This window comes from Epinephelus fuscoguttatus, linkage group LG5 (assembly GCF_011397635.1).
Source record: "Epinephelus fuscoguttatus linkage group LG5, E.fuscoguttatus.final_Chr_v1".
NCBI classification, from domain to species: Eukaryota; Metazoa; Chordata; class Actinopteri; order Perciformes; family Serranidae; genus Epinephelus; species Epinephelus fuscoguttatus.
Window position 1 is genome coordinate 6,799,339 of NC_064756.1, and position 72,089 is coordinate 6,871,427.

Consider the following 72,089-nt stretch of genomic DNA (forward strand, 5'->3'; position numbering starts at 1 on the left):
GTAATGCTTTCACATTGAACGTCAGTGTCGTTCCTGCTGTGACAGAGAGCTGTTCATGCAGGAAGTGTTTGCTAATTTCCAAAGAAATTACAAATCAGCAACATTTTGAGGACCTGAAAGTGGAGTCTGGGACACTCAGCATGTCCTGAAAGTTTCTTGTCTCTGATCTATGAGATGTATATCTAGGAATGAGACTGTCATGACACATCCATTTGGATCAATATATCCATGACATGATCGACGATCCGATATCATCGAAAGTGAAAACACTGAATAATATTGTCACCCTTAAGAGCAGCCAAAAAAACACAATTAGGGTGTTTACTGATGTCGTCCTGTATCAACAGGCCTCTGACTTAAACTGAAATCATGTCATGGCAGACTTTGCGACATCAGCAAAGTGGACTCAGGTCACATGACTTGGACTTGAGTCAGACTTGAGTCACAAATTTGATGACTTTAGACTCGACTTGACAAAATCAAGAAAGACTGCAGCACTGCTTTTTATCTGAGTTCAGTCGCACATGTTCTAACAAAGTTATTTACAAATCAATGCAGTTGTTAAAAAACATTCATGATTATTGTAAATTTAATATATTGTTACTCAGTTGTTTAACTGGTGTTTGCTTTGTGAAGAGCACATTATGTCTCGTATAGGACTTGAAACTCAAAGTTTAGGGCTTGTGACTCGACTTGAGACTCACTTGTGACTTACAAAACAACAGTTTGGTCCCAGTGCTGGCAGATATATCGTAATGTTGTCCAAACAATCAATATAACACATTGTGATGACCCTTATGATATAAACCCCTGACAGTGTGTGTGACCCCCTCTTGTTATGAACCAACTGTTCTCTCTTTAGGGGATGAAATTAACACTTTTCACTTGTCAGCAAGTATCAATATCTCAAGCAGGTGATGTATATTTTAGGGAAATGAACCACAGGATGTGTCATAAAGGAAGTGTCAAACCTGGACCCACAGTGCAGACATAAGACTCTGAAAAGCTGCTGGTAGATGAAGAAAGTCTTTTATTGTAATTACAGAAGAGCAGAGCTGGAGCAGGGCGGGGGTTGCGGAGTCTCAGGGCTTCCAGAGAATGTCCAAAAGGAACCAGGTGGGTATGGCCGTGGTGGTGTGAGGCTGAGTGCAGCAAGACAGGAACAATCTAAGTGGCAGAAAACAGAGTCAAAATCCAGAGAGCTAACAGATGACCAAAAACTAAAGTTAAAGAAAAAGACAAAGACTCATGAGCCAAAGCACGCAGGTACCACGCAGGTAAGCAGACAATCTGGCGAAGAGATGTGAACTGGACCAGGCTTTCATACAGAGTGGAGTGGAGATGGCTTGATTGCTGATGGCTGGCAGGTGTGCAGGTGAGTGGTGACTCCAACTCCACCCAGCTCCAAACAGACACACAACACAAGAGAGGAAGACAAGACAAGAACAAAAGGGGAGGGAAAACAATGGAAACACACTCGGATCCTGACAGGATGTTTATCACACAGTAACACACAACATCAATCTTGTGTCTTATAGTGCAGCCTCTATAAACCCACCACCTCTCTGCACCTCTCTTTTGTCTTTTTATTGTTGTTGTTTGTGTGTGTTTGTAATTTTTATGCATCTTTTTGTGGTTTTTGTCACTTTGAGGTAATTTTGTGTCTTTTTTTGGTTGTTATTATTTTGTTTCTCTTTGCAGTTCCTTGTGGTCTTTCTCTGTTAGCCTGGTGAGACCATCCTGATGACGTGAGCTCAACATTCTGTTTCGTTCTCTGTATGAGTCTGGACTCAGTGCTGCTCCACACCAACCCGGTGTCACTCTGAAGTCGTCGAAATCCGGCGCTTGGGCAGTGGCTTGCAGCATCAGACACCAACGGAAAAAGCTGTAACTGTGCTCAGCAGCATCGGGGGGACCACAGCAGGACAAGAACGAAAGTTAAGGTGGCGAAAGTCCAAGTAAGGCGGGTGGGCGGGGATGTGGATGGGTCCAACAAACACAGACTTCCACCTGGGGGAGCAGTTTTTGCATCTCGTGAGATTAAGCCAAACCCTGTTCTTTTTTCTAAACCTAACCACGTGAATTTGTTGTTGGAGGGAAAAAAACATCAATTAGTGTTGTTGTACCGACAAGAGACTGCATGTATACTGTAAATTTCCTTTGAAAACAGAAGTGTATTTTGAAAGAAGACAATGCATGTTACAGGTCAACAACCAACGCACCCAGGGTGCCTTTCACGTCATATGTGGACGTGGAAGGTCCATGACCAAACGTTGATATGTGTCGAGGTATGGGTTTAAATGTGTTGTCCAACCTGGGCCAATCAGGGATCTGCACAGTAGCTGAAAATGTGAGCAATCAATCAGGGACTGTGTTGTAGTTGCAGAACAGTAACGATGCCCGCGAAGCAACAAGTGTGAACTCTAACGTTAGCGGAGTATAAACAGCAATAAGAATAGAAGAGAATAGAATCTTTATTGTCATTGTATGAGTACAACGAAATTAAGTGTAATCATGGTGCAATAAATAAAGGTACATAAGTACTAGACTTAATACTGAAAGTACATCTTACACACACGCGCGCGCACACACGCGCACACACACACAAACAACCGTCCTGCAGCTGTTGCGCAGGTTCTTAGCAGCTTCATTACATTATTCAGCATTATTTAGGGCAGCAATGGCTCTGGGATAAAAACTGTTCTTTAGTCTGTTTGTTTTTGACTTGTGGGTCCTGTATCTCCTGCCTGATGGCAGCAGTTCGAACAGAGGGTGCCCAGGGTGTGATGAGTCCCTCACTATGTTCCTGGCTTTAGTGAGGCAGCGGGAACTGTACAGTGTTTCCAGTGAGGGGAGAGGGCAGCCGATGATCTTCTGGGCAGTGTTGATGACTCTCTGAAGCGCTTTCCTGTCTGCGGCTGTGCAGCTGGCAAACCAAACACAGACACAGTACAACAGAATGCTTTCTACAGAGCAGCGGTAGAAGGTTACCAGCAGTCTCTCAGAGAGTTGTTGTTTCCTGAGGAGTCTGAGAAAATACAGTCTCTGCTGGGCCTTCTTCACAAGCGCTGGGGTGTTAGCACTCCAGGTGAGGTCCTCCTCAATGGTGACGCCCAGGAGCTTGAAATAGGCCACCCTCTCCACACAGTCCCCGCTGATGAACAGGGGCTGGATGTCTGTTTTCCTCCTCCTGAAGTCCGCTACAACCTCTTTGGTCTTTGCTGTGTTGAGAACCAAGTTGTTATCCTTACACCATCCTGTCAGCCTCTCCACCTCGTCCCGGTAGGCGGACTTGTCCCCCCCAGAGATGAGCCCAACTATGGTGGTGTTGTCTGTGAACTTGATGATGGTGTATAATAAGTGCAATAAGTGAAGATACTGCAGAAATCAGAGTCAATAACAACAACTAAACGAGAACAATATGCTGCTCCAGCTGCTGTGAGAGGCAGCAAAACATCCTTTGATTTAACAGTTATAGTTTAGTTATATAAAACTCTCCACAGTATGAACAGTGGTTACATGAGCCTCAAAACCAGACACAACTCAGCCCTGAGCAGAGTGACCGTCCTCTACTGACCAATCAGACTGCAGTGTTCACAGCTCCACCTTTTAGTACCAGATCTGTGTGCTAGGTACCCCAACAGAGGGGAGACCATTGGTACCATCCACAATTTTCAATGGTGGTAATGGGAAAAAAGTGTACCGTGCTGGACTGAGCCGTACTGCTGGGTGCAAACAAGGGTTTTGGGCCCCTGTGCCTGTTCAGTTATCCATCCATGAGTCAAGAAAGGACTACTGTGCTCTGATAGTTTCTTCTCAGGGATGTTATCAGCTTCATGAAAAAAGACTAAACAGAACTTTCCCTGAGAGTTTGTAGCTGTTGGCTCCAAAACCAAAATCTTGTGAGCACCAGTTCACAGGACCAGCTCACCATATGATCACATTAAGATTTAACCGCAGGGTTTCAGATCATTTGACCTCCATCAATGGCCTATTTGTGCACTTAGAAGAATAATGGCAGCACATTGAAAGCTGATATTCACACTCTGGAGGAGCCTCACTGTGCTTATTGAAGCTGATTTAGTGACTTTCAGATGGTTAGAAAAGGCTTTTAGACCAGTGAAAGTTGCATTTGATGTGTTGTTGTGCACAGATATCTGCTCCTACAACATGTACACCTACATAATGGAGTATCTGTGATTTTCCACAGCACCATGCTGAGATGCCTGGAGCCTCCAAATAAGTCTGACATGATCTATTGTCTAAATGCGGAACAGAGTCACTTCCCTTTACCAAATTAACCTCCCCTCTTCTTAGATGGGTTGGATAATACAGTTAGCCGCCATTGTTCCGTCCAATCCCTCCTTGTAATGTAAGACAGCGCAGGCCCGTGCGTGATTGGATCATTGTGTGAGTTTACATGCTCTTTGTTACAGGAAACAGTGGCTTGACGCCCTCAGATGACCAAATTAGCGCATCCTGGCAAGCGCTACGTAATTGCGACCGCGCGTGGCTGTCATAGCTGCCCGGTGCACACACCCAGAGCGCATTGACAACCACACACACACACACTCACTCTCTCTTTAATGGATTTAACGGGACTCTGAGGCGACACATCCCTCCCTCCCCTCCCTCTCTGTTTCTCTCTGCCTTTGTGGGATGCTCGGACTCTCTGGATGGATGAGCCCTCACATCGGAGTCACCACCATTACATCATCTGTTCCCACACAGCCGAGGACGCATTGAGAGCTTTTTACTATTAACCCGGGATCCCGATCGTTTAGACTGAGCGGCAGCAGCAGCATCAGCAGCAGCAGCAGCCCCGCTCTCCATCGAGGACGCTGTGGGGGTAATAACAACACATCAGCAATGTCTGCGGGGATGATGGCGTTTCAATGAGCGGGGAGGAGAGGAGGGGGAGAGGAGGAGAGACGTGCACCGTCATCAGCATCTGTCCGCCAGCTCCCTTTGTGTTCACCGGAGAATGTGAATGGCGAAAGATGACATGGCAGAGGTAGATTTGGCATCAAACGGAGCGGAACCCCCCGGCGAGGCCTCCTCGGCGTTTCCCTACGAGGAGTACGAATGCAAAATCTGCTATAATTATTTCGACCTTGACCGCCGGGCTCCTAAGATCCTAGAGTGCCTGCACACGTTTTGCGAGGAGTGCCTGAACACGCTTCATCTCCGGGAGGAGCGGCCATGGCGCATCAGCTGCCCCGTCTGTCGCCACCGGACTCCAGTGCCGGATTATCGGATACAAAACCTGCCCAACAACACCAAGGTGACGGAGGATTTTCCGCTCTACATCGACTCGGACCCGCTGCCTCAGGACGCTTTGCCGCCGTACCCTCCCCCGCTGCATCCAGCCCTCGTCGCCCTCCGTCGGGAGGAGGCGTCGGGGACGTCCAGCGTCAGCCAGGCGACCCCGTCCACCACCGTGTCCACTGCCACGACCCTCTCCCAGGACTCGGTGCGCTACGACAGCTGTCAGAGCTGCAAGAGAGTGGCGCTGACCACCGGCTGCGTCTGTGTCATCTTCTCCTTTCTGTCCATGCTGGTGTTGCTCTTCATGGGCCTGATCTTTGTGCACAGTCACAGCATTCCTCCCTCGCCGGCGGGACCCATTTGCTTGTCGGTAGCCAGCATCCTGGCCATGTTCTCGGTGGTCGTCACATGGCTCATCTGCTGGCTCAAATACAGACCGGACCATGAGACAGGCCGCTCATCCGCCACCAGTAACTCCCGGAGAAACGCCTGATGGCTCTGACTGACTCTTGATGGAGAGGTTGTACTGTGGCTGTGTGATTCTGTACATAATACTGGCAACTGATTCTCCTGCTCCCTTTACTTTTTCTAGGAATAAATCTCGTCCAAAATGGCCTTTTATCAGTATAGCAAACACCCAAAGGCCTTCATGTTGTTTGGAGCAATAGGCCGACATGATCCTTGATAATCTTTTCCTGAAGTTGTGCAGTTGTACTGACAGTAGGCCCGGCTGACCGGGCGTCCAGATGAGTGAACTTGTCCCCAAGACTCAGAGCTCTGGTGCTGGTCTCAGCTGTGGTTGGTTTGAAGAATGTGAAGTGCTTATTTCCAGGGTTTGACACCCTCCCCACCCTGTCCTGCTAAATTATATGCATATCCCACTCTGCCACTCACTGTATGATAACTGTCCATGACATGACGATCCACTCTTATATCTCAACAAAGCACTATTGAACTGTACAGATATCTGGCCATGTGCACTCCCAGGTGAGGGGTTTTGGTTTTACGGAAGAAGTTGTATCCACAATCCAAACTGTAAATAGTCCACAGAGAGGTGGTGAGTGCTACTAGATAGGTGTGATCAGCCTTTCTCGAAGACCTTCCTAACCCTTGTGCTTTAACTTCTCCTCCAGGACGGCACTGTTTCCCTAATCACCACGAAAACTGCACCTCTTCCTGTTTTTTTTGGTGTGTTTTTGAAGGGATTTTAAGAGATAACTTGTGATTTTGAACCTGTGTTTGGCGACATTTGTGCATGTTAAGCTCCTGAAAGGTCAAGGCTTGTTGTTTTTATTTTATTTTGTTACTTTCTAACAGAAGGGACATTGTGTCTCCTGACTCGTGTGCCTCACCTTGTTGCTGAATGAAGTAAAACTTCACCGTAATCCTCATCACAATCATGCATGGGGGGGCTCCTGCTGCACACAGCATCCAGCGTCCAGCATCCAGCTGAGGTGTTGGCAGGGATTTCCTCTTTCTCTCTCACACACACACAAAAACAGGGTTTCCCAACATGGAGCTGCCTCAGAAAGTGGCACCTTTTTATACCTATGAATCATGTCTTTGCATCTGGCTTTGAAGAAACGTTGTAGTAGATACCTGAGGTACAATCCATCTTCAGACTCCTTTTCTTTCTTCAAAGCCACATGTGCACAGTATCTGTCTCCTGGCGTGGTGAAGAGCTTATAAGAGGATACATTTGGTGTCACTCTGGTTCCTCTGAGCTCGTCAGGAGTCATAATTACCTCTGGAAACTTAAAGAGCCCCATGAGCTGCGTGGCTGAGATTAGAAAGAGGCGTTTAAGAACGATAAAAACACTGATTGTGTTATTTCTGCACTAACACAATGCAAATACTTATGTACTAAAACTTAATAAAACTGGGTTTGTGTTTGTATCAGAACAGAAACACTGACCTAACGTCTGAGTGACACCAGCTTCAGACGACATGGTGTAATCAAAACTTGTTACGAACATTACTGTGAAACATAAATCCTGTGTATATAATCGTTGCTACAATCTATACACTTATTTATTTATTATTCCTCAATATGGCAAAAAAGTGATACCTTATATGTGGTGCAGTGGACAACCCTCATATTGACAGATGCATCATGGTCTGTGGAGCATGTGAGTCGCTCCCTGACCTCTCTATCAGCATTTAGTACAGAATTTGGAGACGATTCGGACACCAAAGTGGTTCGACCTTAGCACTTGTTGCCCTCGCACACTCATGGTATCCCTACCTCACTGCATGGGATAAAAAGGCAAAAAACAACCCAACATAATTCTGCACCCTCCATCTGACTCCCATGCTTGCTTCAATCATCCCGCTCGACCTTCTCCCAACTCTTAGACAATGCACTTTCACCCTCTTATTTGACACAAGTAACGGGGTGCACCTTTGTTCAGTGTAAGCATATTGTATTTATTTCAGAGGACCTAGAAAATGTCGTTGGTTTTTAATGAGAATCCGTGGTTGTTGTCAAAGTACCAAACGTATTTGCACAGAGAAATGTTCTTTATGTGCTGTTTTACATACATAAACACATTTCAGTAATAAAGGAAACATGAATACCCACTGCTTTTTAGTCTTTGAATCGGGGCAGCTGACAGAGCAGCCTGTTGCCAGGGCTGTATTTATGGTGCTCGGTGTTACATAATGAACGGTTACAAACACAAGTTGATCACATGTTTGCACAAGTAAAACACATTGTGTTTAAATAGGAATCACATGTCAAATATAAACCATTGTGTAGCTGCTGGTGTGTCAGTGTAGCAGGCTCCAGGACGCATCAAATGCGCCCCCTACTGGTAGACACAGAGTGCTGCACGCTTTAAAAATGAAACCCTCTTTGCATTTCTCATGTAGGTCCAGTTGTGCAAACTGCTGGTGGCTAAATCTTGATTAAAAGTAAATACATTTTTCAGTATGTTAATATCACTGGCTTAGATTCTTCACATGTTTACCTCTTCATACAAGGCTCCCCTTTTACTGCACATAAGTAAAACCATTCAGCAACAACATCTCCCCCCTCATACACAAACACAAGAGATAAAACCCAATGTTGACCAGTCACCATCTAATTACAGGTTACTATTCACCTCACACATACTTTACATCAACCCAAAGCTCCATGCTTCATAAATTAAATCTGTCACACAGCCTGTGTAGCTCCCTCCTCTCCTCCATATGCGCAGCTCCATGTAAACAAGTCTGTGTTAGCTGATTGTTGGGATCAGCAGCAGCAGCGCGACACTGCAGCCTATTGTATCTGAGCCTGGCTGTATTTCCAATCAGCTACAGTTACACTCATTATACTGGAAAATAGTTTGAGGCATGTTTACAAATGAGCCATGACAACAAACAAAATGAGACATGTTTTTGTGAGGATGCTGGGCCATGTACAAGGAGCTATTTCTGACCCCCCCACCCACCCACACACACACACACACACACACACACACACACACACACACATTTCCAAACACTGTTCTCGCGCTAGCTGCGGGGCGTGACGTCGTCGGACAACAGCGAGGATTCAACAATACATCGCAAAACAAGATATAGCCTGTGGGCTGCTGACTCGTGTGTAGCCTCTGTTTTGTATTGCATGTCATAGCTCGACTGTGACATTTTCTACTTTAAAACATTTCAACTTTTGTTCACACAACAAAACTGCATTTAAAGTGCACAAAAGACAGTAAATCTTAGTTCTGAGTTAATAATAAATACATTTTAGTATTTAAAAAAGTATAAACGATATTAATCTGTAAGGATATAAACAGTGGAGGAGTGTTACTGTAGCCTTAGGTACTTGTACTTTATTTGAGCACTTCCAGTTTATGCGACTTTACAGGGTACTTACTGCACTTCAGAGGCAAATATCCTAGTTTTTACTCCACTATATTTATTTGACTGCTGTAGTTAGTACTTTTTCTATTAAAATTTTACACATAAAACATATAATCAATTCAGAAACTATGCATTGTTACAGATTAAACAGTAAAGCAGGATATAAAGTTGTTAAAATGTGTGTATATATATATATATATATATATATATATATACATATGTATGTATGTATGTGTGTATGTATGTGTGTGTGTGTGTGTGTGTGTGTGTGATAATAATAATATATGAATGTGATAATATTGATAAAATAACTATTTGAATTGGGCTATTTTACATTAATTCATTTTATTCTTTTTTTTAAATGACTTTACGTTTGACATTTAAGCTACATTTCGCTGTCCATGTTCTTATTTACACTTTTCCTTTAGACTATTTCGATGCAGGATTGTAATGGAGGGTTTTAAAGCATAATAATAATAATCATGAAAAAATATTTATCTATTTAATTTATTGTAGTATTGTTACCTTTACCTAAGTAAAATATTTTGATACTTCTTCCACGCCTGGTGATATCAACTTATGTTAGACAGGCTAATAAATAATATCAGATTTCACCACATACTTATTTCAAGATGTTAAGCACAATGACGTCACTGGTGTATTAGATAATATCAAAAATATCAAAACAATAGCCTAATTTTTAGCTCACTCTTAATTCTTATTTTTATTAACTTCCTGTGAATCGTAATAAAAATAATTACGTAATTAATTTCGCCCTCTTTTATCCCCCTTTATCTCTGTAGGAAATATTACCGTAATATGCTGCAATGGAATCTAATTGATTTGACAAATGTGTGTGTTTGTGAGTGCGCTCCGCTCAGAGCATGCGATGCAACTAATTTATTTCTCATCAAGCGAGATTTCTGACTTTGAATTTCATCCCCCGGTAACGGATTGGACACGGAGATTGAGTGTCGCTTTTAAAGAAAGGGCCGAGGTATGCATCATGCCTCTCTCTGTTTTCCATTTGCCCCTCTGTTTTTTTCTCCTTCTTGGCAGTAATATCCAGTTTCAATAAGATCACTGACACTCCCAAATCGTCACGTTCGTCCTCGTAAAGACTGATGGTTTCTCTCCTTTGGAAACAAATCAGATAGAAAACAAATTTTAGTTTCATCACACAGCCTGATAATTCATCTTTTATTCTGTTACTCAAACTGCTGACCCACATAAAGGTGCGCGTGGTAACAGAGGCCTATTCATGTATCTGCCCATAAAGCTTCCACTCACCTGATTATCACCTGCAGTATAATAATTTAGCCAATAACTGAAGCTCATCTGGTTTATGACACATGTCACATCAGTCAGAAACAACCCCACATTTCCCCTCTCCTTGAAGCCATGTTATGACAACCTGCAGGACTCATTCATGTCGATAACTCCTCTGCCTCAACTTACTGACACCCTCCTTAGCAGGTGAAAGACCCCCTGTGTGCCCTGCTTATTTTAAACCCAGCGTCCACCCATTGTTCACGCGCGTCTCTGACAGCAAAGTCAACATTTGAAGTGCGTTTTCTTTTCTTACTCAAAAGCAACTAAAAGAGGCGAATGTTAATTGAAACCTACTTAGCCTGTGGGATGTCTCTGCCCTGCGTGAATTAAGGTGAATGACATGGGCCCTCCCGTGGGGGCCCCGTTATTGCTCCGTATAGGTGAGTGGGGTGAGACATGAAAGGGCTGATCAGGTGCTGGGGGCGCTTTGCACGAGTCACACAAAGGGTGCAGGGCTTCACTTGCAGGCGTTTAAACATATTTCCAACTGCACGGAATATCTTCCCATGTGGGCCTGGATGGTAAAAACATGTACCGATTGCCTATAGATGGTTAAACCCCACCTGTTCGACGTGCGCAATGTTCGACCAGCTGCGTCTCTAAGTGTCCGAAATCAAAAATTAGAAATTACTCTTTAAATTTGAATGAATCCAAAAACCTTCTTTTCGTGCACAGGATCAAAGTTGGTGCTGAAACACTGAGGACGGACTCGCCTTTCTTCAGATGACACAGTGAAGTAAAACGCGCTTTTGTCTGATCCCAGAGCTCAGGAGCGGAACCTTTGCTCCAGTGATTGATTAGGAACTAAAGGAGAGAGGGTCCATGGCTTTAAAAGAAACAACTCCTCACTTCTCTTTTCTTTTTTTTCTAGTTGGGGAGGTGACACTATCGATTATTAGACATTTGGGGATGCAAATACACCCACTTCTCCATAGTGGCACAGAGCTAGACTGGCTTTACGGCCGCCCTGGCGTCGTATCCTGCTGTGGCGCGCGTCCCCCTTCAGACTGTTCTCGGCTGGCTGGTGCTCAGTCTGAAAAACCACAATAAATTCCTTGAGGTGCACACACTTTAGCACCATTTGTGTCATATGTGAGGCCATGGGGTGGAAACAAATTAGGGGTCGTGTGCGATGGCATGCATTAAACGGGTTTCACGTGATTTTACGCACAGATTGGTGACACGATAAGCAGCAGAGGAATCTAAGGGACTTTATTTTTCACCGAATATGCGTAAAACCAAAGTCACACGTTTGGGTTTTTGCTCATTAGGCTGCTGTGTTGCTGAATAAGACCAGAATCAAGGGTTGGTCTTGGTTTTATAAAAACATTTTGGAGCTGAAGTGGAGAAAAAAAATCAGAAGAAACCGCAGCTGAAAAGAAAGTTATGTCAGGAACACTGGGCTGTGGGCATGTGTGCAATGACCTGTGTGTGAAATAAAGTGACAAATTATGAAAAATTAATATTTAATAGAAAAAACATGACTGAAAGTTTTGGTGCAAAATCATGTGTGACTTATAGAGAGATGCCAGTTGTCAGTGAAGCAAAATATAATGCAACAAAATAACCCTAATAGTTATATTATGTTATTTTAAATGTGCAGTTTTTTGAGACTCTTATGTGTGTTGATTTTCTCATATTACTCTGAGGCTGTGCTGTGCATGGCTGACAGTGTTTGCTAATATTTTCTCCACCTCATTTACATCTATAAAGAAGCAATAAGTCACAAGCAAACGTTATAGAAATGTATTTATTGTCTGTTGTATTGGGTTGCGTCACACTGTTGTGTTTCTGTTAGTGCATGCCAAAAAGACTGTTTATATGTTTTAATTTCATCCTGTATTATCTGTTATTAATCTGACTTAATAGTCTTTTTTATTTTATGTAATTTACTGGTAAAATCTCACATCAGGACCAACGTGTTCGTCTCTGCAAAACACTCCATGCATTAGTTTTTGTGAATCGACGCCCCTGTCCCGTCCGAAAGGCTCTGTGACAGCCTCTCTGATAGGACCAAAGTTTCCAGCCTCAGCCAATCCTCGCGCTTCGCTGCGTACCGTGTGTCCCCTCTCCGCCAATCCCAGCCGGGAGCGCTGACGGGGAGAGAGAAGAGCTCCGCTACTTTTGACTGTCTCCTCTCACTTTGAACCGGTGTCAACAAACAACAACAACAACAATATTTGCGTCCCAGCTTCACCACGTTGGCAACTGCATCCCCAAGAGGCTCCAGTACTGGCGAATAAACCCGAGGAGGCTGAGAAAGTGACTCGTATTTACATCCAAGAATCAGGTTTTCTTCTCTTTTTGTCGTCACGTTTGACTCCTCAGAGGCTTGGGGCTCCCGGGACACTGGTGCTTGGCTGCAGCCCGGGTGAGGCTAACCCTAGCCGAGGCTAACCTTCCAGGGAACTTCCTCACCAAGCGAAAAAAGCGATTTCAGCGACGACCTCGGAGTTGGAGCAGCAGCCTCCCCCGGCAGGAGGAGGTATCTGGAGTCACTGGGGTGTTGGAGGTATGACTGCGTTGGCGGGGTCAATACCCAGGATGATGCGACCCACGCTGGCTCAGAACTACCCCCGCAGTGGCTTCCCACTGGAAGGTAAAGCATCACACTGCCAAAGGAAGGGTACAGCCCTGGATGTTGACGGATCATGTGTGGGTTCAGTGCTAGTTAGTCAAAAGTTGCTTTTACGGACTCAGTCTTGTGCCAAACCTCGGCTTGGAAACACAAACTCTGCTCAGTTACAACATCTTAAAGTTCTACAGAATCAAATCTTATTCAGCTGGGAGCTAAACTGACGCATTCCATATTTTTATTGCTACATTAGTGCCATATTTTACGTTTTATTTCTGTTAATATCTTATTTTAGAAACTTTTTAGCAAACCTATCCGCAGGCTGCATTAAATGACATGATAGTTTTTATTTTTACAAATAATGTGCATGTTTGCAGACATTTGTAATTCATATGTTCATGCGTAAAAGTGCATTTTTCACGTGCACTGTCAGCTGATTTTGTAACTATTAAATAAAAGTGCTGCCTCATTCTGTAATATCCTGTTGCTGGTGTGTTCAGGTGCTTTTGGGCTCAGCTAAACCCTGACTTCTCCTCGTGGTTTTGCGCAGCCTGGATCACTTTAATAACACATCCCTGTCATGTTCTGATCACATGTAGTGTCCACCCCGTTGGGTCAAGGCCGTGTGAACCAGCTCGGAGGAGTTTTCATAAATGGCAGACCTTTGCCCAACCACATCCGCCATAAAATCGTGGAGATGGCCCACCACGGCATCAGGCCGTGTGTCATCTCACGACAGCTGCGGGTCTCCCACGGCTGCGTGTCCAAAATCCTGTGCCGGTACCAGGAGACGGGCTCCATCAGACCCGGGGCCATCGGTGGCAGCAAACCCAAGGTATGGACCACAGAGAGCAGCTCAGAAACTCCTGTAACTGTAAAATATATAAATCATTTTGACATAAATCCACACATTGAATGCTTATTCAAAATAATAATAACGTCTTGTTTTTTTTAAGTTAAAGCTTATAAAGGCGATGTATGCATTGTGCCCCAAGGGCCACAACAAAGTGAATAAACACTGCGACTTTTCTGACCTTTGAAGCAGGGAACAACGCCGGATGTAGAGAAGAGAATAGAAGAATACAAGCGGGAAAACCCGGGTATGTTTAGCTGGGAGATTCGGGATAAATTACTGAAGGATGGGATATGTGACCGCAACAACGTGCCTTCAGGTAAAAAGGCCAGACATTAATTAATCTACAAATTATTATTATTATTATTATTTTATTTTTATTTTTTTCACTGTCATTATTTTCCCTCACATTTATTTATTTTTATTTTATAATATTTTATATTTTATTTTATCTTATATACATTTTAGCTTCAACTGGAACCGGTTTTATTATATAGCCTACTCTAAAATTAATTTAAAAAAAATATTAAATTATTAAGATTAATTTAAAAAAAAAAACTTTTCCCAGTTGAACAAATCTGCACTTTCTTTTTAATTTATTTTAATTTCAAGAGATTTTTGACAACTTTTAAAGGCCAAATTAATGTCCTATATTTTGTCTAATTCTAACATAGTGCCAAGTAAAATTTATACCATTTTTAAAACGCATTACTTATTTTTTATTTCCATCCTTTGGCCAAACTTTTGCAGTGAGCTCCATCAGTCGCACCATGCGGAGTAAGTTCGGGGGCAAAGGCGACGAAGAGGAGGATGAGGAGGAGATCGAGAGGAAAGAGATGGAAGAGAGCGACCGGAGGGCCAAACACAGCATCGAAGGCATCTTAGGAGACAGATGTGAGTGAACTGCTTGTCGTGGCTGATGTAGAAGGAGAGAGAAGTTCTCTGTTCACTTTAGCTGGAGTTATCTTTGTCATATCAGTGCGCGCGCACACATTAGGAGTCATGTTTGATCAGATATCGCCTCAGTGAGTCCATATGGGAGGATTTTTATTATTTATAATTTATATTTATATACTTGCTAAACTGTTTGCTTAAGCTGTATTTGGTTAGTATCAGATCTTAGCAGAGTGTTTATCTGCGTATATTATTTAATTAGGATAAAATCCAGTGAATTAAATTCCAATTTTGCAGCTCAGGAAATCTGTGATATTCAACCTGTTGATTGCTCCTGCGCAAAGAGTGTAAAGGAGAGTGGTTTTATTTGGTGTTATAACTCGCCTCTCTGGAGTTTGAGCATGCTGTAAAGTTGTTGCATGGGGGTGGAGAGTGTGTGTCGTCCTTTGTTAGGAATTCTTTATCGCCCATATCTCTGCGGCTAATGCTTTTCCCATGAGGCCATACCGTAAATCAAACAGCAGGTGATGGCTCTGTGCGGGAAAGGAGAGTGTGCAGTGTGTGTGTAGCCTCTGTGTGTGTGTGTGTGTGTGTGTTTGTGTGTGTGTGTGTGTGCGCAGCTGGGTTTATAAGCAGTGTGGATGCATCTGTGTTACAGTAACTCTGCATATTAGGGTGCACATATTTTAAGGGTGTTTTATTCTTGTAGACAAATTACAAAAACAAGCAATCCACATGCAGTATAAATTAATTCGGTAAATGTAAGTGTGACACCTTCATGAATTATGAAAACAGTTTACATTTCTCTTGGCCTGCTGTGTGTTTATAGTTTGGCTATTATTTTATGCAACAAATCAATTTTTATTAGTGTTTCACACGCCAGCGTCCACTGTAAAAAGTTACCATTGCGCACGCCATTCAGTCTAACAAAACTTATATATTTTTTAATTAAAGAAGTGCAAATAATGTATTTTTTTTCAGTGCAATTTAAGCTGTTTAGTCACTTCATAGTGGATTTAAACAAGGTCGAATAAATCTAAGTTCTTAACAGTGATTTGTTGCGTGAGAAAAAAAAGTGGACTTGTCTCATCTCATCAGAAAGTTTATTCCTAATTAAGAAAAAATGCCCTTCCTGCTCACAAAGACCTCTTTAACGATGGACTATTTACAGTGTAAGCCGAAGCCAAGCTTTTTGGTGAAATTAAAGTAATAGGAAGTGCAGCAAGCCAAGGAATAAAGCATATTTTCTTCATTTCCGTCATTATAGTTCCACAGACAGTGGCCTAATTGGAGATTTGAGAGCGGTTTGGGGCTCAGTGCTCTTCAGCTCCACTATTTATCCTCTTCTCAGTGCCATTACTTTACTTTTTTTGCCTTGGGAGTCGAAATTCGTCACGTTTAATTTGGTTTCTTTGTAGAAATGATGATGTGCTTGTCATCCTCACTGGATGGAGTCGGTTTAAATGTTTTCCTTGCGCTCTGGAAAAGTTAATTACACTTTTCAGTGGGCTGGGCGCGTGGCAGCGAAATTGAAATGGGGCATAATTCCGGAGAAAAACAGTGCAGGTGATGAAAGTGGTGATAATTCAGCCTCAGACTGACTTTAGAGCTCCTGGTATTGTTGGAAAAGTTTGGAAATGTTGACTAAATATTTCATCTTTAAACACTTGGTCACTTAATAATGTGCCACCAAGCACCAGAGATTAGATGCACATAAAATACGTTGTTTCCTGTAACTATTTTCCCAATTTTAAAACCAATTTACGCAGTGACATGTCAACATGCAGCCCTCCATTTCCCCGCGCGCACCCTCTCCATCCCCGCATCAGTATAAAACAGGGGAGGAGAGATAAAGGACTCGAGTCTGAGGAGACAAAATGTCCCCCAGATGAGTTGATCAAACATTTGTTCAACGGTTTCCAGCTCCTCACAAAGACACGCCTCGCGCGCACAACGGGACGCTCAAGGATGAACTTGGGAGACAAAGGCGCGAGAGTCTATTTGGGGCTCACGCTTGGGCTGCGCGCGGACAAAAGGCCAGCTTGGAAACAGCTTTGGCCGCGGCTAAAGAAGAAGGAGAAGAAGAAGGAGGAGAAGGAGAAGAAGGAGAAGGCAACCTGTTTATAATTCAGTCAGAGAGAAAAAGCTCCTCCACAGAAAAGCCCCGACAAAACACACTATGAGGCCGCAATGAAGGATGAATTATTCAGGGAGCGCTCCGGCACGGTTTAGCCAGAGAAAATGGCCGTTTTCACCTACAAAATGTTTCCTTTCGGGGTCGCCTAAAGAAGCCCGCTGCCATTCAGAATGACAATTGAGGCCTCTGAAATCCTCTCACGTATTGCTCAAGGATGCGTGCGCGCCCCCCCAAAAAACCTGCGTAGTTACAGACGTGTGCGCGGACAAATACGCACTGAACACTTGATTTAAATTGCGCTATTTTCAAAGTAACAAAATGTGTGCTGACAAAGGCGCGCACACATTTGACAGGAAGGGAAAATAGAAAATTGACAAGCCAGTACACAAGCTGTAATTCTGTTTTTCTGACGTCAGCAAACTTTGAATAACTTTCTTGTTGCATTTAAAAGTCAAAGCTTTAAAACGTCAGCAGCTTTTGATGCAGCCTAATTGCTGTTTGTCATAATATTCAGACTGTAACTGACCAGCTCAACAAAGTGGCCTTCTCCGCCTCTGGAGGATGGAGCTAATAATACCGAGCCGTCTCCAGCCTGTAACTCATGATCCATTATTGATTCTTTGATGAGTCCCGGCCTTGCCCCCTCGAACATTAATAATGTCCTCTAAATGATGTCGATATTGTGCTATGTCACATTTAATGACGGAGGGAGTGTATTAAAGAGTGGTTTCGGTGAATGGGGACCAATGTTCTCCCCGGAGAGCCCCGGTCTGGCCCGGAGCGCAGCTTCACAATAGGGGCCCCGGCCACCCGTCCTGCGCTGCGCACAGCTCCGAAAACTTCACCCCCAACACTCCACCTCCTCCTCCTCCTCCTCCTTCTCCTTCTCCACCACTTGCTCCCCAAATCTCTTCAAGCAGATTAAATCGACTCTTTTATTTCATCCCACTTTCATCTGGAGCGCAACACCGCCCCTCTCCCTCTGTTTCCTACTCCTTTCTCTGTGTGTCTCTCTCTCAGCCTGCGGCGCACAGCTCGTCTCGTATCTGGGCTCCATCCTCCGGAGCGCACAAAGGAGAGTCAGTCCACTTCTGTAAAGTTTCTAATTAAGTTCTTTATTAAGCTTTCGCGGTTTGATTGCAAACACATTTGGTTGCTTCTTCCAAAATGCCGCATGGAAATGGATTTCAGCGACTAAATCTGATTAATTCTTACTGAAATACTTTTAATTTGTTAATTTCAACGCCAACTTTTTCTGTTTGTTTGTGAAGCTTTCTGCCTCAGAACAACACATATTTGTTGTACATTGTCAATGCAAATATCTTGAGTTGACACCTTTTATTAGAAAATGAAATGACACCAAACTATCTTAATATAACAGCAGTGCATTTTATATCTTATAATAATGTATAAAAAATGATGTATACTAGATTTTGAGGGGGACATTATGACAACAATAAGAATATGTGCATTTGTCCTCTGCAATAAAAACATGAAAGTAGTTGAGGACTTTTTTGACAAAATTAAATACATCTCAGCCACAAACTGGTGCATGAAAATTCAACAGAATGCAGAAAATTAAGTGTCTGACACTCAAAGTTTTCTAGTGGAGGACCCCCAGCTTCATATGTGTCCCCCAAAATACTGAAATGAAGCCAAAGTCCTTGTATAAAAATGATTATTACAATATGCAAACCCAAACTTGTAGCCCTGTTTTTCAATTACCCGTTGACTACTTTTCTGACTTTGTTAAATGTTGGCAATGAGTATTAAGTTTCACTTTTATATTGTCAGAAATGAGCTATTTTAAAAAGACACATACACACCTAGTTGCTTAATCAATTCAGCATTGAAGGGTAAAAATTAAAATTCAATCTTGTGACACACAGATAAAAGTCAAATCACATTTTCTCTACATTCCCGTGCAATAAGCAAAGTTAAAAAACAAAGACATTCATGCTCAAAACTCTCCTCCTCCTCCTCTCCATGTTCTGTAAAATATTTATATATCTGGCAGTGACGCTGGCCCTCAGGCCTGTTGCTGGGCTGCACCAAACTCCCAGCATCATAGTAATTAACCCTGGAGACAAAGTTAATGATTAAAACAGTCACGGTGTCCCCGCCTCCTCCTCCTCCCTCCTCCTGCTGCACATTTTCACAGTGTATCTTTTAGAGTCCGTACTTAGTTAGGTGAAATTAGCCAGATAATACAGAGGAGCCTTGTTGAGGGCCGATACATTTCCATTTACGCTGGCCGTGTGTGCACGCACACACACACATACACACACAACGCTGTGCATACACACACACATACACACACATTCCACTCTGCAATGCAAACAGTCAAAGGGATAACTTTATTTGGTGAAAGGGGATCCTGGAAAGGGCTAATTGAATAAGCCCGGGATCTTTGAAAAACCTCTACCATGGTGAGCGCAGTCATCATGTCATAATTAGGTTTATTGAGGCGCATTCCTTCAATCTGCCTCCATTCCCCCGGGCTCATTGTATCCAGGGCCCAGGCCAATGGCCGGGGGACAAAAGGGAACCGTGAGCAGACAATACATGAAAGAGCCATAAAGATTTAGCTGGCTTTGTCACAGAAACGGAGTGGGACTTTGTTTGTGTAAATAATGCGAGTGAATGAAGAACTTGGGTTCCTCTGCCACTCGAGGTGAAGGATGGCGTGCTGCAAATGTAATATGTGGGCACACACTGGACCGGTGCCAGGGCAGAGGAGAGGGAAGAGAGGGCAGAGGGAAGAGGAGTGATAGGACGGAGCGAGGGAGCAGAGGCCAGACGGTGCAGTGTGTTGAGTGTGTGATGATGGCGCTTTGCAGAGACTTTTGCGTTAACTTATGCACATCAGCTGGTATCTGAAGAACTTTAAGCACTCAGACTGCAAAGAGTTCACTGATAAAGCTTTTCCAAAATGAGAATATGTGGAAGTAACTTTTTATATTCCAGTTGCCCACAATGAGCTCAATTGTTCGGCCTTGTTTTCTTGCTTACGAGGCTCTGAAATACAAAACTGTTGTCAGCAAAGTCAGCAATTATAACAGAACACACAGAATTAACTATTTAAATTATTTAATTTTAATGTAAATTGTAAAGCTGAAATGATTAGACAGTTTATAGCCAATTATTTGGGTGATATATTCATCGATTGAAGTTATTTTTTGAGCAAAAATGCCCCAAAATGTCTGTTTTTAGCTTCTCAAATGTGCAGATTTGGTGCTTTAATGTGTAATATCTTTGGGTTTTGGACTGTGATCGGACAAAACAAGACAGACGGAGACTCTGGACTTTGAATTCACATTTCCTTTCACTTCTTAGACCAAAGGGTTGATCGAAATATCAAGAAAGCAACCAGCAGATTGATTGATGATGAAAATAAGAGTTGTTGCCCTAACAAGCTGCCAGCTGCTGCCTCATCAAATCTGACAGAACCAATAAGCTCCCGATGGATCTTATAATAGCTATTGGCTATAACTGGCCTGAGCCAAGTGTCTGGTGAAGAGGGCTCTGTCTGTCCGCTGAAAGAATGAATGTGTCACTCAGTGAGTCCCTGGGCACGAGGGCAAAGAGGGGCACGAGGGCCAAGTGGCGAGCACCAAATCACTCTCCTCTACCCCGGGGCTCTCTGTGTCTCTGTGTCCCCTCGCTCCTCATCTCGCGCTCCTCCCTCTCTCGTGAGTTTTTTCTAATAAGCCCATGCATGATGACTATTCAAGCATGAAAACATAGTTATCTGCAAATGAATGGCTGCTCTATGCTTCATTAAAGCCTCTTTTTCCTTTCACACTCTTATTGTGACCCTCTGATATCAATTCAAAGGGCAATTAATGAATGCACACCAACTTTGAAGTCAGGGTGATTTCTGAGAGGGAGGGGGCTTGTGCGTGTGTGTGTATGTGCATGTGTGCAGGGGGGGAAGGGGTATTTGGGGTATTCCCCCTTCAAGACCCGCTGTAGCGCCTCAGCCTTCACCCGTGATGGACTAGCCACATTGAGCTGCGAGTGAGCGAGCCCCAAAGACGGTTTGAAGGGAGTGAAAGAGTGAAAAGGCCCAGCGAAGGTCAAGTAGAATGGCTCGCCTTAGAATAAGGCCCCTCTTTATCTGCTGCGAGTATGCACTATAGGCACAACAGCTGGGGGGAAAGGGGGAGAGAGGTTGTTTTTTAATGTGCATGAGTGTGTTTGTGCGTGTTTCTGAGAAAGTAAGGAAGAATGTTGAGTGCGAGCATTTTCCTCTCATGCATCTGTCTGTGGGTTTCCAAGCACGGTCGTTTTTAACATGCGTGTCTATGTGCATGTGTGAGTGTATCGGGGTTAGGGTTGGGTGTCAAAGTTTGCAGAGGCCAGCCAAAGGCCAGTAAACGCTGCATCTATGCTGCTGACGGGGGACAGGCAGCTGTCAATCACCTGACTGATGAAGCCTGACTTTCATTCAGAGCTTTGTTAACTAATTAGCCCAGAAGCTTTTGTGTTGCGTCAGGAAAGAGGCTTAAAATGTGTGTTTATGTAGTCGGGCCATGTGGGAATATCTTTTGTAATGTGCACACGTAACGGCATCAAGCAGACACAGAATTGTATTTGATAGATATGAGTTTGTCCTTGAGCTTTACAGCGTGAGCTACAAAGTTATCTATTTTGTTCAAGCTCTTTGGATGAATGTGTGACTCTGTAGAGCTTGATTAAAGGTATTTCCACATATAAGTAGGGACTCGCTGCCAAACCAGGAGTTCCTTAGTAATATTTACCATCTGAAAGTTGAGGTAAGAAGTACGATCTGCCCTCACTCATGTAACATGAATGCAGCATTATACAGGACATTACTGCTATTCTAAATGTCTCACTAGATTTTGGATCTTACTCTTCACTTCTTTACGGCGACGGTGTTAAGAAGAAAGCAGTGGTGGGCCCAGAAATTTTTTCATAAGGGCAGCCAAATGGGGCCACTGAAAATGTTAGGGTGGCACACCAAAACCAAACGCCACATGTGAACTTAAGGAATATTTCTATTTATTTCGATATGGTGAGAAGTCAAGAAATCACATACTGATATAGTTTGGTTTTGTACTTTACTCTTGAGCAGCATTGCTCGCCAGACACAAATTCACTCTGACCTCGTCACATATTGTCATTTGGTCGTGGGCTTTCCATGTCGTCATATGATGTGCAACGTATGTGCTTTGGATGTTGATGTCCTGGGACGCCATGTTTCCTTTTGCCTGTTACATGCGTTGTCTGATTTCAAAATACACTTCCATTTTCACAGGAAATGTACAGTTTACATGCAGTCTCTTTCAAAATAAATGCGCGGCGTCAGTACAACACTGTGAACTGCCGTTATTTTCCTTCAACAACAAACACACATGGTTACATTTAGCAAACACAGGCATGTAGTTGGGTCTAGGAAATCTTACAGGAAGCGAACACCAGCCTCCCGGATGAAAGTTGCACCCTTAACTTAAGTTGTTGTCCTGCTGTGTTTCCCCCGCCAAGTGCCATTAAACAGTAATGGCAACACTCTTCAAAAGTGTTGCTCTCTTAACCATAAATCTGCCTTTACTATCACTAATAATCTGATGTGCTAAACTAATACTGGTCCAGTTTGCATTTTGAGTTCCACAAAATGTCAGGCGACCGATTGTTCCTCAAATAGGCTGGCTGTCCTTTTCCTTAAAAAGACAAGAACACAGCTTTAATTTGAAAGAGCAGGCCACATTGATTGCAAGGACAAAAATTACAGGGAACAACTTCAAGTTTAGAGAAGACTCATGGCCACCAAGAAAATCCATTTTTATTCAGATATCTAAAGGTAAGAGTTCAATGGATCTCTTTAAAAATGACCATTCCAGTTGTTCCCTCGCCAAACTGTAGCCTAACTTTGGAGGGTTATTTAGTTCCTTTCCTGACAAGCTATGACAACATGGTAGGTGCAAGTGGATGCCTTAGGTTGTCTAGTTTCGTAAGATACCACTACCTTACCTTTAGCTTCAAAAAAGAGCATGCCACAGGCTCTTAGAGACAGTTAAGTCTGCCTCTAATTATTTTTGCTGGATGCGGCCAATGGGACTGCTTTTGCTTTTGCGTTGATGATGCCGTACACTCTCTTGAAAACTCTGTTGTAATCTGCTGTAGTCCGTAGCGGCAGCAGGATTAAGACAGCTGAAACTGTCAAACATCCTCCCTGTCAACTTTAAAAAATGAAAATGACAGTTAACCTGCTAACAGCTCACCTTGCCGGATTTCAACAAGTGCCCCACTGACTGGAGCTGCGAGTTAAAAGACAGACAAGAGCTGCAGGGTCACAGGGCCACGGAGGATCGCTCTCCCCCAGCGCTGCACAGGAAACAGGGTTAGAAACACACTTAGCTACAAATGACAGGTAACCACTTCCTGATTCACTCCCTACATCCTCGACAACTCCCATAACTCTTCGTTGACAGCCTCAGACTCCTCCGTGCCCTCTGTCGTGTCATTTTTTTTGCTGCGTAACGAGGCCGTGACGGTTTTCTCGTGTCATCTTTTCGTGTATAATCACAATCTCATGCTAAAAAACCCAGAACACACGCACACAGCTCCGGCACACTCTCATTTACAGGGCAGCTGTGAAGGTTGAGACTCCTCCTTAGCAAGTCAAGTGAGTTCGCCCTCCAACCCCGCCTCCCACACACACACACACTCACACACACAATCTTTTTCTTAACCCAGCAGAAAGAGTCACAGATGGGTCCATAAGCTGTCAGTAAAGCCATTATCCGGCCCAGCATCTGCCTGTCTTGACTTCTATATACTGTTTAATGCAGTCGGCCAGTCACTTAGTCCCCCGGCTCCTGAATAGGAGCAGCATGGTCGGCCCGCCCAAATAAATGCTGCGTTTGTCTCCTCTGCCTTTTGTTTTGTGTTTTTTTTCTGAGAGGGGTAGGTGGAGAGAAGGGGGGCGATGTGTCAGAGGCTCAATTTACCCTCAGTATTAACCAAAGCCCCAGAAGAGTTACTGGGATGTCCGAAGAGGGGTGTAAATAGTCCACATATGGTCAGTCAATTCCCCCAAGTCTCCAAAATCCAACTTTGACACAACCCCTTTCACTGCCTCTCTATCTGTCTCTCACGCACACATGCATGCGTGCTCAGAGTGTACTGTCTCATGTCGCTGTGGACATTTTTAAGCCTTTGTGTCCCCATTCGACTCCCCCCCACCTCCTAAGAAAACAGCAATGCCGAAGTCTTTCCAACAGTCTGTTTCAGCTAAACCCTCCATTCTCCTCCTTCCTCTCCCCTTGTTTTTCTCTTCCCTGGGATGGCGTTGCACGGTGGGATCCATTTTGGGCTTTCTTGGCTCCGGAGAGGTTGTTTTGGCTTGGAGTCCCATGCACTGTGTGCCTCTCAGGGCTTCAGTTTGGTTAAATTAAACAGTTTTCTTTTCTCCTCTAACCCCTTCCACCCACCCCCTTCCAACTGCTTCTCTCTTATTTTGCGGCTTAATGCTCCTCAGCTCCCGGGCGATCTCGCCGAGGCTGCTGCTTTTCCAGGCCCTCTCCTGCTCAGATAATTTTACCCTTTTAAGGCTCATATTTTCTCGTATTTCGATGAACTGACAAGAGCCGGTACCACGTCTGCACCCCCCCGCTCCTTTAAGCTGAGGTGGAGCAAAAGTATACAGAGAGAAGTCAAGTGTTTACAGGGGCTATAAATACAGCATTTTAAGATATAGCATATGTATACAGGCAGGCAGCGATATGACGGTTAGAGTGGATAATTTGATTGGCCGAGGCTATTTGACGGTGCCAAATCGATGTGATCAGATCTTAGGGATAGCGAGGCGATGACGGCAAACGGGGCACTCTGAAACCACAGGTTTACAAGGTTGGAAAAGATCCGGGGGAGCAGGGAAAAGGTTTCAGGCTCTTCTACTCTTCAATCTCCTCCTCTTTGTCTCGAGGTAATATGTATCCTGATGCTGATTTGGCATTATGTTTCATCATCGCAGAGATCATTTTGGAGAGTATTGTGTGTGTGTTGACCACACTTACAGGCATGTGAGCAGGGGGAGCGCTGCTAATGGACGCTAAAGTGGAGACGCCTCAGGGCTGACAAGCTCGATTAACGTAGCCTTAAAATGCATGTGGAATCAGGGGAAGCCCAGCGCTGTGGACATGTGTACAAGGTCATGTGCTTGGAGTGCTGCAGTCTTTGTGTGTGTGTGTGTGTGTGTGTGTGTGTGTGTGTGTGTGTGTTTATGAGCTCCTCAGCCAAGCTGTGGGGAGTAGTAAGCGTCAGGGGTGATTGGGCGGCTGCCCTCCGTCTTGGCACAAGTTTGGCACCATAACACCCCTCTGCACCCCATGTGTCACCCCATGAATCTCCATCACCTGCCACTTTAATTTGCATTACATTATATTGTAGAATTTTAGGCATGTGGGTGATGCTTAAGCAGGGATGTGCGCAGCAGTGGAACAAACCTCTTTTAGGTTTTTGTTTTCACAGCGATCCAAGCTTTGCATTGTCCTTAACACACACACACACACTAACACAAAATATCCAGCAAGTTACTGTGGGTTTATATTGCAGGTGCAAAAAATGTTATTTTGTCAAAAACAATGTTATTCATCACCAAGTTGCATTTACCACCTGAAAGCTACAGTAAAAGTGACTTTTAACAGAGAGCGATATCGATATCTTGTGCATATAGGCATGCATCCAAAGGTTTAACGGGATTTATATTTATGCATCAAATTGATGCTACACATCACAGCGACGCAGACCTCCTGTCTATTTCTATTTGACACCATTTCCCTCAGTGGAAACTAAGCTTTTATTTACTTTTATTTCACAGATAAGAAACAATAAATTGTGAAGACAATAAAGCCTCCACTAAAATAACACTTTAAGTCTTGTGTGTGATTTATCCTGGCTTCATATGAGCAGAGGAAATCTCTGCTAGCTGCTAGGCTAATTTATACAATGTAAAATGCCATAGGCTTGTGCTAATAACGTTAGCATGTTGTATTTGTTTGGAAAATGTGTTTAGTATAAGACAGTTGTTTTGTCCGTGAACCTTGTGAGTTGTAATGGAGCTGAATTTTGTAACGTTACCTTTGTTAAATGTTGCTGTTGTCCCTGGCTTCATATGAGTGTTTCTGTGAAATAAAATTAAATAAAAGCTTAGTTTCCACTGAGGGAAATGGTTTCAGCTCACAAACATAGACAGGACGTCTGCGTTGCTGCGATGTGTAGCATTGATGTGACGCAGAAGTATAAATCCCGTTAAACTTTTGGTTGCATGCCTATATGCATAAGATATCGATATCGCTCTCTGTTAAAAGTCACTTTTACTGTAGCTTTCAGGTAGTAAATGCAACTAGGTGATGGTTCGCTAGCTGCTAGGCTAATTTATACAATATGAAATGCCATAGGCTTGTGCTAATAATGTTAGCATGTTGTATTTGTGGGGAAAATGTGTCCAGATAAAGACAAGTGTTTGTCTGTGAATGCTGCGAGTTATTGAAGCTGATTTGTGTACTTGTGTTTGAAACTGTCTCCATTAAGCCATATTTAATGTGTGTTTGATGTGTGTTTTGAATCAACTAAACAGCACTTCACAAAAACCCCACCACTGACTAGTGTTTTGGAGGTGTAACTGCAGAGTGACACAGTGCACAAGTAAAGGCTTACATCAGCGTAGGCCACATGCACAGGCTATGGTGTAGGCTCTGCATAGAGCTGACACACAAGTATAAATCCTGCTTTAATGTCTATTGGAACAGACAGTGACCACAGCAAGCTCCAGTAAAAATGGTCGTATTGTAATGAGGACTGCTAAAAAAAATTTCTTAAGAAAGTGAAAGTTGTGTTCACTTTCTAATGAAAATGGGCTGTCTCTTGTTTTTGGGTGTGTCCTGCACTGCTGGCACTAGTTGGCTGTTGTTGGCTTTATTTGGCTAATTCAGCATGTTGAATCGGAGTAGTAGACATAGGTTGGAGGTTCAACTAAGTACACAAGAAGAGAAATAAAGTGAGGAAAGCTTCAGATAGTGTGAATTCTTCTTCTTTTGTGTTGTGTGTGTGCAAATAGTTTTGCTAGCTGATTTCTTTCTTGTTGTCTCCTGCCCTTGTGAAGCATTTTGTGAGCTATGTCTGTGAAAAGCGCTATATAAATAAATTTTACTCACTTTACTGTCGGTCTTCCAGTTTCCCCTTTTGAATGACAAATACAAACGACTGTCACATGCTGCTATGGAGAGTTATTTCCTCTCACGCAGGCACAGAACATACGTGCAAGTTTGCCGTTGGCGGTAGTCTTTGCAATTTGTTCAGGTGCAACTTTTTGGCCGAGACATGGGACATGAGGCGACGCAACAGTCGGCACCAGTTCTTTGATGTAGGTTTGGTGTATCCTGACTTTTACACAATTTCAAGAGAGAATCAGGGGTTAACTTTGCAGTGCTAATCCAGTTTCAAACTGATTTTTGTATCATAAATATCTTATTTGGACATTTTACCCATTAAAAAACTGATAAATGTACATATTTTCCCAGGCAAGGCACAAACACAAAAAGAATTAGACAGGATTTTTATATTTTAAAGTTAAGAGAGAAGATAGAGGAAATATTTGGGAAGCACGTACTTCTTTTCACCGCAGCTAGTGTCCATGAAGAGGGATGTACCACGCTTCCACCAACAAGAACAACAACAAAAACCAACACAGATGCCCAGACAGACTATCCCCACGGGGACATTTACATCGGCAACAACAGCCCCTGTTGCCCCTCTCCGCTGCCCTCCTCGCCCCCTCAGGTGCTCTTACAGTTCCCTCTGGAGGAAGGGGGTGTTTTTTAGGAGTGGGGGAAAGGGTAGAACGCCCCCGGCTGTGCACCCATCCACCCCACCCTCCCCAAGCCCTCTGCGGAGCCTCTTTATGCCCCCCCACCCCAGCTCCCCCGTGGGGCAGGTGACAGCCCTCCACTGTGAAGGGCCGAGGGAGCCATGACGGATTCCACAGATGGAGCGTGGAAATCGCCGGCAAAGACCTCAGCTCTGTGGAGCAACAAAGAGCCCGAGAGTCACAGGGAGAAATATGGGTGGAAAAGAGAGGGAGATGGGGAGAAGGGAGACAAAGAGAGGGTGAGAAGGAGGGAGCATGAGAGAGAGGAGAGGGAGGAGAAGGTGGTGCTTGTTTAAGGAGGGCGGTGTGTCGAAGTGCAAAAAGTTTGTGGGGCAAATTAGGAGTTTGCTGTTGTTTGAGGTGAAAAATGTGCAAGTGCGACGTTTTCTCTTCCTTTTTTATACATGCTAGGCGCCATTTTTATCACCCAGTGTTCTACCTGGCAGCTGTATAATGTTCATGCGCTATCTTGGTTTCATTATGTGCTGACCCAACTTCCTCACAAGCGTCGTTATCATTTCATCCTATCGTCTTATCTGACTGTATCTTAACATCAACTAATTTAGCAATCTAAGGAAGTGAAGTGAAACAACTGAGCCCGCTTGAGTCGCCCGTACAGGATCTGATTCAGGATTATATCGTGACTAGACTCCCGAGACTTGAGAGGTGCCACTCTGTCGCTTCTTTTGAAAAGTTCTCGAAACCCCGGTAGCAGTCATAACCGATAGGTAATTCCAAAGTGATTAAGGATTTTCCCGGCCGCCTCAGCTTTCCCAGGGCCCAAATCCCTGTGAAATGCTGAGGAACGTGCATGCTGCTAAAGTCGAGGGGGGGAGCGAAAAAGCATTCCTAGTGGCCCTCCTCCGTGCAGGAACTGGAGGGGGAGGCTACAAAAGGCCTCATCTCTTGTTTTTTAGCCGTCCTGTCAAAAAAGTTCACATCCCGAATTCCTTCCCCACCATCTAAAAATCCAAGTCATGTAACAACTAGTCATATAAAATGTTTTTTGTTTGGTTTGAGTGACGTGTTTTTGTCACCACATTGTGATAAAGTTGCAAAACAGCAGATGAAACTGAATCCTAATCCGCAGTGGCCATTTTGAAATGTCTCTGCAGAGCAGAGTCGTAGCGTATCATTCCTGTTAAAATGCTAGACTCACATGGGTTGATAAAGAGCTAGCAATCTACGAGTGCAAAATTGCAAGATATTCAGCAGAGGCTTAAGGCAATGTCTCCATTTCTCTCGCTCCCCCTTTGAAAATATTTTACTTATTGCCTCCCTCATGCTTGAATGTTTCTTTACCAATTTGCTCCTAATGCATGTTAAGTTGACTCCCACTGCTATTGGTGTTGCACGGAGAAAATCGCCGAAGGGGGAGAGAGGATCAGTTTCACATGAGGGGCCCCGAGATATTTGGATTCTCTTGTATTTTATTGTTGCTTCTGAGGGGGAACTAATACAGTGTTGCACACAAAACTTCCCCTATGCTGAGGGGGAATTAATTAAGTGTGACACAAAAAGTGCTTTGGCCTTGGTGAACTTAGAAGGGAGCCAATGGCCTGTTTGAAGTAGTGAGTTAAAAACCGAGCTGCCGGCTTATAGAGCGTCGCTCACAATAGTATTAATACTGATCTGAGACGCAGATGAAAAGTAGAAACACAAAAGCTGTCAGGGCGCATGATGTCACCACAGCTCAGTCAGGCTGAAGATCACTTGATGACAAGTCAAAAACACAACTTATGTATTTTTCAGTTTTAGGATATTGATTCAATCAATAAGCTGACTGATAAAAAATAGATAAATAAATAAAAGTTTATTTGTGAAGCAAAGTGGATAAAGATTCTTTAGTTACAGCTTCTTAAATGTGAGGATTTGCGGTTTTCTCAGCTTGATGTGATTGGAAATTTAATAAATTTGGGGTTTAGCCTGTTCGTTGTTGGACTCCAGGAATTATTTTATGGGCATTTACCGCTTTTTTTAATGTTATGTTGATGACAAAATAAAATAATTCTGAAATTAGTTGATAACTGAGGCCCTAAATTCAATGTTAATTTAATTTAGTAGTTTTTTGTGTGTGCATCAGACATGCTGTAAATTATTTGCAGGGACAGCACTCCAAAAATTGGTCAGAAGTTAGATCTCTTGTCAAAATGTTATTAGCTTGACTTTAGACTTTATATATAGGAAAAGAATAATATAGAAAGCCTTTATTGTCATTGTATAAAGAATATACAACAAGATTAGGAGTGCTACATGTGATCAGGGGCCAAAACAAGCAAGTTAAGAAAAACTGACCACATAATTATTAATAAAATCAGAAATAAATAGTGTGAAAAAAAGGCTGTACTTCATAAATGGATTATTGCACTAAGAAGAAGAAAATATCTTGTTTCCAAGCTGGTGACTTCTTTACAAATGAAAATGTGATTATTATTTTTTTTTTAATTAGAAATAGACTCTCTTTTCAGTTGTGTTGTACACATGCACACCTCTTCTGCCACGTGAAAGACACTGAGTTTTATTTTATTTATTTAGAAAGCTCTTACTGGTCTTTTACTGTCTTAAATGAGTTTAATGATTTCTTTTTATTGTGGGCTTTTTATTCAGATGCCGGCTGTTTTTACTGAACTTGGGAACTCCAGTTTTTCATATTGTGCACCTGCAACGTGGAACAACAATTTAAAGCATTCCTCACTTTTATCCATAGTGCAATTCAAACTTTAAGTCTAGGTGTTCCTTTTCTATACATTTTTAATTGTGGTTTTATTGCTTTTTACTTCTTGTTGCCACTTTTACGTACATTTCTATCTGTTTTTTTTCTGTCTTTTACTTGATATTGTTTTACTTGGCTACATTGCAAATGAGGTCTCTACCTTGATGTATTTCTGATTTAAAATAAAGGTTATGATATTAAGTTGAGAAGCAGTGGATTACACTATTTAATAAATTGTAGATTGCACCTGAAGAGCCACATAGGAAGAATTATTTGGGCTCTTTATTGGACTTTATTTTAGAATTATGGGATTTTTTTCACTTATCACTTTAAAAAAATATCTTTATCCCCACCTGTTCAGTCTCTGGACTTGACAACATATATCTTAAGACTTAAGGCTGATGATATCTGATTAGAAGCTACAGAGCTGCTACAGAAATCACCTAGTCTGAACTATGAGTTCATTCTTGTGACGAGAGAGAGCGGAAAATAAAGAGAAAACTGATTCATATCTTCTCCTGCTTAGCTCGATCATAGATAAGCAGACCATTCAGCTGACTGCAGTTGTTCTTCATCCAGGCAACCGCTCCTGGCTGTCCAGGCTACTGTCCACACACACACACAAACACACACACACACACACAACTGTGCGCTCAAAGAATGGCCCCTGGATCCAAATTAGCCTTTTGTGTGGCTTTTAGTCCACCAGTTCCCCCGCAGTGCCCTGGGAATCTTGTCCAGTGGGATTATTCCTGAGGCTCAGAATATTTCTCCTGAATAGAGGTCTGTTTGGCCACAAGACCACGAGGAACGCCGATGCCTTATGGTGCGAGTGTGTGTAGGAGTGTGTGAAGAAAGGAAAATATCCACCGTCTTTAAGTGGAAACTATAAGAAAAGAAATGAAAACAGAGAACAAAGTTATCATGAGATGATTCTGCTGAATGTTACAACGTGAAGCACCATGAGGTGTTGGTCTGTAACATCAGTGTGTTTGCTCAAAGGTTAGGTATTGAGTGACTTAAATAAAGCTGTGAAGTTGAATATGTGCATGGGAGGTTATCAGGATGAAACTCAACATTTCAGGAGCAGACAACACCAACCTTTCCCTGATTCAACACCTGATATTTGGAGGAAATCTCATCCTTACTGTTTCCTAATTTTCCTGTCTTCTGTGTTCAAACAGCGAGTCACTCAGATGAGGGTTCGGACGTGGAGTCAGAACCCGATCTGCCGCTTAAGAGGAAGCAGCGGCGCAGTCGGACCACCTTCACGGCAGAGCAGCTGGAGGAGCTGGAGAGGGCCTTCGAGAGGACTCACTACCCCGATATCTACACCAGGGAGGAGCTCGCCCAGAGGGCCAAACTCACAGAGGCCAGGGTTCAGGTACGAGAGGGCACGTATATCTATATCTTAAATGTTCGAAACAGAAACAGATTTTAGCTTGTGAAACACAGGAATTCATATGATGGATTTTCAAAAGGGTTTCATAAACTCAAGGGTTGTACATTTGACCTCAGCCTCACAGAGATCTATGAAATCCTTCAACAGGTAAACATGAACATGTTTACAAGATGGCAGCAACACATTGGCTTCTGTCTGACATGACACACCAACAAGCACCTACAGACCTGTCCTTACCATGAACAGCCCTCACACACACACACACACACACACACATAAAGGTAATTACAGCTCAAACACACACACACACACACACACAAACACATGCACTTCTCATCCTCACTCCCAGGGGCCCAATCTGGACTTTCCTATTTCTGATCTGGAGTCCAGTAAATTCTCCTCCACAGGCTCCATATGGGAAGTGTAAGCAGGCCCAGCATGAGCCTCGTCCATATGGACACGGCATGTCACTCACACACTCAGAGCAACCAGCCATGATACACATCTGACCCACACACACACACACAACTTCTTTTCTCACATTGTCTCTCAGCTTCCTCTCCAACTTCACACACTGATGGAAGTGTGAGATAATATTCTGTGTGCAGAATAAATGTGAGAGTGTGTGTTACCCATTGAAACAAATGCAGTGTCTTGTTGCTGATTTCTTTGTGTTGTTTTACCTCTGATTTTTTTTGCGTCGTCACCGTTGTCCTCCTCCAGGTTTGGTTCAGCAACAGACGGGCGAGGTGGAGGAAGCAAGCAGGAGCCAGTCAGCTGATGGCATTTAATCACCTCATCCCGGGGGGTTTCCCACCTTCAGCCATGTCCAGCATCCCCCCTTACCAGCTCTCTGACAGCACGTACCCCCCCTCATCTATAGCACAAGGTAAGAGATGACACCGACTCGTATAATTAATGCAGCGGTCAGTGTGCTTGTTGATGCAGATAATAATGTATAATATTTTTTGAATTTGAATTTATGAAAGAACGCTGCCTTCTTGTAATTATGCATTTTTCATTTTATCTAGTTTTATCTAGTCTATCTAGCTAAAATTTCCCTAGAAAAAAACTCATTTGTGGTTGAAAAGAAATTCTAAAATTTGAGTTTCAAAGCTTTCAACTGTCTGATGGCTTTTATTTTGAGGCTTTTCTCAGTTTAATTTAGCCACGAGCAAACACTGTGTCATGGAGAGAAGTTATGAGTCAGTGTTCGTTGTGTAAATCTAAACATTTTGTGCAGTTTTTGATTTAAAATAAAAACAATAATAATAATTTTATATTGATTTGAGGCTGGCACTTAGAGTGTGTACCACTGAAGCTGAACCTGCAGTATCCTGTGTCTTTTGCGGCAGAAATACTAAAAAAAAAATGCTAAAAAAAAATCTTAAAAGAGCATTAATTTAAGTGTTTTTTGATAGAAGTATATCTTTTTATTAATAATAATCATTCTTAATTGTTGAAACTGTTAATTTTGGGATTGTTTGTTATCACAATAAGGTATAATACTGCATGAAAAACACTTAATTAAACAATTACTTATTTATTTTTCTTTTAATCCAGCATGTTTTCAAATGTAAGTTTACATTGAATCCAACAGTTTTGCATCTGCTTTACAGAATATTCAGCACAATAAGAGCAACTCTATTAGAGTGGGATGTTTTGGTTTTAATTGACTTTCACTGACCCCAGTAACGACACCTTGGGATTTATGTTTTGCAACTTTTACCTTAAGAATCCATACATGTGTTTAAACTCTCTCTCTGATGCTTGTTCTAGTGTCGGAGCCCCCCAGCACAGTGCATCGGCCCCAGCCTCTCCCTCCCTCCTCGGGCCATCAAGCCAGCGGTGGTGGAGGGCAGGTAGAGGGAGGCTCTGCCTACTGTCTCGCCTCGGGACGTCACTCCTTCTCAGGCTACTCGGACAGTTTCGTGAGCGCCGGAGGGCCAGCCAATCCCATGAACCCCGCCATAGGAAATGGACTCTCTCCGCAGGTGAGACAACAGCCTGAAATATGTGTGTTTGGGCTGCTTGAGGTGGGATGGATTTAGCTCAGTGAGTAAAGCAGCAGATGGAGATAACTTAACACTCAACTTAACACACAAGTTTTTAAGTTGAAAAGTGATATTGGATTAATTTGTTTGAAGAAAAACACAAAGAAAGCAGCACATTAATTTGACAGGACTAAGACTTGTGTGTTTGACACTGTACACGCCTCCAGAGACTAAGATAGTTTTACTTGCACGGATAAAACCCATAACATGCCACAGCAGAGCTGGGCAGAATTAGATTTGAACATGATTTCAAAGAGTTGGAGGTATGCATGATTTACTCTGTCAGACACACAGCTTCACACAATACATCACAAGCTTTAAAAAGTCAAACACTCCTCAAGTAATACTTCACCCAGGTGCACAACGCACGCTCACTCCAGTCGCACGCTCCTCGGCAGTCCTGGAGGACGGGTCACTCACTGTTGGAGGAGAAAAGTGAGATGACTCCAGGAGGACAGAGGACAATTGAGCGTGTGACAAATGAGAAGTGAAAAGACAATTACAGCCAATTATCCAGGCATGACGTCCCAAGGTCTCCGCACCTAGACAGAGGGTACAGCAGAGGAGACAGAGGAGTTAGAGACCCTAACAGGCAGAAAATGAGATTTCAGCCTGACGCAGTCTGACTCCTCAGAGAGCAGGCCGCAGCAGTGTGAGGACGGAGACACACTCACATGAACACACACTCACAGGTCCATATAATTACAGGCACACACACACACACACACACACACACACACACACACACACACACACACACACACACAGACGGTGTAGATAATTGATCAACTCCATGACATTTTGAGGATCAGTTAAGGATTCTGCAACATCTTTTACACAAATATTACACGACATGGTTGAGCAGCATGGCTAAGTCAACTTTTCAACCTTCTGTTTAGATCGAAAGATTGATTACTGTATTTTTTTTAATATTTTCAATACAGGAGCAATACAGGGAACAACAAGTGACTTTAGTCACAATTAAGTATTAAAATTTTTGGCCATTTTGTTGTCTGTGTTTAGGGCAACGAGTGTGTACACAGGCATCGATTAAAGGGAGGATGCAGGGGACATATTCCCCTCAATATTTACAGCATTTGCAATAAAATAGCAGATGATTTTTATTTTGCTGAAATGAAAGACATCTCCACCTTAAATGGCTGCAGACATACACAAATTAGTGCACAAAATACCACCAGAATGTAAGAAATTAAGTGTCTGATGCTCTCAATTTACTGGAGTAGGAACCACTCCAGCGCTGAAACCAAATCTACGCCCTTGAGCGTGTGCTGTGAGATGATCCCTTTCTCAGAATTCTCAGAGTCTGTCCTCATGCTTTTACTTTCACACACTGTGTTCAAACATGCACAGACACATTGCTGCATGCATAAAACCCGCACAAACTATACTTTACAAACAGTATTGTGCACAGATGCAGCTTGACACAGCATCCACAAACACTGACTACCCCGCTATGCCGTAGCCTCAAGGGAAGCTCCTCGTGATTGCATTCTTAAAATGTTTGCCTCGACATTCCTCTGTGCAAAAGCAAAGGTTCTAATTTATTTGTATATATTTCGTACAGCGGGGAAGGAATGTCCTGTCTCAGATGTTTCGGCCCCATCCTGACATTCTTCCCCACTAACTCCTGGACGCACTGATTCAGGCCGCCGGCGACGGCAGAGCTCCAATATGAAACACCCTGGATGGGCCAGCCAGCAGGCATCTCATGAGGCAGGGAGAGGCTCAGGAGAGAGGCATGATAAGGGTTTGGTTAAAAGGATCAGAGCAAACAGACAAAAGCACTGAAAATCACCAAACTAGAATATCGGTTCAAAGAGCATGTAGCCCTGCTCCCTGTGGCTTATCGAAGCCAAGGCGTATCCTCGCTCTTTCTGTTTGAACCAAAACCTCCAAACGCAGGTTAATTTTTTAGGAAAATGTTACGGGGCATGAGAGGAAACACAGCTCCCCTCTCCAAATCAACATGGACTCCTCCATTCACCTCCCCTACTTGGGAAATGATTTAAGCAGGACCATGTGTGTGTGTGGATGTAGAATAATATGTCACTTAGAGGGCCAAGAGGACCCAAAGAGCAGCGTACCTGCTTCTTATTAGGACAACTGGAGGAGCCTTGAGGCCTCTGCTCTGCTGAGGAGGAGGAGGCGGGATATGATACATTTAGAGGTAGCAGATTCAGTTAGAGTTACTTTCATAAGTGATCAAGCCGGTCTCAATTTCTTATTAACGGTTTACTGAGCACTTTGATGATGGACAGGTAAAGTCAGCGAGCGTTGAAAGGCGGGGGTCTGTGGTATCAAGTCTGTTTTGAAACCAGTTGAAACACTTTGCCCCGCGGCTCTTTTCCGTTCTTTGCCGGCCACGCAATATTCCCCCAAATTTGATTATCTGGTCGCTAATAAAGACCAGGTCACGGATTGCTCAAACTGCAAATCTATTCGGAGGTTGAGCAGAGCCAAGCTCACACAGACCTTTCTTTTGTGTTATCTTTGTCGGCATATCTTCCTCTGAGATAAGTTGTTATCTTGCACCGTGGGTTTTTGGAGCAGTGTCAAAAAGGAATTTTAGAATAAGTGGATCCGCGAATCGGAGACAAATTGCTTAATTCTTCCTCTCTGGTGCTATCTGTGTCTGGGACAAGCCTTTTGATGTCCGCGACGGGGAGATTTCCTTTGTGGGTCTGAGTGTGTGTTTGTCTTGGTGTCTGCGTTGATACATGTTACACACACTCCTGTGTTTGTACGCTAAACATGAGAGATATTTAATAAAGTAAAAAAGCCTTGTTAAAAACCAGAGGTGGGACCAACACATTGTTTTGCAAGTCACAAGTAAGTCTCACGTCTTTGTGCTTAAGTCGAGTCAAATCGCAAGTCCTAAACTTTGAGTTTCGAGTCCTAAACAAGTCATAATGTGCTCTCCACCAAATGTAATGCCATTTTAACAACAGTCACAAAATCGTGAATACTTTTTAAGTAGTCATACCACAACAGAATGACGTCTTGTTGTATAACCCTGATTCCAAAATAGTTTGGACACTGTGTACAATATAAATAAAGACAGAATGCAATATTTTGTAATTCCTTTTTGACCTATATTCAATTGAATACAGTACAAAGACAAGATATTTAATGTTCAAACTGATAAACAAGGGCGTATTTACCTCTCTGTCACATCACATTTTCTTTTAACAACACTTATACAATAATTTTTGAAGTTTAAAAAGTGAAATTTCCTTCTCAAGATTCACAAATCTTCAGGATTTAAAGACAGTCTTTGTGGAGGAATGAGCCAAAGTCCCATCTGACCACTGTGAGAAATGAATTTCTTCGTATAAGAAGCATCTTGAAGCTGACATCACAAACAAGGGCTTCCATATTATACTAAATAAATGTCAGTTATAGTGTGTTTGATCCTTTTTTCCTGTGTCATTCCACTTTATCACACATAATTTTTATGGATTGAAATGTTAGTTTCTTTATCAGAGTAATTTCATTGTGTTGATTTGATTTTTTTCATTTCATGCCAGTAGCTGTATTGGAAATATATTTAATTGAAAAAATTGACATGACTGATATTGATATTCCACCTTTTCCCCACCTAATTCTACTTTTATCAAGTCTCTTCTGAAGTCAAATTAACATCATATTATACATGTATACTCTTATCATGATAGAGACATGAAATACAATACTTTTCAATGTATGTAATATTAATTAATTGTGCAAAAGAAGAAAAAGCATGTTGGCAGATTCTGATGACGTGCAAATATTATTGTGCAACCCTTCTTATTTCCCTCACTGTATGTCAGAAAGGATTTACAGATTATTGCATTCTGTTTCTACATACGTTTCACACAGCATCCCACCTTTTTTGGAATCAGGGTTGTATAATGTAAATAGAGTACTTTAATTTTGTTTATAACATTGTCGACCATAGCATGCTTTTTTAATCTTTGGGCTTGGGGGAAGGTGTCAGTTATTTTCAAGTCAGAAGGCTCAGTGGTGTTGAAGTCCAAGTTGAGTTGCAAGTCTCTTTTGATTTTGTCAGGTGGAGTCTAAAGTCATCAAAATTGAAATTCAAGTCTGACTAGAGTCCCAAGTCATGTGACTCAGGTCCACACCTCCATCAGAAACTAAAAACACAAGGTCCCAAGGTCTCAGCCTGTTTTTCCTAATTCCAATGATGATGTCTACATGAACAAACAAATGGACAGTGGAAAAAAAATCCATTGTATCCATCTTATTTTCAACACGAGTTAAGTGCTAACATTACAGCAACTCACTCTGACACTTCACAAAAACTAATCTAACCTTAACTTCTCCTTCTCTATCTCCTCCCAATCAGGTGATGGGTCTGCTGAACCCGGGCGGTGTGCCACATCAGCCCCAAAGCGACTACGCCATCTCCCCTTTGACGGGCGGCCTCGAGCCCCCTGCCGGCATGGCCGCCAGCTGCAGCCAGCGCATGGATCACATCAAGGGCCTGGAGGGTCTCACCAGCGTTCCCTCCATGTCGGCTCTGCCCTCCCTGCCCAGCTCCCAGTCCTACTGCCCACCCTCCTACAGCTCACCGGGTTACACCGTCGACCATGTGGCGTCCTACCAGTACGGCCAGTACGGACAAAGTAAGGTCAATAGACTTCACCTTTTTATTTTCACTGTTTACTTCCTCACACACACCTGCAGCAACAAATTCAAAATTCACAAGTCTTTTTCTTACACATTTATTTATTTGTTTACAAAAAGCCTACTTGTGCTTTTTGTCCCTGTTCAATAAGTAAATATATAAATGATATTGTAGCTAGTTGAGGTGGAGCAAATTTTGACCAACTGTGTATTAACAGTGGTTCCCAACTGGTACAACCAGGGTCCAGATTTCTTGCTTAGTCATTAGTTCAAGGTCCACAAGGTTTAAAATGTGGTGGGTTAGAGTGTCATACTTGTGTTTGGCCATGTTGATGAGCTAGTTTGCTGTCTCTCTCAAGTAGCTGTCAGTTAGTCACGCACTCTACAGCAGGAAACAGGACTTCAAAATAAAAGCTCTGTACTGGAAATTCACTGTACTGAAAAATAGTGTGTTGTTTTTTTTTTTTTTTGTTTTTTTTTTTTAACAAATTTTGACATGTTTGCGAGTCACTTGCAGTCCATTCAGAATGGGCCCATGACCCACTTTTGGACTGTGACTGACCAGTTGGGAACCACCGATGGCTCACCGAAAACAACCAATCAGAACCCAGGAGTCTCTAACGCAGCTGTCAATCAATGTAAAACAAGAAAGCCTGCTTCATTCAGTGTTTTGTTTCGACTGTATCCAACATGGCGGCCGGGTCACAAACGTTCTTATTTCACAGCAAAACAGTGCACTAAAATATGTTTCTGAAAACATTTGAGATGAGAAATAGGCAGCGCAGTAACAGAATCTCGATTCATATTTGATCAGAGCTGCCTAGTTTTAAAGTTTGACTGCAGCTCATGAGCAGTGACTGACGCGACTGAAAGCTGCGCTAGAGACTCCTTGTGTCATTCACATTCTGTACAGTAATGCAATTAGAAGCGCTACAAGGTAATAGAGTAGGTGTATAATGTTTTTTGTCTCAACTCTGTGTGAATATAGTGACAGTTTCAGCAAACATAACAATTTAAAAAATAAAAAGAAAGTTACCCAAAACAGCTTTAAACAATATTTCCCTCCACAATGTAGCACACAAGAGTGAAGCCAAGCACCTCAAAATTGTCCCTAAGTAAATTTACTTAATTACACTCTATCCGTGTAATTACCAGCTGTCTCCATTCACACTGACTGCACTTAGTTTATAATCTCTTGGTGATGCTCGACATGCTGTAAAGAATAGAACACTTTTTTTGTCAGAAGGTTCTGACATGGAAACTTAAGTGAAATTCTGAAGTGCTGATGAGTGTCAAGTATATTCAGTCTGAATATTTTGGGCTTATAACTAAAATCAGATAAATCCTGTTTCCAATCGTCATCCTTGGGTTTATCTGCACGTTGATAGTTTTTAATTTAAAATGGGTTTGAACAAACTTAGTCGACAAAAAACAAAAACTAAAACAAAACAAAGAAAGAAAAAACACAAAGCTCGATTTAAGGACAGTAAAAAAATGACGTTCATAGTTCGAGAATATCAGAGCTTGATTTAGTGATAATTAGCACTTTTGCCATGATGGTAATGATTTTACAAAGCATTGGTGCCTGCAGGTCCTTGAAAAAGTTATAAATATTAGGGCCTTAGAAGTCACTGAATAGCCTTAAATTTGAATTAATGAGTTTTTAATTGCCAAATATATGATCTGATTTCATTTATCCATCTTTTTAAATTTCTTTTTGTCAAAACGACTCACGCTTTTCTGCATGAAAGGCCACATTTCTGATGTTACAAATCTTTAAACCTAAGACTGAAGCTAGCTCACTGTAATAACCATATTCCTACACAAAACCTACCTCTGCACTGGACTACACATATATACTATTCTTTGCTACTTACCTTTATACTTTCCTCCAATGCCTGAACAAAAGAAAAGATGATTTGTCCAAAAATTAGTCCTTAATTTGGTTACAAAAAGCTCTTATCAAGCATTACACTGAAGTGTCTGATACCTGTTGACACCCTGAGTGTTACAGAAGTTGTCGCAGTTGCTGATTTGTGGTAGCTACCAAAATAAAGAAAATGTCTTTAGGAAAATATGCTCATCTCAGGGCTTAGAGATCACATGACCACAAAACAACACAGCCACAATTTTGTTTTTTGTAATCTATGACTTGAAGCAATTTGAAGACCTTTCCAATTCTCTAGTGTAAACCGCTGACTGGTTTCAGAGTGGCCTTTCACTTACTTTCAGATGAAAATCTAAACCAAGTCAGCCGACAGTGTATGATTATTGTGCGCTCTGGTAGTAAGATGCGTAACTTGTAACCACAAACCTCCTGCTTTGATTCTAGGAATGGTAAAAAAAAAAAAAAAATGCTGACAACAACAGAGGTCACTGCTTGTTAAAGACAGCGAACATTTTTCCGGGTCCAATCATGCAGTCTCAAGTGTTGGGGTTAATTGTGCAGATCTGATTCCATCTATGAAGCGATCAGCCCGGCGCTGATACTGAAATCTGCGGTTAGGTTCGCCATGGAGTCAGCTCCCATCAGGGTAACGTGTAGCCCCAGTAGTGCCTGATAGCCCCCTCAGACTGTTTGCCCTCAGAGAATACCTACCTGTCCAACAGTGAGAGGGTCTTTCACTTCGCATTACTGTTACGTTAAGGGTTAAAATCAACTTCAAACAAATCCCCGTCGAACTTTGGAAAGCAACGTCGTTATCCGTCACAGCGTGATTACAGCGGCCGCCGTTTCCAATTTTGGTCCACAGGGGGTTGACCAATCAGGTTCATCCACTGACCTTGTGGCAACCTCGAGACAACCGGGCCCTTCAAAGAGCGTGGCAGCGGTCCAACTGGTCCGACTGTGTGTGTGTGTGTGTGTATCAAATGAATATCTGACTTAATATCCGAGAGCAGCAAATGTCTAATGAAATATCTCGGTCAGGTATCTCAAAGTGAACAGAATAAAGAATTAGGGCGACACACATGAAAAACCTCTCGCATGTGGCAGTGTGCGCGTACGTACACACCAGCTCAGAGGCAGCCACCATGACAGCACACGCACTCCTGTACACCTCCACAGCGTTACAAGCCCGAGCACTCCATCTTGATGTGATTAATCAGTGCGACTGGATAGCCGGTGTGCGGTTGGGTTTGGAGCTGCAGAGGAAAGGTCCTTTCTGGGGGTGGACGGATCCTAATAGCCTCTGGCAGGGCGGCTATTAGAAACAGGTGCTAGGACTGAGGTCAGCTGGGGAAGCAGTGTTGGATAGTGCCGCTCCTGGTTCCAGTGCAGTGGAGACTGGTTCACACTGCGGCACAGCTTTGACGACATGCAGCTCTCACTGGACTGCCTCTCGGAAACTACAGTGTTGATCCATGAAATACTTGTTTGTTTTTATTTTGGTAGTGTTGCTGTTACTAAGCAGGCCGAGCCGCGGTGTTTCTGCACAGAGCTTTGCAGCGGTCACCTGTCATGTAGTGAACCAGAGTCTTTCACTCTGACTGTTCTGGTGACGATCAGCGCTCACACTAACTCCTAAAGTCCTACTAAAACAGATTCGCTCCAAATTGAAATTGCAAATAAATTTTGAGGGAAACTCAATGCTGAGCAAATTACGTTTTCCACAAACATAATTAGGAAATTGCTAATTAATGTACCTTTAGATGCACAGTTAAGTCAAACTATGGTTATACCTCGATTAGGCCATTTAATTGGACCACTGTCCTTGTCCCAGTAAGCAAGCACAGTAGGGGAATTGACTTACTGAACGAAGTATGTCCGACTCCACCACGATAGGTGGCGATAGGCCCCCTTTCAGCTTCTTTTTTGGTTGACCTATTATGTCACAGACCAAACAATCGACAAACAAGTTAGCTAGCAGTAAACTGGTACCATGGTGGACAACTTTACAACTCTGTACATTTCGTCTGTCCAAATAATGCACAACTCTGGATGTAGATTTCACCATGGTGTTACCAGCCTCCTCTTTTATGCATTTAATGCTATTCGACTTCTGGGTCACCTCGGCCAGTTTGGATCCGATGCAGGGGTAATTAATGTCCCAATTGCATTATCTGGGTGTGTTAGTCCAATTTTCCAAAACTCAATTTAATACGATTTCAGTCAGTCAGTTACATGTATTTTTTAGTCGGACTGACACAATAAATCAATTTTCTCTGATGTCATGTAAATGTGCTGACTGAAAACCTGGTTCAGTTACCAGCAAAATGTTCAGTGACAACATATTCTAGTTGTTTTTTTGCCGAAATAGATAATCTTGCAACACGCTGTCCACTCGTAATGACTACAGCATTACTATTTTTTAAATATTACCTATTTTGTTAGCATTTAACTGAAATCACAAACTTTTCTTAACCTTAACCAAAGTGCATTTGTTGTCTAAAGGTCCAATAACCTGCTTCTGCAACTTATCCTCATACAACGGTTCATATGGTATCCTACAAGTTAGCTCTCCACATATGATGTTAGGTCCTTACTGTAAAGTTACTTAATTAACGTAAAGTTACGGAGGTAAGGTTGAGGAAAAGAAACAGGGTGAGGTCGTAGCTTAAAACGATTCAAAGTTCACACAATTCCGAAAACTGGTCTCCTGGGGAAAGTCCTGTGTTTTGTGACACATCCACTGCCACTCATTAAGAAAGCAGTTTAATAACATACACATGTAAATTCAAGGAGACAGGCTTGAATAGTAGCAAGTACGTCACCACAGATTTCTAAAGAAAAAAGTGTTTATTGTTGTGTTTGGGGCCCTCTTTAACAGCTGATGCACACACTGATATTTCATGACCTTTCTGACGTGCTTATAATCATGAGTTTGAAGTGATGACATGTTTCAGAAGTCCACAACAGAAACTACACACAACAGTGCACCATAAGCAAAACACAATGAAAAAAAGGTTTTTTTACAACCTTGACACGTTCGCGAGTCACTTGCGGTCCATTCAGAATGGACCTGTGACCCACACCCACAGTCCTACATCATACCTCAGATAAAAGATTGTTCCAGTTTGCATTTTTGCTGTGATTGTGGAATTGCTGTTTTTGAGTGGGAGAAATCTTGTTGTATTTGTCTGAGTCATCCTCACACTTCTGTTCTCCCCCTCCACTGACCTTACACCCCAAACCACTGTTAGCACATGCTATGCTAACAATAGCCATATGTTAACAAAATGCCCAGCTTCAACATATGCCCGGAATTTACTGCGGCCGTATATCTCTTTTATCATCTTTCCACCTTATTTTTTTAAATCCCTTTTCACTTGTAATTTAACAACTGTTTCATCCTCTTCTTTTACAGGTGCCCTTTCTTATCTGAGGCCTGAAATCACCTGATCGCGAGCTTCGGGCTTCACAGAGGGACAATTGTGTGTACAGTGATGGAAATTTTTTAATATCTGGACCAAAATTTATTTTGCTACCATTTACCGGGACATGTTCTCTACTTCAGGACATTATATTATTAATTCTTGGTGGAGAAATGGACACAAAAACAAAAAAGAAGGGACCACAAGAACGATTATCAGACCAAAAACTGTTGATTGACTGTGAAGAAAAAAACGTTGATTGACTGTGAACATTGCATCAGTATTGACGACGAGAGATGGCGGTGCTTAATGTGGTTGGTGCGGTGGAGCTGTGACCGTCCACGGCGCCCTGCAGAGGCACGTTCCACAGACAAATCCAGTGACCAAACACTATCCGTGGACTCTGCCTGTGGGGTCTCTGTGAGGACAGCAAACCCAAATCTCTTCGTCATAATCAACCGGCCTCTGAGGCGATGCTTGAAGGAACATGTTTACATATCTTAGGGCCACATGAGTACGTATTAAATTCCATGTACACCCAAATTAATCCCCAAAATGTATCTGCTCAAAGGGGAAAAAGAAAAGGGCTTTGTTGATTTTATTGCATTTGTTTGAGATCTGTGCATCCCACACATGGAGAGGAATTCCAGAGACAGAGAAAAACAAACGTGAGCAAACGAATCTGTGGGTTTTATTGTGTCAGAAACTCTAATGTACACCGCAGCTGTACTGCAGTGAAAGTTCATTCAAACATTCCTCCTACCTCCTCCCCCTCTGCCTCCCTCTCTCTCCTCTCGCCTTTCTGTCTAACTCTCTCTGTCTCATTGATGTTTCGGACGGTGAGGCAGGGATCCCGGCCTTTTGTAGTTTTAGAGAGGAACTCGGAAGAGGTCAGGGGGTGACTTTAGGGAAAGTGACAGATGAGAGAGCAGCAGAGGAAGGCGGCGGAGAAGTGGCTTTAAAGGAAGGAGGGGATAGGCAAGATCGATCACAGGGTTAAAAACCCTTTAAAGATCCTCTCCCGGCGAGAAAAAGCCACCAGGTCACAAGTCACGACCGAGAGACACTTGAGAATCCGAGAGGCCGAGAGAGTTTAGACTAAAGACAGCCATTCTCCCAGCTGACCAGAAGTGCAATATCATGTATCTCAGAGTCGACCTCACCGTTAAAACAATAATAAAAAAGTCAAACGTGCCTCTTAGAGTCTTACGAAAGACTTTGGATTCATTCTCTGGATCTAGTTTGCAAAGGAGCAACACATGTGCCTTTGAAGGCTTTTGGGTCCACAACAAATACGGAACATTGTTAATATTGCCTGTAACAGCACACTGAGGACCACATTTGTGAGGACTGAAGTCAGCGTGGTGTCATGAGAAAAAGAATGAATCAAGGGAATGCCAATGTAAACAGAAAATTACCAGGAATGAGAAAGCCAAAACTGTACTTTATTTTTTTAAATATTTTTTTCGTGTTGCTTGGAAAGTTGTTTTTTTTTTTTTGTTTCTATTTTGCATACACAGGAAAATTAGGATTTTAACGCATTGCGGACATATTTATTGTCTCAAATCTTCTGTATGTCAACAGTGTAAAAGTTCCCACAATGTATACGTGAGTGGCAATACTTTACCCATCATCCTACGGCTCAGTGCCTCCATGAGCACCCTTGTAAATCTGTCTATGTTAGAACGACCCAGTCCTTTCATTCCTTTGATATATTTTTTGTATTATTTGACAAAGCGATATGACATGATGTCATGTGTACAAGCGCATTATCACTACTATTTATAATAAAATAAAAATACTGAAAATAGCCGTTTCTGTTTTCTTGGTGTTTTCTCAGCCTGATGCTGATCACTAAATGGAGTCTTTGTATTTATTTTTGCCGCAACATGACAAACAGAAAGCGAGTGACCGTCATTTCACTCTATAGAAGAATACCAGCGCAGTCGGAGACAAATATGTACTTTTGAAGACACTCATGTGAACCCTCCAACCAAAATAGGCCCGGCCAAATGGGGATCACCAGACATTCGATTTGACAGTGAACACAACAGGCTTTCTCACAGATGGCTGTAAATGCTCAGACATCTGCATTGGTGTGTATTAATACCCCCGCTGGCCCCACGCTACTGTAACAAACTGACTTTTGTTTAACAACCTCTCCGATGAGGAGAACAAGCCTTAAAGCGTTTTGGACAAACAGCACACCCAGTCCCTCTGAAAACCTCTGCAACCCATCCACCCTGCTTACATACACAGGGCCCGCTCTGTGCGTGTGTTTGTGCACCACATGCATTCATACATTATGTCCATGTTCACATGTAGTGTTGTTTCTGCGTCTGTGTGTGTGTGTGTGTGTGTGTGTGTGTGTGTGTGTGTGTTCACGCAGCCTGAGGGTATTAAGCCTAATTATAACATTCTTCTGATTAATCGTGTCTGCTCGCAGGCCTCGGAGGGGTGGCGCTGTGTGCAGCTCGTGCAGCAGGGACCACACACTCTATAAATAAAGTCTAAGTCAATAACAACGTTAAGGATCACTCATAGTCTTGTCAGCTCTGTTTGCTAAGCCTGAAGAGTTCAGCCAATGGGAGGACAGCGAGACACACACATGCCAACAAACACACGCACACACTCTGGAAAAGTACAAGCGGCGGCGCTCTAATCACCTGCGGATACACACTTTGGCGTACAGATGTGAACGCACAGCACACACACACACACACACACACACACACACTGTTTGCTTTCTTAATCAGTCCATACCATTAAAGATGAAGACAAATCACACCTGCAAAATTCCGAAGCTAAGACATTACTTTTATTAATGAACCCTCCCCTGCACTGAAAAGGCTATTATTTCTTTAATACACCCCAGAGTGTAGTTAAATGGAACTATTTTAATGGTATTTCATACTGCGGGATAAAGACAGATTTTTGGGATTGTCGGCCTGGCAGCTGAACTCCACACATACAGCTATATTCAAATAAATCCAATCAAAATAAGCTGTTTTTTTTTATTATTTAATCATTATTTTTTCCCCATTTCTAAATGAAAAAACAATCCTCTATGTTTAAAAAACACAAATATAAGCCACTGAAATTGGTCAGCTGTGCTTTAGCCTCACATTTAGAGCAGTACACAAAATAATTACAGCCCTTATTTGTGTGTTTTGCTCACACCTGTGTGAAGCACAGAGAGCTGGATTGCTGGCTCTGGGCTGCAGTGCAATTATTCATCAAGGTGCTAATTAACTACATGTTCTGCATAGTGTGAGTTTATGGTTTTAAAGACTCTCTCGCTGAGGCAAATATGCTCCTGCTGTGCTCCTTTAGACTTGTAAGTGAAATAAATGTAATAAAATGGAAGAAGTAAAAACATTTCTGTATCTAAAACCCATCACACACGTACTGTACGCAGTCAGTCACTCCGTGTCTTTGTCATTCTCAAACACACACACACACACACACACACACACACACACTCACAGCCTTGTATAATCATGTGATCCAGTAACTCACATCTTAGACAACCCCCTGGGTTAAAGAATTTGTTTTTTTCCTCGGTGTTGTGATCTAACACGACCTCCAGAACATGCCAGCAGCTGCTTCTGTCATTCTCACCATGTTAAATGTGCCTGTGTGTGTGTGTGTGTGTGTGTGTGTGTGTGTGTGTGTGTCTGTCTGTCTGTCTGTCTCTCTCTCTCTCTCTCTCTCTCTGTGTGTGAGCTCTTTCTGATTGTCTTTGTCTCCACAGTGTGTGCTGTGGCCATTTGTCTGAGTACTCTCGGTAAATAACGTTTAAGTTGTGATGTAGTCAGAGAGGACCCCTGTTGGCACACTGACTCGGTGGCTGGCACAGAAGGGTTTCAGTTCGAATGTGACGACCAGCTGGTTGGTTTGCGTGTTCTTCCCCTGTCTGTGTGGCTTTGCCCCAGATGTTCCGCTCTCTTTCCTCAGTCCAAAGACATGCAGGATACAGTGGGTAAAATGGAGATTCTAAATTCCATCTTGATGTGAATGTGTTGTCCTGAACACAATGAGCAGTTAAAAAAGGATGAATGGATGCATGAAGTTTTGAAATAACCCATTTTGTAAATTCATGTTGCACAAAAAAAATGTGCATTCGCCTAAGTCATGGCCCACTTCAGTCCAGCTGCAGTTGCAGCTGACCAGTATCTGAACGCTTTAAGGTCCAGTGTGTAAAATTTAGGAGAATATACGGGCTGGATTGGAATATGATATAATAAGTATGTTTTCTTTAGTGTCTAATCTCCTGAAAATAAAAATCATTGTGTTTTCGTCACCTTAGAATGAGCTGTTTATGTTTTTACATTCTCAGTGCGGCCTCGTCACAAATCGATGGACCACATACGATGTGCAAGGTACCCTGGGTGCGTTGGTTGTTGACGTTCTGGGACACCGTGTCAAGTTCTGCCTGTTACATGTATTGTCTTCTTTCAAAATACACCTCCCGTTTTCACAGGAAATTTACCATTTACATACAGTCTCTTTCAAAATAAAAGCACTATGTTGGTACAGCAACATGAATTGGTGTTTTTTTTTTTCGTTCAACAACAAACACACAAGGTTGGGTTTAGGAAAAAAGAACAGGGTTTGGATTTATAATCATACAGGACACAAACGCCACACTCCTGGGTGAAAGTCATGCTTGTTGGACCCATCCACCACCCCTCCCAACCCGCAAGACTCAGACTTTCACCGCCTAAACTTTTGTTCTTGTCTTGCTGAGTTTCCCCCTGATGCTGCCAAGCGCTGTTAAACTATAATGGCGACTGGCCGCATATCATGCTGATGCTGGACGGCTTTTTATGTTGGTGTCTGACACTGTAAGTCACTGCCCAAGTGTTGCATTTCAATGCCTTCGAAGTGAGACCGGGTTGGTTTCTACAGTAGCCCTGAACAGACAAACCAAACACTCGCTCTAGATAGGGACATTGCGGTTTCATGTTTCCGCATCGGCCACAGTAATAAGCAGCCCCTCCGCGATGAGAGAAACAAAATTTTTTTAATGTGAAACTGCTTTATTCAGTGTTTCACCTGTTTTAGTCACTGGGTTAATTTGTTTTGGAGAGATAGTTTGGCTCCTGGTTAAAACCTCCTGACCATCTGCAGATGTTAGAAGGTGCTAGCCTACCATCAGAGAAACACAAATTTCTCACGTAAAACTGCTTCATTCAGGATTTTTACTGGTTTAAATCACCAAGAGAAGACCTCTGCAGATTATTCGGCTCAAGGTAAAAAAATCCTGAACATCTGGATCAGAAAAAAGGTGAGCACGCTTTAGCAGGTGCTGGGCTATAGCGGCCTCTTTTTGATGTGCCGAACATGGTAGGAGAAACACTGTAATGAGAAACTTCTTTCTTCAGTGTTTTTACCGGTTTTAAATCATCTGCTCTGTTTGTTTTGGAGAGGAAGAGACCTCGGTGGATAATTTGGCTCCTGGTAAAAACCTCCTGAACACTGAACACTGGGGGAATCTAACCAGGAGAAGTTTCAGCTGGTTGCAATCTGCAATCCTCACCACTAGATGTCACTAAATCACCCTAAATCTTACACACTGTTCCTTTAGTACTGTTGTGAAGTTGAGAAAAACATTTATTTAGAAAGTATTTTCCCTCTCTTAAAGTGAAAGGTAAAGTTTTTTCAAGGATCAGCCCATGTTTACTTCATTTTTTCAGTGTTTACACTTTATGTTATTATAAATATACACTGCCCCACCACTGCAGGACTATAAGGCTACATCACTCCTCAAAACATCCGATCAGTCCGTTTCTTTCTCCACAGGAGATGACCAGGTGGAAGGCAGTGTTTCGGGTGTCTCCTACATACCCCAGCCTGCCACACAACCCCTGTACATACACTTAACCCCTGACACTCCCCAGCATTCACACACTCTGTCATCACGGGTCCTGGCTGCTGCTGACCTGAGCACCAACACATGCTGGGGACAATTTAACCTCTGGACCTCCAGACGGAAAAACACATCGACAGAGGAGAGGGAGGGCATCTGAGCTGGAGGAGGACGGGGGGGCGACAGAACAGACAGAGGAGGATGGGGAATCAGTGTGTGTGTGTGTGTGTGTGTGTGTGTGACTGGCAGACAGCCAAGAGATGATACATGACTGTATAGTGACACATGTCCACATTATTGCTCTCATTTGTTAAATAATCAATCTCTTGTCTGCGTCTGTACAATACATCTCTTTTGTCGCGTGAAAACCTTCTACATACCAAATTTACTTTCTTAAGATTGACTGTACAACTCTGTGGCTTGGGAATTCCTTTTCAGAACATGTAAGAGGGAAATAAGACAGCAGGGTGGTTACATCACAAGAAACACTGTTTGACGTTTAGGTGGTATCAGGGGCGTTTCTAGGATTTGAGGACATTGATGGCTAGGCCTGGACCTCTATAGGTGGGTCTGGGGGAAGTTTTTTTTTTTTTTTAATTCACTCTGGCATCTTATTTACCCTTTAAAACTGTTTTTTAAATGTTCTTTTCCAGAATAACTGACGTGTGATGTTTAAAATATTTGTAGCAGGAACAGAATATTTGGCAACTGGTATCATTAAAAATTAGATAATTTAAAGGTACTTGTACTTGATTATTTCCATTTTATGCTACTTAATACTTGTACTCAGGGCCCTTGAGAGTGATTCACATCGAAATACAACTGTAATTACATGAGAAAAATTAAACTAAAAGCCCAATTCAGACCAAAGATTTGCAACTAGACGAGTTGAAATAGGCAACTATTTGCAATGCTCCGTTCTGCAATGTGCTGGTTCACACCAATGCAACTACATGAGACAGTGGGTGCAGTTACATGATGGCTTCTCATTCAGAATGAAATAAATCTGAATGAAATCATTCGGAATTAAAGTTTTTCCAGTTTACTTTACATGGGAAATATTCATTCTGAATGAGGGTTTACACGGGAGATCAGTTTAATCGCCTTTATTCGGGTCCGCGCAAGGTTTGGGGCAGGGAAGGTTTCTGATTGGATAGGGGGCGGGGCGGATGTTACGTGTTTACGTTTACCAGAAGTAAACACTGTAGTCCTCACTCCGGATAACAAGATGCTTAACGACGCCGTTCTTAGTGCCTTTTTCGGGCTTGTTTTGCTTGTATTCTTGAAGCAGCAGTACGACAACAATCTTGTTCTGCTAATGCTTCGTCTGTTGAGGAGGAGACGGGAGGAAGAAGGTCGAAGAAGGAAGACCGTGCTTTGGCATATGGAAACTGGTTAGTTGCTAGTTAGTTGCTATGCGCGCTATATACGTCATCGTGCCAGAAGGGCAAGGAAACGAGCATGTGCAGAAAGACCGGAATGAACTTAAAGAGGAATGAGTGTATACATGCACACAAAATAATTTCATTTGGAATGACAAACGGAATAAACCACACCCTTTAATTGGATTTAATTTTCAATCGGAATGACTGTTTACATGACCACTTTTAATCGGAATGGCCTTTCATCCCGAATGAAAGTGGAATTAAACTGTCCATGTAAATGTACTGAGTGTATCATCTCTATGCAACAACTGTCCGAATTTCTGTTCTGATTTGCAGCTTTTCAGGCTTATTTTGTGGCTGAATATAATTTGTAGCTTCTTAAAATATGAATGAGGATAGTGATAGTGAGATACTGGCTACAGCTGCATATGCAGTAGTGGTGAAACAGTGCAAAAACAGCAACAAAACCAGCATCACATGGACTGTATTCATAATTAATACGCCACAATAACATCAAACAGTCGAGCTAAGACCAGCCAGTTCACACTGCTGCAACTTTTCTCTGCAACGTTCTAAAGTGGTTTTGTCTTGTAGTGAATCATTGGTCTGAACTGGGCTTTCAAGTCGTTGCTATTTATTCCCTCAAAAGGCCTAGAGGGCCAAATCAGCAGCAGTCTATAGCAAAACTATGTGATTATTCTACATAAACTATAAAAATTAAAACTAAAAACACCATTCAATTGAATAAATAACTTCTTATTTTCTTTGGTATTATCATATACAGATGATACAAAGGTGACTGCTGGGTAATATATATGTTATGCTAGTTTGGACACAAGAATCTGTCACTAGGGCTCGTCATGACTACCTTATTGTTGTATCATATACAATATAACTCATTTTTAGTAAAGTCCTGTGCTTATGTTACTCCTATTGTTACTCTATTTGGCACTGGATTTGCTTTTGCTCCTTGAAAACTCTTATTATCCTGTATATTTGTATATTTTTAGATATTTAATACTCTATTGTTTCTAAAACTGGGCCCAGCGAGTGACCCTGACCCCAGGAACCCACTGGTTTTAAGTGGTTGGGAACGTTAAATTTTGGTTACTGTACTTAGTGTTACTGTAATGTGAAGCATTCTCTGGCACAAGAATTTTCTTCAGGATAAATGTTCTGTTAAACTGAATTAAATTGAATGATGCCACTGCTTCTACTCCTCTACAGCTCAGAGGGAGACACTGTACTTTTTACTCGACTACATTAAGTTGTCGGCTTCAGTTACTTTGAAAACTTAGATTTGTATTATAAAATATAATCATCTTAATCTACCCAGCAGTATATAAGCAACAGCATTTAAAATAAGCTCCTCTTTTACCAGCTGCAACACTGAAGTGATTACAGGTGTACTTTCTGTCTTGAGTGCGATCAGACAAATGCGCTGCTGAACGACATGGAGGACCCAAAACTTGTATTTTTTGATCAACAATATCATATTATTTTTTAGGGCTTTAATGCCTGAACAAAATGACTCATTTTTAGATCTGGGGATTTAAAAAATATATATATATATTTTAAGATCCAGGGCTACTCATAAAACATGCAAGGCTGGAGCCTAAAAACACCACTGGGTGCAAGTGCAAGTTTTCATTCAGCAGTAGCAATGTTTCCCACGGTTTCAGTAATAAATGTGAAACTTTTTATTTCTTTATTTTTATTATGCAGGCTTTTAGCTGAAATTTCCAATATATTTATTACTTTCCTCCTGGAATACCGCTTTTATTTTAACCAAAAGAGGCACAAAGAGATTTTTCTCTCTTCACAGTCTATGTGTGGGAAAAAACTCAACTTTGCTTGGCCCCCAGTGGAACAGTAGAACCTACTGCTGGGAGAGTTTACTTATTTATTCACTTGTCACTGTTTATGTATATGCTCAGGCTGTTCAAACCCTCTGGTTAGAGCTGATTTTTAGGGCTACTTCAGTCACCTTTCAGTTTCTATGGCAAACTTGTTGGCAAACAGTTGCTTATTTAACACATCCAGCAGATATTGTGCAACGTTTGGAGTTGTGTTTCTCACCTGCTAAAATTAAGTGCTTTCTGTAGCTGCTAAATGCTAATACATTCATCAGCTAGTTGCTGACGTCCAGGGGCAGGGGGATGCTGGAGCCTATCCCAGCTGACAATGGGAGAGAGGCGGGGTTCACCCTGGACAGGTCACCAGACTATCACAGGGCTGACACATAGAGACAGACAACCATTCACACTCACATTCACACCTACAGACAATTTAGAGTCTCCAGTTAACCTGCATGTCTTTGGACTGTGGGAGGAAGCTGGAGTACCTGGAGGAAACCCACAGATCATGCAGACTCCGCAGAGAAGGGCTCCCCCATCCTGGTTTCAAACCAGGAACCCTCTTGTTGTGAGGCGACAATGCTAACCAATTTGAACGGGCCTAACCATTAAAGATTAGGCCCGTTTCCACCGCAGGAACTTTGGGGTAATTTTACAGGGCCGGGGCCGTTGGTGCGTGTCTCCACCGCAGGAACCACCCCCAAAGGACAGAGTTCTGGAACTTTTACAGGGGCTAAACAAGTCCCTGCCTCGGAGTAGGTACTCAGAACGGCCCCGAGAAACTCCTGGCTGGGGCTTGGGGATTACTTGGTGCTGATTGGATATACTCAGGGCGGGATGTGACCTTTTGTAATTACTATGGTTATCGTAGATTAGCTGGGCTAACCGTTAGCTGTTAGCCGTTAGCGGTGTCTGTATTAACTCATTAACTCAATATACGGTCCGTGAAAAAAAATATCTTTTCCAGCGGATATCTTAGTTACAACATGATTGAGCGAGCGAAGCAGTTTTGTGTTGCTATGTGTGGTATTTATTCAGTTTTGGGAAATCACAATGTCTAGAAAGCATCAGTGGCTGCAGCTGACAGGGACAGCTAACAGCAGCAGCAAAGCTAACATGAGGACGTCATCTGTTAAGAGCCTCCCGTTGTCGGATACGACATGAAACTACTCCAGTTAGCTCAATCATGTTGTAACTAAGACATCCGCTGGGAAAAATATTTTTTTCACGGACTGTTTATTGAGTTAATACAGACACCGCTAACGGATAACAGCTAACAGCTAACTACATCCCTACGTCGCCCCGGTCAAAATGGTCACGCAACGATTACGTCACATCCAGAGCCCGGTAACTTTACAGGAACCTTCCTCCTACTCCGCTCTCTCAGTGGAGACACGGCGGTTGAGAGGGCCGAGCGAGAGGACGTTCCTGTAGCCTAGTAGTTCCTGCCCCCCAAATAGTACCAGGTTCGGTGGAAACGGGCCTATTCTTGAGTTTCAGAATGGATTTGCACCAGAAAATCTTGTAACCATACTGTAATAGAAATTTCAAATTCACTTGCAGACATTTTCTTCAGGTATCAACCCTTTCTCGATGCAGTTTCTCCTTTAACGTTATAACGTTAGCGTTAAGTTTTGGACGGTAAAAAGTGGAGCGGTCCAACACTGCTTTTGGAAAAAGTGCCGATTACGCCCCAGCTTGCATCTGTCTGCTATTTGGTGTTGGGCAGGTACAATTTGCATGGATTAAACAAACCATAAATAATGTGTTAATCACTTTTGAGGTGCTGGTAGGTGTATTGTGTCACCTTTGGACAGATCCAGTCTGGTCTTTGCTCGTTTCCAGTCTTTATGCAAAACTAGGCTAACTTGGAACTTCATATTAAAAGTCTGTGATATCACTCTTCTCATCTTACACGTACAAAAAGTGAATGGGCTGAAAATTTTAATGTTTCCTTTAATATTAAAATGAAGGTTACAGCTACTAGTTTCCTTGTCGCTCTGCTGCCCTTGTGGAATCTCAGAGTTCTGCTGGCAGCAGTAAATGCAGACATATTTTGGCAAAGCTATGAATATTTGGAAAATACTGCACATGGATGAACACTTCAGAAGTGGTTCATGATGTAGAAATAGTTTGACAATTATCTAAAGATGTTTCGATGCTTTTTCCTCCATCGTGAAACCTTGGAGTCAGCTGCCACAGGCTGCGTCCAAGCTGACCACAGCTGCTGCTCTATGGGAAGGAGGAAAAACTACTGACCTTTTACAACCACTCATGCCAACACTGGTTGAGTGTTTGATACTCAAATGACAGAATTTGTGTGGAGTATCACTTTAAGGGTAGACCATGGCAGCCAGGAGACTGTTTTGACAGCAGTGGAGCCGGGCAAAAGTACCAACAGAAAAGCAGGACTGACTTGAATCATTTTTTTTATGGACTCACATGATGAGAGAGAAATGACATGAGGGAAGGGGAGCGAGGGAGCAAAGGACTGCAGACAACAATATGTACAGTGTTTTTTATGTGTGTCAGCGGAAGTGATGTACAGTGTGTGAGCTCCAGCTTGCATGTGTTTCTCTGTAATAAGCGAAAGACAACTGGCAGACGGTGACGCAGATCAGAGGGAAAAGGCTGGAGGAATGAAGTCAGACAGGAATTTCTAGGAAATGACGGCTAGCAAAACAAGAGCAACGTGACTGCATCAATACGAACGCTCCTCAGCTGCACGCTGGCACTGCTTTAAGGGGCTAACTCTGCCCAGAGAAAATGTCCTTTGTGTGCGTGTGTCAGTGTTGTGGGCACTCAAACTATCAGGCGGTGACTTCAGAGCCGCTGGTGTGCAGCAATACATTTGACTTAGGGAAACAACGTTAATATCACGATACAATAACATGCCACAAACAATTTTAATGCGACAGGGTGACGTTATTGAGCAGTGATTGCAAGCGCAAACAGGAAAGCGCTGAAAACATTAGAAGTTAAAACAGACTTCCTGGCAGAGCTTATTTCGTTCTAATCTCTCCCGACAGTCATCTGGACCAACATGGAGACATCTGTCGGCAAAACCCTGCTCATGTGGATTTACTTCTTTACTCATGCTCTCTACTTAAAGACTCTTCACTCAGCTTAAAGAAAAAATCAGCAAAAATTCTTATCTGTTTTTCTACTCCATCTCCCGCTGATAGCCACTCAATACACAGTTTGTCTTTTTCCGTTAGTAGGTCACAGGAAGTGATGGATTTTACGGTCGGGATTTGTTGGGATTTCATGAGGCTAACAGTCAGTATGAGCTCACGAAAGAAAACTTAAACTGCATTGGGAGAATACAAAAACTACAAAAGACCTGTGGGTTCTGTTGTGGTGAGGGATGTGCTGATGCTCGTAAGCATGACATTTTGAGGAATACGCTTTTTTGCTTCCTTGCCAAGAGTCAGATGAGACTGAGACAACTCCGCAGACCACAAAATCTACCAGCCCCTAGCTAGCTAGTACCCCTTTCGACAGTCATGGGCAGCAGGGAATTGCATTTCCATTACAACACAGGTTTTTTGCTGCGTGTGTGTTTCCACAGCAGGGCAGGTAAAAGAAGTTTACCTGTTGGAGGTGAGCTGTTTGCAGAGGTGCAGTAAGAGCCTGTTGTCTGCAGCTCTTCATCAACATCTCACAGTGGCCGTTTCTGCTTTTACTCTTCCTCCCTACCATATTATTAGACTTTCCTTTATTGAAGAAAAGCCGCTAACAAAGTTCTGCAGCAACTTCACACAACTTCTAATATGGCTGACAGCCAACATGAAACAGTAAAATAAAGCAGATATCTAAAGTAAAACAGGACGCAGGAGAGAAATAATCTCCAAACCCAACCTGGTCTCACTCCAAAGTCATCGAATACTTGTGCTTGGTTAGTGACTTCTGGCATCAGACACCAATGAAAAAAGCTGTCCTTGCATGTCAGCACGATATGCGGCTGGTTGCTGTTGTTGTTAAATGGCACCCGATGGATTTGGGGTGAAATGCAGCATGACAACAACGTAAGTTAAGGGGTCGGAACAGTGGTATAGTTTTAACTGATGAGGTGGGTGTACTACTAGGTAGATAGGTAGGTTATTAATGAGGAAGTAGGCATACTCTCCTATATATTACAATGGCTTTTAGCTGATAGGTGGGTATACTGTAACTGGATACAAAAAGAAGTGGATATACCCTGTATACCTGAGTATATCCTCCACTACACCACTGGGTCGGAAGTCCGACCAGGGTGGGCGTAAAGAGTGTTAGATGGGTTCAACAACCACTGACTTCGACCTCAGGGGCTTCCCATGTTGCTGTTAAAGGAAGAAAATGTCACTTTGCAATTTATTTTGAAAGAGACTGTATGCAAACTGTACATTTCCTGTGAAAACGGAAGTGTATTTTGAAAACTGACAATGCATGTAACAGGCAGAAGATTACATATGCATTGCTTTCTTGCATATATGTCGACATCTAACATCCCTGATCAAACATCGATATGTGACGAGGTCGGAGTGAGAGTGTGTTGTCTCTTTCCAGAAATGTGTCTGCCCCAGCTTGGAGCGTTTATGCATAATGTTGATAAAATGATCAGGAGTACACTCCTTTTGGGTTCATGTTACATCCATCCTCTGACACTGGATAGCTCTATATTTGTGCTCACTACATGAAGACTCATCTGAAGCTCACCTGTACATGACAACAGAGTTTTGTTTGCACCCTTAACAGTAGACATACAACAAACTGTTTTGCCAGTTAGTTTGTCCAACTTAAAATTTTTATTTCTGTTAATTTACTTTAAGTCTGAGTAACTCTAATCTGTACATTTAAACCATTTTTTGTTAAGTTTTCAGTTGATTAGATTTCTGATCATTAACCATCTCAGTTGGGTTTATATTTGATGTGAGGAAAGCAGTGTGTCTGAACCCCTCAGGGTTAGAGTACCAGATTGTCACTGGTTTTGTTGTACTGTTGGTAGCCACATTTAGTGTCTGTCTATGAATATGCCATAAATATGAAATATGGTGTGCCGAGTGCTTGACACTGAAGCCAGTCTTTGTCAAGACGACCATGGGACTTGTGTGAAACACATGTATAAAAATACACGCAACAAACTTCTAATACGTAACTGGACGGCTTCTTTCATTAGTGTCTGGTTTCACGGCTGTGTGTTCTGTGCTGATGTCCCTTCTCCCGCCACTGTAGATCTGCCCGGGTGTGCTGCATTAGTTAACGAGGTGCATTGCACCTGGCATGGAGGAGGTGCTTCGGAGCTCCTGTACCAGCAGCAGCGGAGAGAGGCTTCTGGTGTGGGGACTGCTGGTCCTGCTGCAAATCAGCCTGGGATTCTTGTTGTCTTGTTTTATTTGTAATAAAGCCCATGGATTGCTTTAAAGGTGTTTATGTGGTTATTTTGGCTCAGTGTTGGAGTTTTGTTCGCCCCATACAGCTGCCTAAGGGTAGGTCATAACACTGGCATTGCAAGTCACTGCCCAAGCGCCAGATTTCAAGCAATCCAACCAAGAAAGGCAGAGACTACTGGCCATTTAGACATAGAGAAGGGCAGATCATGACTTTGCCATTGTAGGAAAAACAACCAAGGGGAGTAGGGCTGTGCAGCGTGAACATGAGCAGTGACTGACACTATGTTCATAACTCCTCCTCAGCTCTGATTGGTTGTTGCAAATGCCTTTAGGAGCACTAGGAGGAGCCAGAGGACCCTGATTTTTTCACACATAATCTCTCTTATGCACTACTATCAGGATATAGTGACAGTTTCAAAAGTTATTTCTGTAGAAGTTACTTACTGAGCCTCTACTCATGACATTGAGTTATGAGACTGAGCTCATGGTTTTAGGTTTTGAAACTGATAACTGGACAGTTTAAGCTGACTTGACTTGAATCTGACACTTATCTAATTATAGTGCAGATGAATCTGTCTTAGAGTTGATTTTTTTTGGCACCTCATGACAAAAGCACTCAGTTGTAGGAACTTTCTGACTTAGCAGCTGATGACATATTAAGATGTTATCAGGAATAACTCTGGGACTTGTTGCCAGAAACTCAGTATCTACTTTAAATGCTGATCATTTATTTTTCTACGAGCTAACAACTTGTAATCTGCTATATCTATGCCAAAGAATATAAACTGGCAAGAGTAAAGGAAGCGCAGTATGACTGAAGCACTCTGGGAAAGGTAGTTCCAAAAACACAGCTAAAAGGAGACAAAAATGTATCTTGCAGTATTTTTATAAATGTTGACACAGTATAAATGAAGCTGTTTAAACAGTGTATCTGTCTGTACTGTGTGTTACATGCTACATGAATCCAGTCCAGCTGTAAATACCTTTTCATAATCCATGCTATTTATTTGACTTTGTCTTTTCATAGGCTCTGTGGTGTAGCTGTATGACTGACAGGGGAGCGCCTTTGAGAGCATATCTGGGGCTTCTCGAGCGCCCCATGGCTGCAGATTGTGTATCAGAATCGCCTATGATTTGCACAGCCAATGCAGCGAGGTTTGGCCGGGAGTCTGAGGACAAACTGGCAACCCTGTATTTGTGGTTACGTCACGTTGACGAGTGTGAAAGCCGAAAAGACAAGAGAAAGAATGAGTGATTAAGATGCAGAAGTGAATTAAGAGGGGGAGAAAGGAAAAACAACACACAGAGGAGAGTTGGTTGTAATTTGCACACACACACATCCTTCCATAAGGGCGTGGTGCTGAGGGTTTGTGGCATTTAAGGTAAAATTGGTAATCCTTGGGAGAAAGCAAAGGGAGAGGAAAACACAAAGATGGCTTTGCAGAGTAACTCCCAGATCAAGAACAAGCAGGGATTTTGTAAAGCCGATGGACGAAGGCAAATGCAAATGATGGTCGACATTTCTTGAAGGATTCTACCTAGAAATAAAGCGTCTCTGCCGCGTTTGTCCGTCGGTGGGAGAGCAGCGGGAGCTGGGAGGTATGCAGAGTGTGTTTTGAGAGAGAGGTATGTGATGTAAAACGGTGGAAGTGGGATAGCAGCTGAGGCTGTCCAGCAACCATGAATCAGGCTGAGGCACCGTGAAGCAGCGGCCCTCATAGGAGCCAGATGGGCCCTTGGCTCGACACTGGCAGGGATGAAGGAACACACACACAGGATGGGAACAAACAGGCTCTTATGTGCGCTGCTGATACAGACCGGGAAATGCGGGCGGAAGCAAATACGTGCAAGCACACATTTCATATCAAACAGTTTGGAGTTAAATGCATGAAGTGCACATAAAACATGCTTTATTTCAGAAACATGTGCACACACACTCACACTGACTCTGATATTCACTTTTTATGGTAAAGACAAACATATGGAACCCAAAACTGACCAAGCTAGTAAAAAGTTATCAGTAAAGTCAAACATTTAATAACTTAATCAAGTAGAAAAGTACATTTAGTAGAGCACAGATCTGTTGCCCCGGCTGACTTCAGCCATTTTAGACGATTCTCTTAATTTCAGCAGACACACTGCAGCGAGTTTCAAAGGCATCCAAAACATCTAATAAAAATACAGCCATGTCAATTTTTGACTGAGATGCAGCTCGTTGCTCAAAGCAGATCGATCTCTCCTGCTAACAGGTACTGTATATGAAATATAAACTATGATGTGATGATGAGGATGAATGTATTTCAAGTAACTAACACTCAGAGATCTTCTATCCATGTTGTTCATAACTGGATTTTTAACAGTATTAACTTTGTCCACAGGCTGTAGCACAACAAAGTAGGAAAACAGCAATAAACACAATGAAAACAGACAAAATACAACCAACCAGCTAAACAAACAACCAGAAAATATTTACCGTAAAACTTCAATTGATAGCCGGGCTATTATTTGCTTAAATCATGGATATCAACTGGCCTATATTTGGGACAGGCCTTTAATTTCATTCACGCAAAACTGTTACAATCAAATTGCTTATTTAAACCAGTATGAATATTACTTAAATTAGGCTTCAGATAATAAGTTAATTATGAATAATTCAATGGATCTAGCTCCAATAGACAGAGCATCAAATAGAAAAAGAGAGTTAAGTCACTCGAGAATTACAGCACCTGGCATACCGACACAAACCCGCGTTATCCTATTAAAACAATACTCACAACTTAATTATTACTTTTTATTAAAAACCCCTCTGATTCTTTTGATCTGAAGAGCGTTATGGACTTAAGGAATATGAATAACTTGGAACAGACACATAATTTGAGGTCGCCAACAACCCGCTTTTATACATCCAAAGAACCTCTATAAAAAAATGAACTGCTTGGCAACCAGACCAGGCGTCTAATTGAAACAGGTGTTAATTTGTCAAACTATGTAGCCACACGGGACTAGTACAAGGGACTGGGCTTTTAACTGAAGTTTTACGGTAACTAGGCTTCTTAGTCTGTCTACCTACTTTTGGTACAAGCACATATGTAAAGGAAAAATGACCAAGTAACAAAATCAGACAAGTAAAACACTGCCTCTGAAACACTCAAAGTGTGGTATGACAACATATGGCAGATAGAACAAAACTGGGTTGCAGCCACAGAGTTGCACCCAGTGGCACTGTCCCTTCATACAGTCACAATGTATAGTATATAGCAAAAAGGGCAAGTAGTTCATCTCATGTGGTGTCTAACTTTAGTGGATCATAACATACAAGGTATGGAATTAATCTGCAGATGCTCCAGTTCGAAATGAGACCAAACTTCTCCATGAAGGTTTTTGAGCCACAACAAAGGCCAAAATATATTCTGCAACAGAAGGTAGGGCCCGTTGTTGTTGGCTGAGTTGATTTCCGAAAAGCTGCAGCCCCTACCTGCTGATTAAGAGCAGTGAGGAGTCAGCGGTTAATGACGGAATAAAACAATCAGTAAAGCAGGTTTTCGAACAAGTGTGAATTGCTGCAACCATGACGGGTCCTTGGGCATACATTCATAAATGTGCACAAAAAATATTAGGCTGATTGGTCTAGTAGTTTGCAAGATTAGCTGCGGGCAGACAGATACACACATGCACACACATACACACACACACACACACACACACACACACACACACACACACACACACACACACACATAACCAAATGTGTGATCCACTCCAACAAATAAAATGATGACTTAAATAATTAAAATGGAGTACAATAAAGCTTTATACTTTATACTTTAATCTCAGATCAGTTGCTAAAAAAGAATAACTTTTTTTTTTTACTACCAAGTAGTAAACATATTTTACTTTTGTATATATTTTAAACTATTTTAGTTTTGTCTAAATTATATTTTAAAAAAAATATATTAATCATTATTGTTTGAGCAGTAAGCTGAGTTGGTTCACATGAAAGCAAACCCTTTAAAAGAGGGGGGAGGGAAACAACAAAGACAACACGAGGGAGCAGCGAGGTACCCGCAGCAGATACTCTGCCCTCAGATCATTTGAGCAGGTCAGTGTTTCAATGGGGCTTGAAAAGTGTATGTTTGCTGCAATGAATGGTTTCCTAAAGCCCATCATCCCTGTCTGCTTGACTTAAGGTAGACAGACTGTGACTGATTTCAACCCATAGTGAACACATATGATCCAAGTTTACAGGCCACAGCCGAGATGGGCCGAGGGAAAGGACTCTTTATGTTATGGTCATTTGTAGAATAAAGATGCATTTCAGTGGTGGCTAGAAACATTCAATTGTTGCCAATACTTATAGCTCAGATATGTAAAGAAATAAATTCATTTTATTTGTTACAAATTAAACTCAAACAAAAAACAATAATGTATGATGAATGTCAATTTTATGACTGCATATATTTGTGTTATTATTTGGAAGGTGTCAGTGAGTAAAAGCCATTTCCTGGGAGGTCCACATACTTTTTCATTTTCCTTCAAATAAACGCATAAACTGCACTGACCGCAGTTTGTATGTGAAAAAATAATCCCTCCGTAAACATCTGTGGTCGCTTGTGATCATGTTCAGAAACATTTCCATGATTTTATCCACTGACCGGGTCTCACAAAAATCTGCGGGCCTGTCCAGAGCGGTGTGCCACAGTCTCATCCACTGTGACTGACTGCTAATTACAGTCACAGCCATGTTATTGACATCTATCAAATTGCTGGGGCAGGATTTGGTTTTTGTGGTGTCACATATCCAATAAATTCAGTCCAAGTGAAGGCAGAACAAAGAGCGATAACTATGAACAGATAGAAGACTGAATCATTTCAGATGGAAGAAGCTACGTCACTCTCAACAGATGATCTGCCTATCCAAAATATAAAACTTAATTAAATCCTACAAATAAAGTAAAATCAGACATCTTTGTTAACCCTTTGAGAGGGATTTATTATCAGCAATACCAAAGTTTTTCCAGTTCAGCTCAAACAAAGATGCATGACACACTGTGATCAGTTGATTTCCCTTCAGTCAAATGGAAATAACAGATTTAATCCATCTTAACACATGGAAACAAAACTATTCAAACTATTCCCTCACTGGTGTTGATTCAATTTACATCCCGGCGTAAAGGTTTCCTTCAGCCTGCCTTTTCTCTAGTTTCCCAAGGAATTTCCATATTGTGCTGCCTTCAGGTTTAGTTGGAAATCTGACAATTTTAAGTTCAGTGCATGCAGATTATTCAACAGGAGGGTGAAAATGTTCTGTGGTGCTCTACAAGCAATGTAGAGTTCTGAAACCATGTGAAAATAAATGGTAAAAGAGATGGTATGATGATGGTTTTACACAGTATCAATGATTTTGATTTAATTTTAATTATTAACAAGCTCCGGTGTGCAAAAAAATACGATAACAAGAATGATTTTATTAACTTTTAAAAACCTATTATAATTTCTTTGTTTCTTTTGGTTTCAATTTACAATATATAGTTTCTTTCTTTTTCTTTTTTTACGTGTACACATATGTATCATGGCCATGACTTTTTTTTTTTTTTTTTTTTTACAAAGGAGGAATAAAGATTTCCATTTATTTATTCTACTTTTGGCCACATAAATATAATTTAGTTTGTTTTTTAAACTATATCTGGATGATGCTTTGGCTCCAGCTGAAATGTAAAATAACCGCCATCATGTAAAGCACCTAAATGCTCAACATACTATTCTCTTTGAAACACAGGGTTGGAACTTACAAGAAGACCCTGAAGGCAGCATTATTCACAGAAGCTTAGTTCCTGCTGCAGTGGCTTTTCTGCTCTGAAGGACATACACTGCTGAACACAGACCTCTGCTGGATACTTGTTGTAAACAGCATTGTAGTTCTCATGAATTCATGAATTCATCCAACATCCAACTCACACACTGGAGCTGTTTTATGGTACAGGTCCTCAACCTGCACTGGACTGTCCACTTTGATTGTTACTGTGCTGAAATCTAAGAGTGTCTCTCACGTATCTTCCTTTAGTGATTGAAATGCCATCTGACGCATATGCCACTGGTGTTAAAGGCAATTGAGAAAGCAGAAACCAAGATATCTTCACTTTTAGTAAAGATCTAAGAACACTGAATACCACGTCACATAATGCAACTCAGTATCTTCCTTTAGGCCCACTCTAATGAAAGGTCACATCTTTAAAACAGCATGACTTTCTGTCATAAACGTTATGTCTCCAGCACAAGATGTTTGAAACATTAAAATGCGTCATCAAGGTTATTTTCTCCAAAGCCACCGATGATATTTTATAATGTTTGCACAGGCTCAGTATACTCCCTGTGATCACACTCCCTGTGATCACACTACCTGTGATGAGTAAACTGACCTTCATGTACAAGGCTGTCAATGATCTGGCACCAGTATGTAACCGAGCTTCACACACCGTACCGTCCAAACAGGCCCAACAGGTCTGCTATCTGGGTCTTCTAACAGTTCCAGAGTCCAAGGTTAAAGACAAAGATTGATCGAGGCTTTTCAGTTTTTGCTCATCGGCTTTGGAACAGCCTCCCACTGAGCATCAGATCAGCTGACTCTGTTCACGTCTTTAAATCTCTGAAAACTTACTTTTACAGATTGTCCTTTCCTGACAGTTGATAGAATTATTGTGTGTGTGGGTGTGTATGTAGGCTATGTATGGAGCCATGTGTTTATGTGTGCATGCTTACAGATATATATGTTTTATTAGTATCACTTTTGTCTTGTATTTTCTTCACCTTCACCAAAATAAAGTTATTATTATTATGAATAAAATGGAGTATTATATCCTACAAAATAATTTACTGATATGAAGTTATTATAGATTCATTACACCAGTGATACCCCATGTTTCATGTTAAAGCGGCCACATTTTAGACCTGTGGAATAAGTGTATGGCATATATTAAAGAGATAGTTTGGATCTTTTAAAGTGGGGCTGTAAGAGGTACTCCATAGTCAGTGAATTATCTACAGTAGGTGGTCATCACACTGCTGCTAAATGGTTGCTAAAAACAATAACACTCCCAATATTATAACACAATATTTTCATCGCTTTTTTATTCACTATTTTTATTATTATTTTTATCTTTACCATAATTTTAAATATGTAATAATAATGATTATAAATATAGTTTTTCCCTATTTTTTAAAATAATTTTCTAAATCTATTAATTTATAATTTGTGGGACATTTCTCGCCAAGTTGCTCACTGCCTTTTTCCCCATGCTTTGACAGAAATCGCTCGGATCGGAGTTCAAAAGTTTATATATTTGAGAAAGGCGTCTGAAAGCAGCACAAGAAAAGTAATGTGATGTCAGGTTTCAGAGGGTTAAAGTACTGTTGTTATCAATGGAGGCTGGCTGAGGAGAACAATATAATGACTTCAGTTCCCCGTCAGCAATTGTTGTCTGACAGCAACGTAATACTGTGAGAATATTCTAAATATAGGCTAGTGTACACATGAACTGATATTGATAATTTTAGTTGGGACTTTTTTAGGAGGCGAAATACATTTTGTTGCTGCCCCTGATCACAGCAGTACATTGCTTGACTCTTGTGGCAGTGTGTCTGTGTGCTTCTCCAAACTGGAGGCGTGCCAACCGCCATCTACTGTGGGTAATACACTGATTATTAGTCGTGCAAGTCCAGTTCAAAAGATCCAAACTATCCCTTTAAATGAACAAACAGTGCATTTTTGAATAGAGAAACTAATATGCTCCTCCAGTTGGAAAAATCTGCACTGAATCAATCTTCTCAACTCAACTTCTGGTTTGTTTTCTTTGTCAGCGCTTCTGCTCATGGGCAGATATATCTGCATGTCTCTTCTGGAAAGTTCTTCCTATTCTAATATCATCATCTGTCTTTGATATTGTGGTGGAGTTGGTTTTAAACTGCTGCCTGACATGAACGTTAGGAATTGCCAAGATAAAACAAAGTTTGGAGAGCAAGCAGTGTGGTGTGCTCCAGGACTGTCTTTATCATATGAAACCCAAAGAAAAAAACGCAGGTGCTCTCATGGCCAAACACTTTCAAGAGGTACACAGTAGTAACTAAAGCACTCGGAGAGCGCAGACCTCCGCCAAGCAGCTCAGATTTCCTGCCATTTTATTATTTTGTCCACTTCGCAAAGTTTTATCATCTGTCCCATTATCAACCTTTCCTGAAAATTTCATCAAAATTCCAAAACAGTCAAAAGACAAACAGACAAAGAGACCAACGCTGGCAAAAACATAACCTCCTTGGTGGAGGTAATGATTCGTTATTAAGGATACAGGTGTCCATCAGAGGTGGGGATTGTTTACGCAGACTTCTCCAAAGGCAAACATTTTGGATTTTTAAACTTGATGAAATGATATATCCTGGTTTAAATGAGGAAAGTGATTACACACCCTTTCTTTAAATGTATGTTAAATGTTTGCACCCTGATAAAAACCTTAGGGTCAAAACCAGTCTGAGTTTTAATGAGTTTGAATGTAATGTAATGTTTTTTACTTAATTCGAGTGCATTTGTTCCTGCTCCATGTGTGAGTGCCTGAAAGACATTTCTTCTTCCCATATAAAAAGTTAATTTGGATAGATAGGCTACTGATGGCTGAAAAATTAAGAGAAAAACCAACATGATATGTCTTAGTGAGGTGTTATCTCTAAAACAGCTTCAGCACTGATTGTCATAGATTCTCTGAATGTATAAACTCTGTTGTGTTGACTGTAAACACAGTAGCATATGATTTGCATCATTTTTATATCGCAGTCTTAAAAAAAGTTTTATAAAGTTTAAAGCCCTATCAGTAAACAAATAATGGAGGTCATAACCCAACATTGGCAGATTATAGCTGTTGATGATGTGGGAAAAAACTCTTATTTGCCCCTATTTGTCCATTCCAGAGGACGCCATATGTGTGTCATGCTAGTAGTATGGATGACCCAGTGGTCTTCTTTTCTTGCTGTCATTGCACTTCCTGCCCTAACAACAAGAGAGCCAATACTTTCATCAGTCATAACACCAAAAAACAATACCAGATTAAATCATTTATTACTTGTCGTTTCACTAACGTTATTTGCCTTCGTCCCTGTGGTCTGCAATATAAAGGCAAAACCAGTCTGCAGCTCTGAACCAGAGTCAATGAACATAGAAGCTCTATTTATAGACTAGATCCAAAAAGACACTTCCAGGAGGCAAAACATCCGGCTACCACACTCAGTATCTGTGGCATTAATGTAGTTAACCCCAGCCACAGACATACAGATCTGGAAACTAAACTCCTGCAGTGTGAAATGAAAGTAGATGGATCTTTCTTCTTAAAACTGAACAGCCTTTAGGCCTGAATGGAAAACTTAACTTATCCTGGTTTTTATAGATATCTGCATGTACCAGCACGGCCCTGTTGGATATGCTTTGTCATATTTTGTGTTTTCTCCTTCTATTTTATTCTTTTTTTATCATTTTTATTAATTATTATTATTTTGATTTTTTAGATTCTTTTTATTTCTATTTTTTATTTTATTTTATTTTATTTTTTTTTTCTGTGTATAGTTGTGTTTCTGTATATGTTCTGCTGTCATACATTGGTGTTTGAGGATGTTGTGAACAGTATAGTACTCATACGACAGGTGATTGTGATTTGGTCGTCAGGCCTCTGCTCCTCAGAGTTGATCTCATCTAATTAGTGGCAGCAGCTGACTGATTCATCACCTGGTAGGAATCTGTCTGTGTCTCTATCTGTTCTGTGAAGCACTCCTGTCAGTAGCTCTGATGATAGTCAGGAACTGAAACGTCTGCTGCTGTTGTAACCACCCTTTATCATATCTTGCACTTTGAGCACCTTCTTTTTGTGCATGCATGTTCTGAATAAACTGGCATTTTTTTGCATTGATTTTAGCCTGTGAACCTTTTTTCTGGCTGTCCTTTACTTCATCACCTGTCAGTAAAACTCAATGAAAATCCAATTCTATTACTCCTCATATTACACCACCTCACAGTGTCCACAAGATAGCACACATGTTCCTCTGTGTACAGCTCTTCACCTCTTTCACAGCAGGGTATGTTGCTACCCATCACGCCCACCAGGTGGCAGTGGTAGCCTGCTGGTGACTGGAGCTGATGAACTGATTAACCCCCACTTTCCACCCCACGGTGAGGGACTCCTCAACCTCCCAGCTCTGTAACACAGATATGAGCCTGTCTTATGCTGCTTTAACTCTGACACTGCAAACTGCCTGCCTGGGCTATGGGGTGATTATGTATGTATGCTCGTGTGTGTGTGTGTGTGTGTGTGTGTGTGACTGTATATCTGTAGGATAGAATAAGTTGTCAAGAGTCCATCTTCCTTTTTCTCCTCCTCACTCCTTAAAGCATCCACACACACACCTCCTCTTTGCATATTGCTGGTTAGAGCTGCATGTATGTGTGTGTTGCCGCGGTCTCCTGGGCGCTGCCACCCTGCCCAGACTACTAATGCCCTACCTGCTTCTCATTAGAATGTCCCGCTTGAGTCCGGCCATCTGCACCAGCTGGTTGGCAAACCCTCTGCCAACCGTTTGATGTCGACGAGAAGCTCAGCGACGCACTCACGACGGTGTCCCGGCGCCAGACTTAAAAAGACCCCTTTGCTTTGTAGTTTTTTTGAAAAGCCTGAGAAAAGTCCCGATGTTTTCATCCAGGCTGGCAGGCTTTAAGGGGACCTAGGTGGGTTTGGATGGCATCAGGCAAAGGTACTTCACCAAGGTTTGCACAGTTCGAGCTGCCTCAGATGTGCCGGATTTGTCTTGGCAGATGCTGAAAGAGAAAGTGGAAGAGGTGATGTATTGGTAAACAGGAGCTGGAACGAGACTGAATGTACAAAATGTCTCCTTGACACTGGGTTACAGTCTGTTTTGCTAAATCAACATCTCAAAAATCTTTCCAGAACCTGTTTACCTTTCCCATTGAATTGACAGATTTACCGACACATAGTTAATAGGTGCATATTATATATACATATTATTTTTTCCTTTTTGTCTCAGTTGCTTCTGGTTCTGGTTTTATTTGCCGTTTTTCAGGGATGTTGTCAGTATTTCTTTCTGGTAATTTGAGGGTTTAGAAATGTGGTGAAAGTTTTGTTTTCTACTTATACTGTGTGGGTTTTTTTTTTACAGCCTGACTCCAGTTTTTTAGACTTGACATAAATTGGACTACAAAATATAAATCAATATGGCTGGGTATCAGTTTTGGTATCTAATACTTTGGGAGTGTGGCTAATGTGAAAACATGAAAACTCAAATGGCCCAGTCTAGAGCCAGTGTTTGGTTTGTCCATTCTGGGCTACTATAGAAGCAACATAGGGGACTCTGTGGAAGCGGACCCACTCTGTATGCAGATATAAATGGCTCATCATGAGGTAACAGAAACACAACAATTCTTAGTTTCATGTGATTATACACACATGAACAAAACACATATAATGAGTATTATATCCCATTTTTGCTAATCCATTCATTCATTTTCTATAACCACTTATCCTGTTGGGGGTCGCGGGGGGTGGAGTCTATCCCAGCTGACAATGGGTGAGAGGCAGGGTTCACCCTGGACAGGTCGCCAGACTATCACAAACACATAGAGGCAGACAACCATTCACACTCACATTCACACCTACGGAAAATTTAGAGTCACCAATTAACCTGCGTGTCTTTGGACTGTGGGAGGAAGCTGGAGCACCTGGAGGAAACCCTCTTGCTGTGAGGTGACAATGCTAACCACTTCACCACTGTGCCGCCATTTTTGCTAGTATATCCCCCTAAATCTTACACACTGGACCTTGAATAAAACATACAAAATTGCTTAATGCATCATAAAATTAAACCCCATTATTGTTGCTTTTTCTACTCACAACTATTTCTGCAATAGGTACTCAGCATATTTAGATTCTGTTATTACCTACTTATTTAGTTGTTTTCATTGGTAGTGGCGGACTCCACCATTCCACTTCACTTCAACTGCCTCACTTTGAAGTCATTGTAATCCGGTGCTTGTCAGTGACTTCAGGTGTCAGACACAGATGAAAAAAGCTGTCCTTTTACACCGGCATGATACGTGGCCGATCACCGTTATTGTTTAAGGGTGCCCGGTGGGATGAGGGGGAAATGCAACAAGACAATTACGAAAGTTAAGGCTGTGGATGTCTGAGTAGGGCAGGTGGGAGGGGTGGTGCATGGGTCCAACAACCATCAGCTTTTACCCACGAGGCCAGTGTTCACTTTCCGTAACATTGTAAAGTTGAACCCTGTTGTGTTTTTTCTCAAACCCAACCATGTGCATGTGTTGGCTAAACGTAACCATCTGCGTTGTCAGTTCGCATTGTTGTTCCAGTGTAATGCGTTTATTTTGAAAGAAACTTTATGCAAACAGTACAGAAACAGAAGTGTATTTTCAAAACAGACAATGGATGTAACAGGCTTTGACACGGCGTACCAGGAAGTCAACAACCAACGCACCCAGGGTACCTTGGATGTTGTATCTTGATGTGAGTCCATGACCAAATGTTGATATGTGACAAGGTCCGAGTGAGAACGTGTTGGAAAAGTTAGTAAAAGGTGTGGGTTGGAGAGGAGGACTTGGGCTCAGTATTTCTAAAATACTAAACATCTCTGCCTCCAACCCACTGTAATGGAGGTGAGTGGAATTATGTTTGTGGTGCTCAGCACAGTGAAAAATTACATTTGAAAAATTCAGCAGCGACATCTCTTTCCTGAAAAATGAATGCTCCCGTTTCTCTGGAAAATCCACAGAACACATTTTCAGTCAGGACTTTTTCTTCAGTTCTTCAATGAAAACTGTGTAAAGTGTGTGGATTATTCATAGTAACCCTTTTTGGGCGAACTGACCCTTTAAAACCAGTATACATCTTTGTTTCTGTGTCTCACTCTGATGGTAACCGCTGCTCCTCTTATAAAAAGGTGAGTTGTGCTGTGCTTAGCATCACTTAATCCATGCTTGCGAGATAACACACCTTGCCTTCCAGTTTTTTTTATCACCTGTGTGTGTATCAGCGACTGCTCTGCCCAGAATAAGAAACAGCCAGTGACTATTTTGGCCCGCTCTGATGCCACGCTGGCCTGTGGGGCATGCCGAGCCGTCTAAGGGAAATATGACGGATGCCTTCGGATGTCTGCGAGGTGGGTAAACATGTGTTCAGAGATACTGGATACGGGTAAATACACCCACAAGCGCAGGCTGACACATGGCCGAGCTAATCCTGCTCTCAATCTCTTCATCTACCTCTCACTCTCTCTTCCTCTCCCCTGGCTCTTTTCCTTCATCGCTTCATCATCACCCACACTTTGAGAACAAAACTGCATAAAGCCGAGGATCTAAATGAGGAACGAGTGCGAGGGGATGGGAGGAGGATGAGAGGAGTGTTGGGAGGCAACACTTTAAACACGGTAATGGCCGACTCTCCATCATGCGGAGCCTCTTAGGGCCTGCAGCCGCCAGACCTGTGCTGCTAGTGGCCCACCGAAACATAAAGATGAATTAATCATTGCTTTCTCCTCCGTGCTCCTCTTCACTCTTTCCTCCTCCTCTTCTCCGTCCCTGCTCTTTCTCAAACTCCTACAGATACTCT

General features: G+C 42.2%; 2 protein-coding genes across 5 annotated transcripts; both read left to right on the top strand.

Annotated features, from left to right (window-relative positions):
* Positions 1–4,186: 4,186 nt before the first annotated feature.
* On the top strand, positions 4,187–7,842 carry LOC125888266 (E3 ubiquitin-protein ligase rnf152-B). Its single transcript, XM_049575522.1, has one exon. The coding sequence runs from the start codon at positions 4,991–4,993 to the stop codon at positions 5,759–5,761; it is 771 nt and encodes a 256-aa protein (XP_049431479.1). The 5' UTR covers positions 4,187–4,990; the 3' UTR covers positions 5,762–7,842.
* A 4,712-nt stretch (positions 7,843–12,554) lies between these two features.
* On the top strand, positions 12,555–45,699 carry pax3b (paired box 3b). Of its 4 annotated transcripts, none has more exons than XM_049575499.1 (9): positions 12,555–13,054; positions 13,630–13,865; positions 14,073–14,202; positions 14,634–14,777; positions 31,706–31,905; positions 32,647–32,812; positions 33,703–33,917; positions 38,344–38,628; positions 43,931–45,699. In XM_049575499.1, the coding sequence occupies exons 1-9, from the start codon at positions 12,970–12,972 to the stop codon at positions 43,946–43,948; spliced, it is 1,479 nt and encodes a 492-aa protein (XP_049431456.1). In that variant the 5' UTR covers positions 12,555–12,969; the 3' UTR covers positions 43,949–45,699. The 4 variants fall into 4 exon arrangements, with proteins under 4 accessions (XP_049431456.1, XP_049431455.1, XP_049431459.1 ...); XM_049575498.1 differs by having other exon boundaries at positions 38,344–38,623; XM_049575502.1 differs by having other exon boundaries at positions 14,073–14,130.
* The last annotated feature ends 26,390 nt before the right edge of the window (positions 45,700–72,089 follow it).

Bases quoted from the DNA above. Each gene is read 5' to 3' on its own strand.
- pax3b (XM_049575498.1), top strand. From the start codon at position 12,970: ATGACTGCGTTGGCGGGGTCAATACCCAGGATGATGCGACCCACGCTG. The intron at 14,778-31,705 runs GTGAGTGAACTG...GTGTTCAAACAG, and splicing joins AGGCATCTTAGGAGACAGAT to CGAGTCACTCAGATGAGGGT. The intron at 33,918-38,343 runs GTGAGACAACAG...CCTCCCAATCAG, and splicing joins GAAATGGACTCTCTCCGCAG to GTGATGGGTCTGCTGAACCC.
- LOC125888266 (XM_049575522.1), top strand. From the start codon at position 4,991: ATGGCGAAAGATGACATGGCAGAGGTAGATTTGGCATCAAACGGAGCG.